This window comes from Clarias gariepinus, chromosome 5 (genome assembly GCF_024256425.1).
Source record: "Clarias gariepinus isolate MV-2021 ecotype Netherlands chromosome 5, CGAR_prim_01v2, whole genome shotgun sequence".
Lineage (NCBI taxonomy): Eukaryota > Metazoa > Chordata > Actinopteri > Siluriformes > Clariidae > Clarias > Clarias gariepinus.
In genome coordinates, this window is record NC_071104.1 from 13,001,364 (window position 1) to 13,063,085 (window position 61,722).

At 38.4% G+C, this 61,722-nt stretch overlaps 1 protein-coding gene across 2 annotated transcripts; it reads left to right on the forward strand.

Moving 5' to 3' along the window:
• The first annotated feature begins 2,802 nt into the window (after window positions 1–2,802).
• Window positions 2,803–5,589, forward strand: LOC128523744 (gamma-glutamylaminecyclotransferase B-like). 2 transcript variants are annotated; one of them, XM_053495858.1, is made up of 2 exons: window positions 2,803–2,897; window positions 4,745–5,589. In XM_053495858.1, the coding sequence occupies exon 2, from the start codon at window positions 4,753–4,755 to the stop codon at window positions 5,215–5,217; it is 465 nt and encodes a 154-aa protein (XP_053351833.1). In that variant the 5' UTR covers window positions 2,803–2,897; window positions 4,745–4,752; the 3' UTR covers window positions 5,218–5,589. The 2 variants fall into 2 exon arrangements, with proteins under 2 accessions (XP_053351833.1, XP_053351832.1); XM_053495857.1 differs by having other exon boundaries at window positions 2,809–2,897; window positions 4,720–5,589.
• The last annotated feature ends 56,133 nt before the right edge of the window (window positions 5,590–61,722 follow it).

The window sequence follows — 61,722 nt, forward strand, 5'->3', positions numbered from 1 at the left end:
AACCTAGACCCAGGGGCGCCAGCAACCGTAAAACCTGTACGAGTTTGTGTGGTGTATGTTGGTCAATGCACTTTTTTAGGCTTTTTTTCACAAATACTGTAGCTTATCTTGTGTGTTAGGAGGGCCTAATAAGTAGTAGAATAATAATGAGCAAAAGCAAACAACTGAATATTTTCAAACTTAATAAAATAAAAAAACCTGCAGTACACAATGAAGATTCTACTAACAGTAGCACAGTCTGGCCTTTAAAATGCATGCGGTAGGGTACACAGAATTTGACTTGTGTGTGCATTGCACCTAGACATTAAAAGTAATAAAAGTGGTTCTTGTGTATATCATGAAAAAAAAAAAAAACCCTGCTGGCGCCCCTGCCTAGACCTATTATGTTTAAGTACATTTTGTTTTCCAGGAGGATTTGACACAAAAGCTGCCATTTGTTTTAGTCCTGAATTTCTGTTTTATTACTGTATGCCTTAAAAACAAGACATGGCATCCTCTCTAAAGTATAACCATTGTCACATTCACTTGTGTTATGTTTGTAAGACTTTTTGAGTAGCAGGGTATGACTTCAATGTGTTAAATGTTAAGTCAATGTGTTTGTTGCCTGAATGTGCAGCATGTTTAGTGTGTATATGTGCATTATCAGCTCTGAGCAGGGAGATTTATGCATCCTCAGATACCTTTACATAGTAAACAATAAAATTTATTAAACTTACTAGCGTGGCACCCTTTGTCTGTAAATAAAATGCTGTTATACATAAAGCTGCAGTAGCCGTGCATCAAGTTGTGATTTTATTGAGGCAGAATCCTTTTTGATCAGCAAATGCAGTAAATTTCTTTTACATTGAAAAGCCTATTTGGCCTGTCTCCCTTGAGAAGACATGACATTGAAAAGACACATGTTTGGTGTGTCACTGTCCAACGATCCAGTTCTTTAAAATCAAGTAAGGTCCATACTACTGTGATATGTATTTTAAATTCAGTGATACATAAACATTTAGCTTTCTTGCAAGAGTGAAATCCTTAGTCAGGCTGTGGCAAAAACAAGTCACCCAGAAAAATTACCCTGCCTAGTGCCCTGAGTCTCCTTTGACCCTGTACATATAGGATTAGCATAAAAATAAAAAATAAAAGGCAAGTAGCAATCTTTAATCCTTTGACAGCCTTCGATAGAGGGCATGTGACATTTTATTAGATAACTGTCATACGTTCATGAACATTTCACTCATGCTCCAGCTATTGAATGGTACTGTATGTGTTTTTCTTTGTTTGGTTTTTTTTTTTTTTTTACATTTTTTTTCTTAGCAGCTTTCAAAACTCATTTTTCAAAACCCAGTTCTAACTAACGCACTTTGCAATAATGCAAAATATACAGTGAAAGCTACCAAAAAGTTTCTCAAGAAAAAAAAAAGGGATGTTCTTCACCGGATGAGTCACGTGATCTCAACCCAATAAAGCATGCTTTTCACTTACCAAACACAAGACTCAGGCAGAAAGACCCACAAGCAGTACTCGATTTGAATTTTTTCACAATTAGCCAATCAGAATTTAATATTGTAACGCTCAACAAGCTCACGCAAGTTTGCATAATTTTTTGTGCTGTTCGCATTTTTGCAACCACCAAGAGAACCGTTCAAGCGCAGCTTTTGACATACAGTGGAACTTCGGATTGTAAGTAACGCGGTTTGCAAGTGTTCCGCAGGGCAAGCAAAGATTTGTAATAAATTTTAACTTGGAAAACGAAAAACCCTTAGTTCTTGAGTACCAAGTATAAGGTATCACGCATTTTTGTTTTGACGCCAAGCGTCACATGATCACAACTGAGCCAATGGTTTTTCTCTCTCTTGCGCTGCGGAATTGTGGGCGTCTCCCCTGCTCTGCCTTAATGCGCGTCTCTTACTGGTATAATCAACATCCGTCCACAGGGGTACTGTTTGCTATAACACTGTGACCATGTGTGTGGGCGTAAAACATCATTTATTTTGTATTTGTTTACTGTGTGCACGTGTAATGCAAAAAAAAGTCTCATTAGAGAGGTTAAAGATCCATTTTCTCTCTCCCTCTCTGTATCAGCCTGCAATTTGTCATTGGACCCCATGCCCCTTCACACACACACACCTCCTCTCCTCGCCTTCACACACACGAATACAAAATACGAGAGTTTTCGGGCTGACTGACAGCTTTAATGATTATAAAAGACGTTCCAATTAGGGTAATTTCATTCTCAATTGAAAGAATAGTTTAAAGTATATATATCGTGGCTACACTTACATGCTTGTGTACAAAAGGGTCAAAACATTTTAAACGCTATAATAATGATTTGAAAATGACAAAAAAATAAATTTGCCAACAAGTGATCACATGACGCCATCTACTGGTTATAGTGGCATTGATTTGTGGGTCAAGTATTTGTGTGTGTGGTTGAGAGAGAGAGAGAGAGAGAGAGTAGTCGTACAAAACTATTACTTCTGGACTGAAAGTGCTTAAGGGGTTAATTGACATTCCCAAATTGCCCATATTGTGTGAATGAGCATGGGTTTGTGCATGTGTGTGCCCTGCAATAGATTGGATCAATGTCCAGCGTGTACCCTGCCTTGCATGAACTGCATGAAACATGAGAAGCATAAAAAGAAATGTGTATCGAAAGCTCTGGGAAGAAAGTCACATTTTAAACAGAAAGAACCACATTTGACGTGTAGAAAATACTATATTTATCTTAAGAGAAAATGGATTAATGTCAAGAATCTGGAGTAGGAAGTAATCAACATCACACTACAGTATGGTAGGGGGCGCTACATGTACCTGAACGTTAGATGTGATTCGCCGAAAAAAAAAAAACAACACAAGAAGACAAAGAAGCGGACATTATTGTTTAGCATTCTGACAAAAACTCTCAGGTATTTTACCCTAAATTTCAGTCACGTTTTAGAATTTTCACCACTATTTATAAACGCAGCGACACGTAAATATGCAGTTTTCTTGGTTTAATACTTACACAGACAAATGCATTACACGCAACATATTCAAGTACTATAGCGAATACCTTTTTAACTAAGACAGGCTTTCTTTTTTATAATTAGTCATTAATCACAGCAGCATATTATTAGTATCATTACTCTTAACAGCAAAGGGGTTTAACCGTCGTTTTGAATAATTTACGGCGTGAAATTTGTACGCGATAACCTTGAGCTGGCATGGGCTTCCAACTGCGCATGCGCAGTATCTTGTAACAGTTACGACCTGACACTTGGGACAAACCTCTGTGTGTGTGTGTGTGGGGGGGGGGGGGGGGGGGGGGGGGGGGGGGGGGGGGGGGAACACTATAAATTTTTTTATTTTAAGTGCAGTGTCAATACAAAAAAAGTAGATGTCAATTTGTAATTAAATAGAAGAGTGCCTATGATCAAATTTATTGCAATAAGAAAAGTTTAGTGTAAGTGTATATGACTTTTATTCTCAAATTTAGTTAGACTCCCACTCATCGTCTATACCACTTTATCCTGTATACAGGGTCACTGGGAGACCTGAAGCTTATGCAAGGAGACTTAGGGTATGAGGTGGGGTACACCCCGGTTGGGCTTCCATTAGCCACTGCACTACAAGCTAGCACTACAAGCATGCTAGCAACATGCTAATCATCAGACTAGCATCAGGTTAGCGACATGCTAATGATGTTGCTAGCAACATGCTAATATAGTTAGCATCATGTTAGCAACATGCTAAACATATTAACATCATGTTGGCATTTTCCCCCTACAGCATGCTAACTATATTAGAATCACGTTGGCAACATGCTAATCATGTTAGCATCATGACAGCATGCTAATGATGTTTCTAGGGGGCATGGATTTAATCGTGTTTGCAAGCATCATAATAAACATGAAAGACTGATTGGTTGCCTGAGTTAAATGAGCTCTTCCCGTGTCTCTATGACAATAAGGTCCACTGTTAGATTTAGTATCAAACTTTCTATGGAAGTTACCATTATATGTTAATGGGGCTAATTTTGGCACCTCTTGTGCCCCGGGGGAAGCCACACGATTTGACACCTCTTTCATGGGTCTACCACAAATAGTACAGGACTAGTTACAGTATGTGCCAAATTCCTATTATATGTATGTGGGACAAATTTGGGCAACTCCTGTGCCCAGGGATACATCTTAGCTTTGCCAGCACCCCTAATAAGATGAAAATGAAGTAGTTTCTAAACTTTATAAATGAGGCTTTGAGCAGGGTTAAGGAACTGTTTTATTTTTGTCCACCTGAGGGCTCTAGTTGTCACTGTTTTACATGAAAGCAGTGCGTTTAACATGGCAAGGCTGGTGTATCAAGTCCCTCCAGGCCTGCATATGGGGATCGTGGCCGCCAGGAGATGTGTAGTTCTTTGCTAGTTTGTAACTTGACTTCTTGTCGCCATTGAAATCTAAATTGAATGAAGAAAACCTAATCTCACTAGCATTCAAGTTACAAACTAGCAAAGTTCCTTACTCATTAAGATGTAACACATACAATTGTTTGTAATTACTTTTATATTACGGGCCTTATATTTTTCTTCTTTGATGAAAAGGTTTATTACTCTATCTCAGGTAAGCAAAGTCTTCTTTGTAAAAGGATATTCCAGTGCCATTAAGTTTAACTACAAGAATACAAATTTTCTCCTCTCTCAGTTTTAATGTGAAAAGAGTTTTAATAGAGTTTTTGTTTTGTTTCTTTTAAAAGGTAATTCTTACATTTCTGCTACCAGCTACTCAGATGACGCGTGTTTTCATATATGGCACTCTTAAAAAGGGCCAGCCGAACTACAACGTGATGGTGGACACCACCAAAGGCAGAACCAAGTTCCTTGGCCGTGCTCGCACTGTTGAGAAATACCCCCTGGTGATAGCAGGCAAGTACAACATACCCTTCCTCCTCAAGGTGCCTGGACAGGGACAACGTATCCAGGGGGAGATCTACAGTGTGGATGACCCAATGCTGAAATTCCTTGACTGGTTCGAAAAATGTCCTCAAATGTATCAGCGAACACCAGTCCTGCTTAAGGTTGAGGAGTGGGTTGGAGAGGGAGAGGAAGCACCTCAGGTGGGCAGCACCACTGAGGCCCTTATGTATAGCACGACCACTTACAAGCCTGAGTGGCTGCAGTATCCTACCTTTGACTGCTATGACGCATATGGGGATCATGGTCTGTTGTATGTCAAGCGAGAAGCCAGAGACTGACAGATTCATAATTTGCTGACAATCTTCAACAGGTTCACCTCTAGTGATAAACATAGCCATTCACACACATTTTACCCGGTGACAGAATTCAGTCTTTTTTGCATTGGAAATAGAGAATGTACAGAAATAAAGATTTTAATTTTGCCAGTGCAAGTCAGACCGTTCATTGTTAGCTCGCTCAATTTTTGTTTAACCATGGATCAATGGAGGCCCTCGTGTCAAGTCTTCTTTGGCCAACCTGTCAACACATTTTATATGCAAGGTTATGATGGTCAAAAATCTCTTTAAATGTATTGTACAGGGTGAATAAATAGTCTGGTCTAAGGGTGGTAAAATATTTAATTCCTCATTAATAAATTGATATATATATATATACATTAAACCAAATGCTTAAACTTAATTTATAAAGGCTATGCAGAAATGATTTCTTCATTATTGCAACAATTGTTCTGGGCTGATTTCCAGAGTGGATTGATATTTCATTGCTATTTGTAAGCTACCTTGTGTCTAAAAAAAAAGGATACAATTTCATGGAAGAATCTTTACCTGCAGATCCAGACCACCCACTATACTCTCCTACCATTAAGACCTGCTGTAATGTATAGTACATCTCAAACTTAACAAATTGTATAGAAGTTATACAAACCGAATTCCAAAAAAGTTGGGACATTATACAAATCATGAATAAAAACTGAATGCAATGATGTGGAGGTGCCAACTTCTTATATTTTATTCAGAATAGAACATAAATCACGGAACAAAAGTTTAAACTGAGAAAATGTATCATTTTAAGGGAATAATATGTTGATTTAAAATTTCATGGTGTCAACAAATCCCAAAAAAGTTGGGAAGTAGCAATAAGAGGCTGGAAAAAGTAAATTTGAGCATAACGAGGAGCTGGAAGCCCAATTAACACTTATTAGGTCAATTGGCAACATGATTGGGTATAAAAAGAGCTTCTCAGAGTGGCAGTGTCTCTCAGAAGCCAAGATGGGTAGAGGATCACCAATTCCCACAATGTTGCGCAGAAAGATAGTGGAGCAATATCAGAAAGGTGTTACCCAGCGAAAAATTGCAAAGACTTTGCAGTTATCATCATCAACTGTGCATAACATCATCCGAAGATTCAGAGAATCTGGAACAATCTCTGTGCGTAAGGGTCAAGGGCGTAAAACCATACTGGATGCCTGTGATCTCCGGGCCCTTAAACGACACTGCACCATAAACAGGAATGCTACTGTAAAGGAAATCACAGAATGGGCTCAGGAATACTTCCAGAAACCATTGTCATTGAACACAATCCACCGTGCCATCCGCCGTTGCCAGCTAAAACTCTACAGTGCAAAGAAGAATCCATTTCTAAGCAAGATCCACAAGCTCAGGCGTTTTCACTGTGCCAGGGATCATTTAAAATGGAGTGTGGAAAATAGAAGACTGTTTTGTGGTCAGACGAGTCACGATCCGAAGTTCTTTTTGGAAATCTGGGACGCCATGTCATCCGGACCAATAAGGACACGGACAACCCAAGTTGTTATCAACGCTCAGTTCAGAAGCCTGCATCTCTGATGGTATGGGGTTGCTCTGATGGTATGGGGTTGATTTTAATTTTGCCAGTGCAAGTCAGACCGTGCGTGTGGCATGGGCAGCTTGCATGTCTGGAAAGTCACCATCAATGCAGAAAAATATATTCAGATTCTAGAACAACATATGCTCCCCTCCAGACGTCATCTCTTTCAGGGAAGACCCTGCATTTTTCAACAAGATAATGCCAGACCACATTCTGCATCAATCATAACATCATGGCTGCGTAGGAGAAGGATTCGGATACTGAAATGGCCAGTCTGCAGTCCAGATCTTTCAACTATGGAGAACATTTGGCGCATCATAAAGAGGAAGGTGCGACAAAGAAGGCCCAAGACGATTCAACAGTTAGAGGCCTGTATAAGACAAGAATGGGAGAGCATTCCTATTTCTAAACTTGAGAAACTGGTCTCCTCAGTCCCCAGACGTCTGTTAAGTGTTGTAAGAAGAAGGGGAGATGCCACACAGTGGTGAAAATTTGTTGACACCATGAAATTTTGAATCAACATATTTTTCCCTTAAAATTATACATTTTCTCAGTTTAAACCTTTTTTATGTGACTTATGTTCTATTCTGAATAAAATATTAGAAGTTGGCACCTCCACATCATTGCATTCAGTTTTTATTCACGATTTGTATAGTGTCCCAACTTTTTTGGAATCCGGTTTGTAGCTTTTTTTATAAAAAAAAAAAAAAAAAAAGTTAAGCTCTAATATTCTAGTTCAGGGGTCTTCAACTAAAATAGCTTGAGGTCCGGTAAATAAACACTCCTCACCAGCTAAGGTCCGGACAACCCAAAACAGACACTGATGCTTTAGTTGATTACATGTAATTTAAGTATTTTAGTCTTTTTTTGTTGTTGTTAAAATTTTGATGATTGCAGTTTATAACTTTTTCCTAGGATCAATCAAGATTCGAAAGATTTTATTTGCCATTTATACAAAAACAGTATGCGTATATTGTATTTTTTCTGGTGCAAAAGCTCTCTGAAAAGTAAAATAGAGATACAATACACAAACTAAATAGCAGAAGGAATCTGCCGGACTATACACACTATAATGTACTTTATTTAAACATCATACCCAGATATGAAACTATGGGCAGTGGTGGCTCAGTTGTAGATGGGTTTGGCCTGGGTTTGATTCCTAGCCAGTGCCCAAACCCCAGCCACTGGATGCAGTGTTAGTCCCAAGCTCGGATAAGATGTGAGGTTTGCGCCAGGAAGCAATATATAGCATATCGCGTAAAAAAACCTGTGTCAAGCTTGTATGTACAGACCGGATAGTGTGGGAGCAGCCGAAAGACCAACAACCACCCAGGTATCAAACTGCTGCAAATTTTCAAATGCCACTGTTTCTCAAAGGTTTAATTGCACACTTAATATCAAATTGCACAGTTTTTATTTCCCTTTTACCTTTTCCTGATCTTCCTGCAAACCAGTTAATGTTTAACAATAAAATTATTTACAATACAGGAGCTGAAAATTATGTTCATTTATGGGTCTGGGTTTCGTTAGCACAAAATACTGTGTTTATGTGGCGTGTCATGGAGGCAATCAGCCTGTGGTAGTTCCAAGTCTTTATTGAGGTTGCTTTGATTTTGTCATAGAAAGACCCAGAGATGGACAGATGATGGGAAATAAATGAGCATTTTTAGATATGGGCTATAGGAATTTTTACCATTTAGGGAATCATAAAGTGCAATGAAGGAAATGTTTTATGGCATAGAGACATAGTAAAGTTCACATCATATTATAAAACCTTGTAGTGCACCCTTAAATTCCAGAATTTACTAAACAGAATTTAGTACAATAGGACATTTCAGTACTGAAATTAAAAATAAATAACAGTCAGTTATTGGTATAGAAGGGATAAACAAAAGTCAAATATAAAAAAGAAACTAATCATAACCATGTGTCAGTGTGAAAATAAGGAAATATGGCATGTTTTGCAGTGTCTTTATTTTTAACAATTAACAAAAAATGTAATATATACTCTCCACAAATGATGCTGCTTTACCTTTTTTTTAGTAGCAGCAAAAAATGCTGATTTGATTTGGGTTTGGCCCAGCCTTAAATGTTAGAACTAATAAGTAAAACAGCACCACAGATCACGCCCAGAGTTATACTGTATATGTCATGCAGCATTTGAAATTGCATGCTTGAAGTTATGGACATCATCCATGGCACAAACATTAACATAATCATAGTTATAAATAAATAGTATATATTAATATTAAATTATTTGGTTGTACAGAACAGTTTTTTTTTTAATGCTCTGTTATAAGCAGCACTTCATCACAAATATGGCATGAGATCATTTTAACAACCAAAGGATTATGCATTTAAGCAAATGAGAAAACATTAATTATTTTGTTTTTCCTTTTGTGACCATATGCTTTTTGTAACATAGACCCAACATGCAATGCCACACACACAACCATTTCAAGACCAGAGAACCTTACAAAGCCACCTGTATTTGCCTATAAAGAAGCTTCTGACTCATGGGAGAGACATTGATGTGGACTTCACACTAAGCATTTCTTCCTTGTTTGGAGGGTATAATATGTCCTTCAGTTCGTGCAGACTGTAGAGACATATAAGCTTCTCGGTGTTGAGCACATGGTTCTAGAACACCACCTGTGGATTTCCACATTTATGAGCAAGATGGCTTACTGGAAATCATTCCCTGGTTGATCCATCACTTTCTAGAGCCATCCAAAGGCTCGAACTTTAAACTGAATTCAGGGAAATTGCACTATAATGAGCAACAGACTGCATAAATGACTGCATTCAAATGAACAGGCAAAGGTCCAAATATGTGATTCTGACGGATGCAGATGAAATCATCATGCCATATCAACACTCATTGCTGCACCAACTCATGATGGAGCTTCAGCAAAATAACCCGCATAGTGGTAGCTTTCATCCTTTGGGCCCTTGTTTTCTCCAATGAATGTCAGAGATTTAACGTTGTTCAGTGGAGGCATATGCCAGGTGTCAACATTCTCAAACAGATCCACAGAGAGCCTTTAAAGAGGTTTTCTACCAACAAGAGCAAGATGATTGTTGACCCAAGAAAGGTGATGCAGGCATCTGTACATTGTCTGTAATGTAATGTCTGTAAAATCAGTGGAACGTCCATCTGGGTGCCCAGTGGTTTGGCTATTGTCATGCATATTACTAAACCACACCGTCCTGATTTGGGCGCTGAGAAACTGATAATGGACAATAAAATTTGGGAGTATGCAGAAAGACTGATACCAAATGTGAATAAAGTGATGCACAAATCTGGGATTTCAAAGTAACAAAAGCGTTAGTTATGCAAAAACCTTGGTTAAATCTACATGACTAATTAACAGTAGTAATAATAATAATAATAACTAGAATGGTACATTTTCTGAAGAAAATGTGAATGGTGCTTGCTGTGGCAAAACTAGGTTCTGACACAGCTTGCAAGCATGTGGTTATAAAATGTGGTAAATTCTACCTTTCTACAGAATTCCTGCTCTAAGCTGCAAACAGTCAAATTTACGACAAATACAAAAAATACGACAGACTTTTGTACAGAAAATAATAAGCCTGTGAGATAATAGTGATGTTTTTCAAGCACCAAAAATAATGATAAGCCTGTGAAATAATAATAGTGATGTTTTTCAAGCACCAAAAATAATGATAAGCCTGTGAAATAATAATAGTGATGCTTTTCAAGCACCAATAACAATTATAAGCCTGTGAAATGATAATAGTGATGCTTTTCAAGCACCAATAATAATGATAAGCCTGTGAGATAATAACAGTGGTGCTTGAAAAGCAACACTGTTATTATCTCACAGGCTTATCATTATTATATGATATTTGCACTATCATTATTATAGTGCAAATATAGTTGCAAGAAACGATGAGCGGGCCAAGGAACCTATTCACCCACCCCGGGTGCACCGGACAATCTGTGCGTTTTTTGACCATGTTAAGACTTACAAAAAGTCATCGCTGCCCGAGTGTACAGCACAACTTGCACACTTTACAGACTATATAGGGCTGATGTCAGTTTGGGCCCTAAATATTAGTTGAGCGCATTATTGTGCATGTTAGTGTGTATAATAAAGAAAGAGAGGTGTGTGTTTGGCATGTGAGTGTGTTCTTGTTTTTCCATCCTGCTGGGGACTCTGACCTAATTGCACACTGCCCCAGGGGGACTTATTTCACAGTGGGAACCTATTTTGAGGTCCCCATGGGCAAAGCCTCACTAGATGCTTTCAGAACATTATTGGAACATGGGTAATATTGTTTTCTAAGAAGTCCCCATGAGGACATGGGAACAAAAATATGTGTTTGTGTATAGCTAGGCATACCTAGTGGTCACACAGAGTATTACAGTCCTCATGCAGTTTGCCGTTTCGGAATTGTGCATTTTCGATTGAATACCAAAAACATTAATGAATAAATACACTAAAAATAAATGAATCAATCAATAAATAATAATTATCTCATAGAATCTTGTTAAATAAATAAATTCATACATAAGACGTTCCTGACACCAAAAAGCTTGCTTTATTTTGACTTATTTGTTTTCATTCTCATTTTTTTCTCTGCCACCCATCCACATTTTGTACATTATTACTCATACCCATATTTGCATTAGCAATTTGATATAACTTTTTTTCTTAACCTGTTACAAATGGTTTTTGTGGGTTAGGGTTAGCCCTAACCTCCTTCTACATAGGTGATGTCAAACTGTATGCCAGGAGTTTGCCAATCAACTCACTGATTCAAACCACTAGTATTTATATACATTGTTATACATGCTACGATGCCAACAGTAATATATACTAAACAACAAACCAAAAACACAGTACTCACGATACAAAGTTAATTCATGTTATCTGGAGCAACATATTATTACACATTAATCTTGCAGCATAAATCATATGAGATAAACCATATGTTTACATTCTCAATAGAAATGTACAGTCATGGGCAAAAGTTTTGAGAATGACACAAATATTAGTTTTCACAAAGTTTGCTGCTAATCTGCTTTTAGAACTTTGTTTCAATTGTTTCTGTGATGTACTGAAATATAATTACAAGCACTTCATATGTTTCAAAGGCTTTTATCGACAACTACATGACATTTATGCAAAGAGTCAGTATTTGCAGTGTTGGCCCTTCGTTTTCAGGACTTCTGCAATTTAACTGGGCATGCTCTCAATCAACTCTCTGACTGATAGCAACCCATACTTTCATAATCACTTCTTGGAGTTTGTCAGAATTAGTGTTTTCTGTTAATAATTTTTTATTGAAAATTCAATTATGAAAACAAAAAAATGCAATGCTTCCAGAGTTGGGTTTATAATTTAAAAGGGGGAAAAAGTACACCAAATGAATAAGTGAATCACAGATTAAGGAAATGTAAACACATACATACATAGCAAAAAAATAAAAACTAATAATAAAATAAAGGGGGGGTGTTAGTGTTATACACATGGCTACAATATACACAAAAACTAATCAAATTGTCGATTTTTTAACAAAGTCTATAGCAGCAGTCCAGGCATTAATTGTCCGAAGTGTAGCTTTATGAAATCTGGCTGTGGCACGTTTCAAAATTAAAATGTCTAAAAAATAGGAATGCCATACAGCAGGCAAGTAAGTATCCGCTTCAAACCAACTTTTCAAAGTTGTCTTTTTCGCTGCGGTCAAAGCTGCCATTAATATTCTTTTTTGTTGTAAAGCAAGAGTGATGTTAGAATCATGTACCAGCAATAGTAAACCTGGGCATAAAGGAACATTCACCTTAAAAAGTATGGAAAGAAAATTCACCACCTGGTGCCAAAAACTCAGGATAAATGGGCATTCCCAAAACATATGTTTGTAATCCCCTATTGAGCTTGTATTGTTTTTTTACATGTTTTATCACTGGACAATTTCAGCAAATAAGCTCTGCATAGTGTTAGATACACTCTATGAATGAACTTAAAGTGTATTAAAGGGCTAGACTTTTAGATTAAGTGGAAATATTATTCCAAATAGTCCCCCAGTCAAGATCAACACCAAAATCTCTGGACCAGACTAAAGGAGAACCGATGACAGGCTCTTTATGAGTGCTAAACAAATTATTCAGACAAGAGACCAAACCCTGAGTTGGAGATTTCTGTAGATGTTGAAGCAGAGGGTGGTTTTCTAACTGAGCATCCCAGGGAACACCATACGTTCTAAGTGCAGAACATAACCTAAGATATAAGAAATAGGAATTTCCGGGGATTAAAAAAGAGTGACAAAGATCCTAAAAAGAATGTAACCTGTCAGAGTTAAAAATGTCAGTTAGAATATAAACATTTTAGCTGACCAGGAAGAGGAAACAAATGGTTTAGAGCCTGTCAAGAGGTAATTATTGTGCCATATAGGAAAGAATCTATAAAATTTACAATTATAGCCAAGCAATTTGCATGCCTGTTTCCAGTTATGATGGGTCCAAAACAAAGCGTTGAGCTTCTGTGTGTGATGCCCACGAATGGTAGGTCTTGTAATCTATAAGTATAAACCAATTCTTGTTCAATAGCACGCCAAGATGTTTTAGTAGAAGGTTCAAGCCACGCCTTCAAAGATCTTAATTAAAAAGACCAAAAGTACCACTTAAAGATAGGAATAGCCAGACCACCAGAAAGTTTTGGGTATTGTAGTGTTGATAGGCGTATTTTAGGTCTTTTACCCTGCTATATAAAGTTTGTGCATAACTTATTGATATCTTTTTAAAAAACTGTAGTGAAGGGGATAGCGGTACAACGGAGAAAAAAAAACTTGAGGAAGAGTATTAATTTTCAATATCGATATCCTACTACAGAGAGAGATCTGTAACGAAGACGTCTTCTCCAAGTCCTTCTTAATTTTTTGTAAAATATCATTAAAGTTATGTTTACAGATTTGACTAAGAGAAGAAAAGATTTTTACACCCAAATAAGTAAAATTAGACGACTGAATCTGAATTGGAAAGGAGACAGAAAGATCAGATATATTAAAGGTAGAATCCAGAGGCATTAGGATGGATTTATTCCAGTTTAGCTTATACCCTGAAAAAGAACCAAATCTCTCAAATAAAGTTAAGGCTTGAGGAAATGAATTCTTGATATCTGAAAGGAAAAAATGTTGTCATCAGCATAAAGTAAGATGTGATGTATGGAATTACCAATATGTATTGGAGAAATGAGAGAACTCTGTCTGACTGCTTAAGCCAAAGGCTCCAGTGATAAAGCAAATAAGATTGGCGATGGGGGCAACCCTGTCGGGTGCCCCTCTGGAGAGAGAACTGTGAAGAAACTATATGGCCAGTAGAGACACCTGCTGTGGGGTTGGAGTAAAGTGTTCAAACCCAAATCTCCTGAGTACAGCCCACAGATAAGACCATTCAAGCCTTCATAGCATCCAAGCTAAAAACTGCACTAGAGTGTTTATTATTTCGGCAGGCATTAATTATATGCAAAAGACACCTGACATTGTCTGAGGCCAATTTGTCTCTAATGAAGCCGGTCTGGTCCTCATGTATCAGTTCAGCAACACAGGTGTTCAATCTGTTAGAAAGAACTTTTGCATATATCTTAATATCAGAATTTAACAATGATAAGGGTCTGTAACTCCCACAATCCAATGGGTCCTTTCCAGATTTTAACAATAGTGAAATCAGTGCTGCCCTTTGATCTCTATGAAAGTAACCAACGTCAAGCGAATGCTGAATAGACTTAAGCAGTAAAGGACCAGCCAAATCCCAGATCTCTAAAAGGAACTCTGGAGGTATTCCATCTAACCCTGGCGATTTGTGTCTTGTCAAGGAGGCAGCTGCAAACTTTAACTCCTTCAAAGTGATTAAGGCATCCAATCGCTCTGCTTGTGCTGTTGAGAGTGATGGGAGATCTAAAAGGTCCATAAATGCATTCAAATCTGAGAGATCATCTGTTGTCTCTGTTTTATAAAGTTTAACAAAAAAAACTTTAAAGATGTTATTAACACAAGAAGGATGAGTAAAAAACCTTGCCAGAAGTATCTCTAATAGTAGTCACTGAGGCAAGGCGCTCTGACTGTTTGAGTTTCAATGCAAGTAGTCGGCTTGGTCTGTGTGATTGCTCACAATATAACTGTCTTGTTCTAAGTAATATGAACGCTGCTCTTGAACTGATGGCATCCTTATATTCTGCTTTTAAAGACTCTAATGTTTTAGCTCTATTCGTATCATAACACTGTTTCTGCATGAATTCCACTTGTTGTATTGTTTTCTCAAGTGAGCTGATTTTCTGTTTTCGAATGGCCACTAATTTAGAAGAATATGAGATACAACTACCTTGAATTATGCATTTTGCTGCTTCCCACAGAGTTAGAGGATTCACATCTGATGACGTGTTTAACAAAATAAAGTCACTGAGATCATTCCTAATATGTTTTAAAAATTTTGCATTTTGAAGGAGGAAAACATTGAAGCGCCACCATTTAAAATAAGATGATGAATAAGATTTGGCAGAGAAATAAGCATAGATAGGATATTAGTATTCAGAACAGAGTTCAAAAGAGAAGCAGAAATCAATATATAGTCAATTCTGGAAAATGTTTTATGTCGAGAAGAAAAAAAAGTATAGTCCCTGACATTTGGATTCTTAACTCGCCAAATGTCCAAAATATTCAAATCCTTCATAAAGGTTTTTAGATAATTACAAGCCATAAGTTGATTAGAAGTAGGCAGAGTAGTACTGGACCTGTCATAAGAATCAACTGTTAGATTACGGTCTGCTCCCAAAATTATTGGAATATTACCCAAAGCTAAAATTCTACCTTTAACATCATCAAGGAAGGAGGAATTAAATGTGGTAGGAGCATAGACAGATACAAGACAGTATTTAAGTATATTTAAGGTGATCACAGCGTAGCAGAAACGGCCATCAGAATCACTTCCCGATCCATCAACCTGCACATCCAACTTCCTGTCAGCTAATAGTAGTACACCCTTTGTTTTATTAAGGGCACAAGAAAAAGAGAGTGTTTTGTTATATTTATTCTGAAATCTATGTACATCTTGTTGCTTTAAATGAGTTTCTGGTATAAACGCAAAATGTATCTTTTCTCTATGTAACAAATCAAGGCACTTTACCATCTTGACAGGCTCATTAAGCCCACGTGTATTCTAAGACATAAAATTATAATTATCCATCATGATGATCCAGCATTAAATATATTGTATAATGTACAACCATCATGAAAAAATTGAGGTGATACAATATACCCAGGAAACATAAACAAACCAAATGAAAACACAAGCAAACAATTGTGAAAGAAGAAAATAGCCATGTGGTGGTGCATACATGCATATCCAAAAAAAAAAAGGGGGAGAGAAAGAGGGAAAAAAAGGGGGGGGGGGGATAACTCACTAAAGCATAGCATAAACACAAATATAACAATGCTAGCCAGCCAGGAAACAGAACAAACTAACCTGCATGGACTAGCCAAAAAAAATTCTGTTGAGACATTCAAATGGTAGAGTCAGAATTTGGCGTAAACAGAATGAGAACATGAAGCCATCATGCCTTGTTACCACTGTGCAGGCTGCTGGTGGTGGAGTAATGGTGTGGGGGATGTTTTCTTGGCACACTTTAGGCCCCTTAGTGCCAGTTGGGCATCGTTTAAATGCCATGGGCTACCTGAGCATTGTTTATGACCATGTCTATCCCTTTATGACCACCATGTACCCATCCTCTGATGGCTACTTCCAGCAGGATAATGCACCATGTCACAAAGCTTGAATCATTTCAAATTGGTTTCTTGAACATGACAATGAGTTTACTGTACTAAATGGCCCCCACAGTCACCAGATCTCACGGGAGCTTCGTGCCCTGGATGTGCATCCCACAAATCTCCATCAACTGCAAGATGCTATCCTATCAATATGAGCCAAGATATGCTTTCAGCACCTTGTTGAATCAATGCCACGTAGAAATAAGGCAGTTCTGAAGGCGAAAGGAGGTCAAACACCGTATTAGTATGGTGTTCCTAATAATCCTTTAGGTGAGTGTACATATACATACATATACACATACACACATAGATAAAATAAAAAAATAAATAAAAAATAAATCCTTTAGGTGAGTGTACATATACATGTACACTCATGTACATATACATATACAGATAAAATAATAATAACAACAACAATTTTAAGTGTATTATAAAAAAATATATTCAAAAAAATAAAAATAAAATAAAATAAATAAATTACACATTAAGCAAAAACGTACCAGGAGTTAAACCTTAAAAGCATTGTGACTGTCTTATACAATGGTTTCAATGAAACGCTGAGCCTTTTCGGGAGAAGAGAAGATACGGCATTCAGAGTTAAATGTTACCTTCAGGTTAGCAGGGTAGAGGAAAAAGTGTTGAATCCCTTTCTGTCTGAGAGAAGCAGTGCAAGATGAGAACACTTTGCGACGCTGAGCAGTATCATTAAAATAATCGGCAAAGAAAAGATGAGATTGACCGTGTTGTTTCTTGGTACCTGGCTGCCGGTACGCCTTCATAATGGCCTGGCGATCGTTGTACCTCAAAAGTTTAAAGATAAGAATCCTGGGCTTATTTGAGGAGTCCACTCGACTGCTGAAAACACGGTGAGCTCTTTCTATATCAATAACTCCGCGTTCAGCCAGAGATGGAAACCAGATTGGGATTTGGTGTTGTAAAAAGGCAATGGCATCACCCACTTCTGCATTTTCTGGAAGATTAGCAATGCGAAGATTGGTTCTGCGAGACCAGTCTTCTAGCTCGCAACCCGGGTTTGTAATTTAGCAGTCAGTGAGGAGGTTTCTCTTATCTGTAGCCTGTCCTCGCGTTGAGCGGTTTGGATGATATCGGTGCGCTTATGCAGCAAAGTAAGGAAATTTCTCACTGAAGAGACTTCCATCTCAAGGTTACCAAGCTTCTTTTGAAAAGTGTCCATATCTTCCCATATTGCCTTTACATCCACAGAAAGTTCACGTAGTGTTTACCTCATATCATATATCAGCGTTGCTAAGTCCAAACTTTGCTCATGTGGTTCGCTAGCATCCGTCATTGGAGTTAGCAAAGTCATTTTTTGGGGCAAAATTGTGAGTGAGCCCACTTCCTTGGATGAGAAGCAACCTCACACATGAATGGTTTAGGATGCTTTACTGTTGGCATGACACAGGACTGATGGTAGCGCTCACCTTTTCTTCTCCGGACAAGCCTTTTTCCAGATGCCCCAAACAATCGGAAAGAGGCTTCATCTGAGAATATGACTGTTAATATTATGCTCTCATTTGTATTTATTTGTTTTTGTTTTTCCATTTTTGTTTCTGTTACTTTGTGGAACAGGTAGTCACATGGCAAATTGTATGTCATGTGACCTAATCAGTGGCTGAATGAATGCATATGCCTGTTTAAATTAAAAGTATGCCAGGCAGAGCAACTGGATAAGGAAAAGTACTACGTGTTTCGTGTGTTTTTTGTGTGCGCTCTGCTAACAGGTTATGGGCCCAGATAACGTAACAGTTTGTGTGTAGTTAAGGCGGGTAAAAGTCGCAACCGATACTGCGTGTACCCAAGTTTGAATGAAACAAAATCTACCGACAATATGAGTAGAAAAGTAAAGGAAGCTGTAACAATAAGCCGCTGGTCAAGACTAGTCTTTGACGGAGATGAGAAGAATTATGAGTTATGGGAGACAAAATTTTTGGGCCACCTTTGTCTACAGGGAATAAAAGAGACTATTTTAAATGAGCCTTCTGACGAGGATGAGGAAGATATGGCGAGAAATGCTGAAGCCTATGCAGAGTTGATCCAATTCCTGGACGACAAGAGTTTATCGCTGGTCATGAGGGAAGCAGCTGATGACGGACGAGCAGCCCTTAAGATTTTGCGTGAATACTATGCTGGCAAGGGGAAGCCCCGAGTAATTAGCCTGTATACCGAATTAACTTCACTGCAAAAGTCGCCCAGCGAGAGTGTTACTGAATATGTCATCAGAGCGGAGACTGCGATCACTGCGTTGAGAAATGCAGGTGAGATTTTGAGTGACGAACTTTTAACAGCAATGGTTTTGAAAGGACTTCCAGAGACATTTAAGCCATTTGCAATTCATGTTACTCAGAGCGATGATAAAATGACTTTTGCTGAATTTAAAACAAAGCTCCGAAGTTATGAGGACATTGAAAATATGCGAGCAACTGCATCTGAGGACAATGTAATGCAAGCAAGAGCGCAGCTCGGGACGAAAGCTAATACAGCTGAGCACGGGGATGGAAGTAGTGACATTGTTTGCTACAGGTGTGGCACAAAAGGCCACACAGCAAGAACATGTCAACGTAAACAGTGGTGCAATTACTGTAAAAATACCACTCACCGCGATGCAAACTGCAGACGGAGAAAGCAGCGAGATTCTGCACGGAAAATGTCCGAGGGGACGGGTGATAAGGAGTATGTTTTTCGGGTAAGCGACGTTGAGACGCGAGATCATCATGCCAAGAGGAGAGGCCTAATGGTGGATGCGGGTGCAACTTCACACATCATCACGGACATTGCGAAGTTCAAGAGGTTCGACAGCAGTTTCAAGGCCGGCACACACTGCGTGGAATTGGCTGATGGCACCAGGTGCAACGGGGTCGCCAAGAACCGAGGGGATGCAGTGGTATGTTTGGTTGACAGCAAGGGACGGAGCTTCAAAACAATGCTAAGAAACGCGCTATACATCCCAACATATCTACAGGACATTTTCTCTGTGAAAGCAGCCACCTCCAACGGAGCAACAGTGACATTCAGAGAGGGGAAGAACGTTCTGCTACATAGAGACGGTACCAAATTTCCCATACATGTACACAACAAACTGTACTATTTGCACACAATAGACAATAATTGTGTTGAGCAATGTAAGAAATGTTATGACTTGCAGACCTGGCATGAGATATTAGGTCATTGCAATTATGAAGATGTAATTAAATTGCAGAATGTTGTTGATGGTATGGAAATTAAGAATAGAGGAGATAAACCTATTCCATGTTGTGAAGTCTGCATGCAGGGAAAGTTTGTTCAGACTAGGAATAGAAGGCCAGATGCAAGAGCCAAAGCAGTTCTAGAAATGGTACACACAGATTTGTCAGGGCCTGTAGACCCAGTGTCCAGAGACGGTCATAGGTATACATTATCTTTCACGGATGATTATTCCAGTGCGATATTTGTATATTTTTTTGAAAAATAAGAGTGACACAGTGACCGCCACAGAAAAATTCCTTGCTGACATGGCTCCATATGGAAAGGTTAAGTGTATGCGATCTGTCAATGGTACAGAGTTCACCGGTAGAGAGTACCAAGCATTACTGAGTAGAAGAGGTATTAGACATGAGACCTCCGCCCCATACTCTCCACACCAAAACGGCACTGCTGAACGAAACTGGAGGACGTTATTTGACATGGCTAGGTGCATGTTAATAGAAAGTGGGTTACCAAAAAAGTTTGAGTTAGCGTGTTACGCTTACAAACATAACAAAGAAAAGTTGGACTCAAGGTGTGAGAGAGGCATTTTCATTGGGTATGATAAGAATAGTCCAGCATACATTATCTACTATCCTAATAGCAAGAAAATACAGAAACACAGACTAGTGGAGTTTTTATCCAAAATGAGTGCTGAGACCGATATAACACCAAGTGATGATGATGATTTTAGGGTCAGAGAATCTGGCAAAATCCCTGATGTTGATCAGCAAAGTACTCACGGACAGGCCACAGTAAGAGAATCAGTAGTGTGTAGTAACCAAAAACAAAAGGATGAAGATGAACCTGAACCTGAGCTAAGGAATGCAATGTACCCCAAACATACAAAGAAGCTGTAACATCGGTGAATGCTAATGAGTGGGTTAAGGCTATGGATGAGGAGGTGCAGTCACTAAAGGAAAATAGGACCTTCACCCTGACCAACCTACTTGTAGGTAAAGAAGTAGTGGGGGGTAAATGGGTCTATGCAATGAAGAAGGATAGTGATGGAGCAGACAGATACAAGGCACAATATGTTGCCAAAGGTTACAGTCAAGAGAGAGGTGTGAACTACGATGAAACTTTTTCTCCAACTGCCAGTATAACTAGTATCAGAGTGGTGATTCAAAAAGTGGTACAAGAGAACTTGATTGTTCATCAAATGGATGTGAAAACTGCATATTTACATGCACCAATAGAATGTGAAATTTATATTGAACAGCCAGAGGGTTATGAGGTAAAATCTCAAAACGATGAAAGACTGGTGTATAAACTGGAAAAATCACTGTATGGACTGAAGCAGTCAGGTAGAAACTGGAATAGAATGCTGCATGAGTATTTATGTGAAATCAAGTTTGTTCAAAATCCTGCTGATCATTGTGTTTACACAAAGGTTACAGAAACTGAGAAAGTTTTTATAATCATATGGGTTGATGACTTGGTTATTGCAGCCAGTGATATGAATGTGCTTAATGATGTGAAAGAGCTGCTCATGTCAAAATTTAGAATGAAGGATCTGGGGAAGTTGACACATTTTCTTGGCATTGATTTTGAGAAGGGTGTTGATTGTGTTAAAATGTCACAACACCAGTATGTCAAGAAAATACTTGAGAGATTTGACATGCACAATTGTAAGTCCAGAACTACCCCATGTGAACAAAAACTAAACTACACTGATGAAGCTGAGGTAATGAGTGATGTCAGAAAATACAGAGAGGCAGTAGGTAGCTTAATATACCTGGCAACATGTACCAGACCAGATCTGAGTTTTGTAGTAAGTAAACTGTCACAGTATTTTAACAGGCCATCTGTAGAACAATGGAATACTGTTAAACATGTCTTAAGATATTTAAAAGGCACCCAAAACAGGAAAGGTGACAATAAGAAATTGATACATGCATACAGTGATGCAAATTGGGCAGCTGATGTAACTGATAGACGGAGTATTACAGGTTACTGCATTAGCCTAAACAAAAATGGTCCATTGTTCTCATGGAAGACCAAAAGACAGTCTACTGTTGCACTGTCCACTTGTGAGGCTGAATATATGGCTTTGGCTGCGACTGTACAGGAGTGCTTATATCTAGAGCAATTGCTGCAAAACATTGATGGTCTGAAGTATGAGTCTAAGGTCTATGAAGACAATCAAGGTGCTATAGCCTTAGCAAAAAATCCTGTGAATAGACAAAGATGTAAACACGTGGACATTAAATACCATTTTGTAAGGTCTGCAATAAATGAAGGAAGAATTAGTTTGGAGTACTGTCCAACTGACAATATGGTTGCAGATATACTAACAAAACCAGCAACCAAGCTTAAGTTAATTAAATTTGATATGTTTATGTTTGGTGTATAACCCTGTATAAAAATGACGAAATAACAATGTGAGAGCAAGTGGGGATGTTAATATTATGCTCTCATTTGTATTTATTTGTTTTTGTTTTTCCATTTTTGTTTCTGTTACTTTGTGGAACAGGTAGTCACATGGCAAATTGTATGTCATGTGACCTAATCAGTGGCTGAATCAATGCATATGCCTGTTTAAATTAAAAGTATGCCAGGCAGAGCAACTGGATAAGGAAAAGTACTACGTGTTTCGTGTGTTTTTTGTGTGCGCTCTGCTAACAATGACTTTGCCCCAGTCCTCAGCAGTCCATTCACCATACTTTCTGCAGAAGATCAATCTGTCCCTGATGGTTTTTTTGGGGGGAGAGAAGTGGCTTCTTTGCTGCTCTTCTTGACACCAGGCCATCTTCCAAAAGTCTTTGGCTCACTGTGCGTGCAGATGCGCTCACACCTGCCTGCTGCCATTCCTGAGCAAGCTCTGCACTGGTGGCACTCCGATCCCGCAGCTGAATCCTCTTTAAGAGACGATCCTGGCGCTTGCTGGACTTTCTTGGACGCCAATTCTTAACAAGAATTGAACCTCTTTCCTTAAAGTTCTTGATGATCCTATAAATTGTTGATTTAGGTGCAATCTTAGTAGCCACAATATCCTTGCCTGTAAAGCCATTTTTTAAGCAGCAACTTTTCCAATTTCCAATATTTATGTAATTCTCAAAACTTTTGGCCACAACTGTATATACAAAGTTTTCATTCATGTCCACTTAGCATCTGGCTAATTAGCACACAGATAAACTTAGCAGGCTACATCAGCTAAGAGTCCAGAGAGTGGTTAGTTAGTGCTATCATGCTCACTCTGCCACAACTAAAGCCAGTTGAGCCTGAGCTTTCTCCTGCAAGTCAACTCTTAGTTCTGGCTATTTATGTTTGCCCTGGTACACGTCATTGCATACTGTATATCAGATTGCCAAAAATTTCTGTTTTCTCCTTGGGATTTATTAACTCATTGTTATCTTCCTCGTTACCAACATCATTAGATATACGTTGTCTGGATCATTTTGATTTCTTCTTCCTTTAGGTCAAACTGAATGCCTAAAAAAGATGATATTTTCTGCAGGTCTTTCATATTGATTTTGGACTGCATGTTGTCTTTGAACCTGTTAATTATCTTGATTTTTAAATTTTTCCTGTCTGCATTTTCTTTGATGGTATATACCCATTTTACCCCCACTGTCTTCTGGCCTACTGATAAATTTGTCAGCTCAAATGTGTCATTTTCTTTGATTGAGTCGATCTCCTTCATTGCATGCTCCCATTCAGGGCCCTCCAGGGACATCAGAGCCTCCCTGTAGGTTTGGGGAACTCCAATTATACCCTGTAACCGTAACTGTAATCAATGCTTACTGTATATTAGTGACATCATCTTCGGATACATAATCTGTTAGATAATCCCCAAGGTATTTCAGGACCCTCCTTTCCCTTCTTGGGTAATGATAGTTTAGATTATGATGAGGTTTTGAAGCCTTCTTGTTAACATCCTCTTCTACGACTACTTTTTCTGTAGCCTCACTTAATTTGACACTTCAGTGTCATCTATAATAGCTTGCTCTTTGTCTTCTTCTAGGATATGATTCTCAGGCCCTTCCATGCTCTGTGGTGTATCACTAATATTATTATCAGGCTTTATGTTTTTGTTTTTTCTTGAACCTCTAAGTCAACATCATCAGATTGTGCCTGAAGTTCTGCCCTGTTTTTCCCAATAAATTTCACTAGTCTGTGTTTAGACACCTTCCTTGTCTGTGGATTATACATGAAGTATGCCAGGCTGTTTTGTTCAATCAGCTAGCTCCATGTAGTGTGGCATTGGATTGAAAGCATCATTAAATGCTGTGAACTTGACTCCCTCTGTTAGGTTGCTCCACAATCCACCATGAGTCCGTTTCATTTAATGTTGTCTGGTAAACTTCTTTGACTCACTTTAAACACAAATGTTTGTTCTCCCTCTGGATTTTCTCATCTTTCTTTTGTTTGTTTCACATCATCTTTGCATTTGATTTTTTCATAGCTGAGGGCAGTTGTCGCCTTTTCTGCTCGGATAATGTACTCTGTTATGTACGGTGGCCCTGAAGTGCAAAACAAATTAACAAAACCCAAAACAAAATAACAAATCCAAAACCAAATTAACAAAATGGAAAACAAAACGGCTTTGGCCAAGAATTCAATTTCGGTGCATCCCTAACCATAACTTCAGGGCCACCGTAGTTATGGTTAGGGATGCACCGAAATGAAATTCTTGGCCGAAGCCGAATAATAATGAAATGCTTGGCTGAAGGCCGAATACCGAACGCGGTGTTTTGCATTTTTTTCCATTTATTTTGCCAATTTATATTAATTATTTATTAAATAGTAAAAATTTGCTTTTTACTATTTTGTGTTGCTTTTCAGAGAAATAAATCAAATAACAAAAATACAATTTCAAAATATTTATTTAACACTGAACCTTTTTTTTTTTACATTCCAGCAGATATTATACAAACAAAGCACAATATAACTGAAAAAAAAAATTAGTAAACTAAAAATATATTTTTATTTGGCCATTTTTAATAATGATGTTCGGGGTGTCTTGATTTTAAGTGAGCATCTACATGCGTGATCTTAATCTTGACTTTCGTCAACTTTCGGAACCACACACACACACACACACACACAAATAAATAAATAAATGCAGCAATACCGCAGTGTTTATAATACATGCCCCCCAGTGAATTCCTACCACACACCATGAAGTATATGCACATATTACCATTATGTAAAATAAAATATATATCTCAACCTATGTACAAAACAGCATCGGATGAGGACACATAACTCAACGATCCCATTGTGGGATATCCACCTAGACAATTTGCAGTCCCCCTGGCCATAGCCTTATATAATACAATGCAGAAAGCTCATTTTGTTGTTTTGTTTTACAAAATTTAGAAGCATTTTGATCAGTAATTGTAACTGTTAGTCCATTTTATCACTTGGTTTTCCAGATACACTTCTTCTGATCACTTTTCAGGCAAAATAGCATACAATCTAGGCAAGAATACATCTAATATTGTTTCCAAGTGTGTGCCTCTATCAGTCTGCTTAAGTATCACTTATCTATCTTTCTTAGCAAACCAGAAAGTCTTTTTTTTTTTCAATGACACCAAGCCCAATAATGTAGCCCTTATACCTGCAACCACTTTATCTTAGGTATGCTTTTATCGGATTTGTGCACGAAAATGGGGGGCTGAAAAATAAGGAAAATATAAGGAAAATATACAGTAAACAGTTTTACACCATACATAGATGAGTAAAAAACTGAGTCCAGTATTACTGATCAGGAAGGCTGGCTTTGTACTGGGGACTGGAACATTTGGAATGTGTTGCAGGCGTCAAATGGGGCCAGGGGTAGCACAGTGGTTAAGGCATTGGACTACGGTTCGGAAGATCCCGGGTTCAAACCCTACAACCACCAAGTTGCCACTGTTGGGCCCTTGAGCAAGGCCATTAACCGTCAACTGCTCAGATGTGTAATGAGATTTAAAAAATAATAAATAAAAAAAAATGTAAGTTGCTCTGGATAAGAGCGTCTGACAAATGCCTAAATGTAAATTCAAAATGAGTGAATATTTGGAAGCAACAGTTAAGTTTATGAGTTTAAACATTTAAAACTTTGTGGTGTTTTTAATTCAATATGGGTCAACAAGGATTTGCAAGACACTGTATTCTGTTTTTATTTATGTTTTACACAACATCCCAACTTCATTGAAACTAGGGTTTGTGAATACAGGTTTATTTTTTCTTAGTGTCAGTCGACCCGCTTAACGCACGCAGAGCTCGCTGTGGAACGTCGAAGGAAATGGTAAGTTTAAAGTTATTATACTAAGCTCTCTATCACTTCAGTGTTTCAGCTTGATGTCAGGTACATTAATATACTGCCAAATTTAACAACAAGAACTTGAAATACAGTATAGAAAAAGTGATAATGTTGGTTCTTAAAGTGTGAGTGACTGTTTCATTGGTGCTGTCAGAAGGGAGACCCAAGCATTAATTGCACTGGTCTCAGCGTAAGAAGGGAAGATGTAATGAGATGATGGTATGAGGTTGTATTGTGTGGTTTGTACTAAGTAGTTTGTACTGTACTAAGTGTACTGTCAAGCAACAATGCGCATCCAAAGTAGCAAAGGAAATGTCCAATGTAGTCCCTATCATTGATTCTTTTTTTCTGTCTTTTAACACACAGTCCAAGCTCATACCCTTTCAAGTTGCACATCATAACAGGCGAAGAACGAAACAAAAAATATAGGTAAATCTTTTAGACTCCATTTGAACATAATTAGCTTCTTCAAAGGAGATCGCTTTGTATTACCGTAATAGTCCATATTTGTTTGTTTTCCTACATATTCCTTGTTTTATACCTTAATAATGATTCCAGACTAGGATGTAGCCTAAGGCATCCGGGACATGTAATAATGATAATAATTAATTTTATGTATAATGCACTTTACATTTGAAGCAAATCTCAAAGTGCTACAAATTATTTAAACTCAAAAGCTCTGATAAAAAGATAAGTTTTAAGACCAGATTTAAAATCATCGACAGTCTGTGGCATCCTCAGATACTCTGGGAAAGCATTCCATAGTCTAGGTGCCGCTGAGCAAAAAGCCTGATCTGCCATAGTATAAAGCTTGGTCTTTGGAGGTTTCAGAAGATAAACTGAGACAAAGCGGACTTTGCGTGTATATGTATGTGAAGTATTAAGTACTTTGAGAGTTGATAGTGATGTTAGATGTCCTAACCTGGTGTGGGGTGCCTACTATGATAGCTTTAGTCTTAGAGCTGTTCAGCTGCAGGAAATTTAGCTTCATCCAATGTCATGCCATGCCAAGCCTTCAATATAGAAATGAAGCATGTCCATTGCTTTCAGTAGTATACAGAGATACAAATAACACTAATAGAAAACATTCAGACAGAATAAATGTTCAGTTAAAGGGTTTTAAAAGGGGCTGCCCCTTTTTTAGGCATACAACCTGCAGTGATCACACTTTCCTGTTGAGTTCTACTGCCACCACAAAAAGACCAGTCACTAGCTTTATCCTTTCTGTTTTTATTTACAGCATGCAACTAGATAGACAGTCACTCTAATTTTTGTCAGTCTAATTCACTGAGTGTCATTAACAAAGTGTGTATAAGTTGATAAATGGTCACAGATGTAATTGCAATGCAAATACAGATGTCTTTGTTTTATGCAGTGTCAAATTAGTGAATTGCGCAGTTTGTTTAAAGTAAAGCTTGACTGGTTAGACTCCGAGATATCTACTTAAAGAATACGCTGAAGTCATGTTTTCAAGCTTCATATGCTAAAAGGATCTTGTCTCTGTTATCACAGCAGCAAGAATTCACTTCATGTCTAGGCCCTTTGCTGTTTGTCATTCCCACCTTTCTGTTCTGTCCTTTCTGTCTCTCTACTTTCTTATTTAATGAAACATGAAGCTAAAAACAATTTAGAAATACAAAGGATTTGACTTCACAGTGGTGAACATATTTAACTATGGTTTCTCTGTTTGAGGCTCAAAATCGGCACTTGTGTCGCCTTGAGAGACTCAGAACACATCATAACTTGTGTCTGCAACATTATGAGAAGAGTTTAAATGATGAGACCCTGGATACAAAGGTTACACCTTTTAATAATGTACTTAAGAGTAAAGGGAGTGAAAGAACTATGTTCCTGTCATTACATGCTTTTGTGCGCCATTAGTAAACGTAATGTCAGTCAGTATTAAGTATGGCTTCAGATGCAGTGTCAGTCTGAGCTTTGTGTTGCAGATCTCCATCAAAGTCGCATTCCAAAGCCCAAAACATTGCAGTTAGTTTGTGATGTGGAGAGGTTTCAGTCTTACAAGTTCATAGAGGATTTGTGTAGTTAAAGATGCAATGATAGAATCTTAAATGAAATTAGTATGCCTTTGTTTAGGTTGTAATAATGTATGAAATATGTTTAGTTTGAAAGAAGATTTTGGTTAAGGGATAGCAGTATTAATGTTATAGCTATATGATCCATTAGTGTATCCTTTAAGATGGTACTGTACATATCTATTTTGGCTATTAGCTAGATTAAAGTATATTTTGCAAGAGGCGCATAAGAACAAAAAAACATTATGCCGGTTATTACATTAGGCAGTAAGCGGATTACTGTACACTACCTCTCAAAAGTTTGGGATCACTTTGTAATTCCGTGGCCTTTCCTGATTTTTATTTCTTTCTACACTGTAAAACAATACTCCAAAATATAGAATAATCTCCTTTGAACAGTTGATATTGAAATGTATCTGTGCTATGTAAAGCATTCATAACGGAATCCAGACTGATGTGGCTAGTTTAAATTAAGGGATAACAAATAACCAAGACATGACTGGTAGACTGTGTTGGCTAGACCTCCATGACATAAGATTCACACAAATGAACACTAAGAAAGAAGTGTTATATGCATCTCAGATCAATAGTACGATCCCTGTAATACTTTTTTATACTTTACTGGATATTAGGCCTTATAAAATGGAATATTGGATAACAGCCATAACTAAAATGTAGTGTATTTTTGGCACTGGAATGGAATTTTAAAATGGAAAATAATAGGAGTGCAGTAGTAAAATCCCAACTCTGGTTGCTGCTGCTACCACAACTACTCCTCTTGTTATTCTAGCTGCTACTAATACCAGTAGTGCTGCTGCCACCACCACTACTACAGCTGCTACTACTAGTACTGCTGCTAATATTTTTGCTCTTTAATTGCTTGATTGTGATGTGTGACGGTTCCAGTGAGTAACTGGTGATGTCAGAGTTGCAGGCGATTGGCTGAGGGGAGCGGGCACACACCTGAATCCAATCAGAGCACTTAAAGAAGACTGGGACAGAGATGGTGAAGGAGGAAGCATTAGCTGAGCTTCGGTCGTTGTTGGTTGTTTTTGGATTAATTGAGGCTATCGAGGAACGAACGGGATGTGAGGAATTCGGGAGTTCACCGCCGTCGTTGGGCCAGCTTTACAGACTGGGTTTGGTTGGACTGTTATAATTGTTGTACATTCACCGGTCGATAGGTTGTTTATTATTTATATTCACTGTTTATATTGATATATTTTAAATCAGAATAAATTTAAGTAATAACTGGCTGTGTGATGTGGTGACTCCCTTATTTTTGTTGCGATGTGGAAAAGAGGTCGTAACAAATCGGGCTCGTTTGAAAGTCAAATTGCATTATAACAGGATGAAAGTTGTCTGATTACAATTTGGTATAATTTTGATTTCATTGAGGTAAATTTATGTAAAGAATGGGAGTTTGGTATGCACGCTGTTTTGAGAGACGCACATGGATATGGCGTGTTTAGCTTTCCTTATGAGTTCAAAGGTAGTCCTCATTTAAGGTAAGTGCATTTTCTCCTTTTGCGGGTGACACATTGTTTATTTTCTCCCGGATAGGAATTAGCAATGCTTAGCGTTGATTTGTTATTTTGCCTTTTTTATTTTTGTGCAGGCTTTTGGGCGAAGTACACCGCCATGGTTGCGGATTGAGCTGTTTGTTCAATTCTAAACCATCGGTATTTTGGTGTTTCATGTCGCTTTACTCTTGAAAGCTACACGAAGAGTAGGCATAGGCTAGCTTAGTGGTTTGGTAGGCAGTTTAGAAGGGGGAGAGTGCATACTGTAGTTGTTACACCTGTTTTGTGTTTTGAAAAGGAGATAGATACACTTGCTTTGTATTTGGTGACATTTTATGAAAACAGAATGGCATCTATAGAAGAATTTATTAAAGAGCCATCAGAGGATGTATTAAATTCTTTTGTTAAACAACAATTATGGGAGCTTATAGATCATTTTAAAATTGGTGAAGTGGATAAGAAATTACAGAAAAAGGAACTACGTTCTGTTGTAAAAAATTGGCTATGTGAAAATGGCCTTATGAAGGCCAATCCAGAAGGAAAACGTGACATGGGTGTAAAAGGTTCATTTGATATTTTCTCTGGTTTATCTTTTGAGCAAAGAAAAGAGATTTTACAGATGCAGAAGCTTCATGATAAAGATATGATTAAAGAAACTAGATGTTATGAATTTGGAGATGGAAAAAATCAGAAATGAAAATAAGCTTAGACAATGTGAGATTGAGTTTGAGCAGAAAAAACTAGAGGCTGAACAATTCTCAAAAGATCATGAGCTGCAGGTGGAGCGGTTGCGATTGGTAAGGGAAGGGAGAAGTGTTTCAGATGTTGGGGATAGAAGTTTAGGTTTTTATCTGGAGGGTTTGATTTGGCCAGTAATTTAAGACTACTTCCCAAATTTAATGAACATGACCCTGATGTTTTTTTTTCCTTGTTTGAGACTATGTCCGAGGAAAGGAATTGGCCGATGTCTATCCGAACTGTCATGCTTTAAACCGTGATTACGGGTAAGGCACAGGAAGCATATGCAGCACTCACGATGGAGGACAGAAAAGAGTATCACCAGGTAAAAATGGCTATTCTGAAGGCCTATGAATTGGTTCCTGAAGCCTATCGACAGCGATTTCGAAGCTGGAAAAAGAGTGATCGTCAAACACACTCTGAGGTGGTAAGAGAGCTGGTTTCTTATTTTGATCGTTGGTGCGTTGCGTCGGCTGTAGATGATTTTGAAAAAATGCGTGATCTCATTATTTAAGAGCAATTTAAAAATATTGTGCCTGAACGTATTGCTACATATATAAACGAGAAAAAAACAAAAGACGCAAAAGAAGCTGCAGTTTTGGCAGATGACTATGTGTTAACGCATAAAAAGATGTACAGAGAAGATAGTTTAGGTCAAAAAAGGGGTGGTTTTAATGAAAACACGATGGGGGTAAGGAAATTTGAGCAAAATTTTTCAAAAGGCGATAATATTGGTCGGGGAAGGACCGACAAAGACTTGGTGTGTAATTACTGTTTTAATTTAGGACATTGGAAAAATAAGTGTCCAGTTCTAGCAGAAAAATGGAAGTCTGGAAAAAGGAGATTACAGATTAAGGATGTTAAATCTGTATTAGTGACTAATGTTACGGAAAGTTCCTATGCCCTTGATCAGGGTATTTCTATTGAAGTCGAAGGTGAAGTGAGTGGGCCCAAAGTGGTAACCATGGGGAACTTTGTACCGTTTATTACAGAGGGCTGGGTGTCTTTACCAAATTCTGAGAATAAAAGATCAGTTAAAATCTTGAGAGATACTGGCTCATCAGAAACTTTCATTGTTGAATCTGTTTTGCCTTTTTCTGAAGTGACAAGTGAAGGAAGGAATGTTTTGATTAGAGGAATTGGATTAAACACACTTTCTGTTCCCTTGCATAGGGTACATCTGACTTCTGAGCTGATCTGTGGAGAAGTATCCATGGGAGTTCGTTCATCCTTGCCAGTGGATGGGGTTGATGTTATCTTGGGCAATAATTTGGCTGGAGGTAGGGTATGGCGAGATGTGATTCCACCTCCTGAGGTAGTGCCTATTCCGGTTACGGAAAACTCCGACGTTCTGCATAAAAATTTCCCTGAAGTTTTTACGGCTTGTGTGGTGACGCGTGCAAGAAGTCGGGAGGGGTTATCTGAGAAAAAAGAGAGGTCAAAATATGTTGTGCCTGGTTTGTCTAACCTTTTACCCATTTCTTACAGGGAGTTGGTAAACGCGCAACAGAAAGACCCGGACTTGCAGAAGTTGTTTGATACTGCTATTTCTCCTCTGGAGGCAAGAAGTGCTTTTAGTGGATGTTTTATCCAGGATGAGATGCTTCTAAGGAAGTATGTTCCCTGTAAGAAGGATTTGTTGGATGAGTGTATAATTCAAGTAGTGGTGCCGAGGCAATTCCGAGATGTAGTACTGCATCAGGCACATGGTCAAATTGCTGGACATTTTGGAGTAAAGAAGACCTATGAGCAAATTTTACGACAATTTTATTGGCCCCGTTTGAAAAAGGATATTTCAGCTTTTATTAGAACGTGTCATATTTGCCAGGTAAATGGAAAGCCGAATCAGTCATTGAAACCAGTACCTCTGAATCCTATAGCTGTTACAAGCAAACCGTTTGAACATCTGATAATTGATTGTGTGGGACCTCTGCCTCCATCTAAATCGGGGAGTGCATACTTGTTGACAGTAATGTGCCAGGCAACTCGCTATCCAGCAGCCTATGCTGTTCGAAAAATCACTACGAAAGCGGTCGTGAAAGCTTTAACCCAGTTTATAGCTATTTTTGGTATACCTAAAATTATCCAGAGTGACAATGGTACTAACTTCACGTCACAAATGTTTGCTGAAATTTTGAAAGTGCTTAAAGTGCAACATAATCAGTCGTCCGTTTACCATCCTCAAAGTCAGGGATTGCTTGAGCGCTTTCACCAGACTTTGAAGTCACTTTTGCGTGCGTACTGTGTGGAACTAAACCGTGACTGGGAGGAGGGTTTACCCTGGCTGTTACTCGCTGCTAGGGGAGTACAGCAAGAGAGTTTGGGGTTTAGCCCAAATGACTTAGTTTTTGGTCATTGTGTACGTGGACCTCTTTCTGTTTTGCGTGAGGGGTTAGGTGAGGGGGATCCTCTGCATAATTTGGCAGATTATGTGAATGGTTTTCGTAGACCTTTATTGGTGGCTGGACTGAGTGCACAGAAAAATCTCGCGGTGGCACAAGAGAAGATGAAGAAACACTTTGATAAGCATGTTGAGAATCGTGTCTTTACACCAGGTGATCAGGTGTTGATTTTGTTACCGTCCTCTGGATCGCCGTTTTGTGCTAAGTTTTCTGGGCCCTATACTGTTCTTCGGAAGTTGTCTGATGAGAATTATCAAGTTGCGACCCCAGGTCGGCGAAAGTCTAAGCAGTGTTTCCATGTGAATTTGCTTAAAGCTTATTATTCTCAAAGTTCTGAAGGTCAATCAGTTTCCCCGGTGGCTGCTGCTTCTTTTGAGTTTCATCAATTCTCTGGGGGGGGAGGAGAGAATATGGTTGGTAATGAGGACATAGTTGTTCCTGAAGATTGTGTGTTGCTTCCTCGATTAAAGAATTCAGAGACGCTTCAGAAATTGGATGTTCTGGTGCAAAACAAAGACTTAACTCAGTTGTTAATGGAGTTTCCAGGCTTGTTTTCAGATGTACCTACACATACTCACCTGGTGCAGCATGATGTTGACGTGGGAGATGCACAACCTATTCGTCAACGGTTTTATAGGGCACCAGTTAGCAAGAGGAAAGCGTTGGAATCTGAAATTCAATATATGCTCGAGAATGGGATAGCTGTGCCGTTGTGCTCAAGTTGGGCTTCACCTTGCTTGTTAGTAAGAAAATCGGATTCAATTTATAGATTTTGCACTGACTATCGCAAGCTAAATGCCATCACTAAGCCCGATGCTTTTTCACTTCCTTGAGTGGAGGATTGTGAAGATCAGGTGGGTACGGCTAATTCTGTGACTAAGATAGATCTTCTTAAGGGATATTGGCAAGTGCCGTTAACTCCTAGAGCAAGAGAGGTAACCTCATTCATTACATCATCTGGATTATACTCATACTCCGTTATGAGTTTCGGTTTGCGAAACGCCCCTGCCACCTTCCAGAGGTTGATGAACCGAGTGGTATTTGGGTTGGAGGGGTGTGCAGTGTATTTGGATGACGTTATTGTTTTTAGTGAAACCTGGGAACAACATTTAGTCCGTTTGCGAGCTCTATTAACTCGCTTGGCAGAGGCATGCCTTACCGTTAACTTGGCTAAATGTGAGTTTGCTAAGGCTACTGTAAGCTATTTGGGAAAAGTGGTTGGTCAAGGTAAAGTGCGTCCAGTTCAGGCCAAAGTATTAGCCATTCAGCAGTTTCCTTCTCCCTCTACCAAAAAAGAACTTATGCGCTTTCTGGGGATGGTTGGTTATTATCGGAGTTTATGTTCTAATTTCTCGACTGTAGTTTCTTCATTGACTGATTTGCTTAAGAGCTCAGTGAAATTTGATTGGAGTGAAAATTGTCAGAGAGCCTTTGAAAATGTTAAATTATTGTTGATGACTGCTCCTGTTCTAGCTGCACCGAGACTGGATATGCCATTTAAATTACAAGTAGATGCCAGCCAGGTCGGTGCTGGAGCGGTTCTGTTACAGACCGGGGAAGGTGGATTGGACTACCCAGTAAGTTTTTTTTTCTCGTAAGTTCAATACTTATCAGAAAAATTATTCTGTAATTGAGAAAGAGGCTCTGTCTTTAATTTGGGCACTTCAGTTTTTTGATGTGTATGTGGGGGGAGGAATGCTTGTAGAGGTGTATTCTGATCATAATCCTCTAACTTTTTTGCATTCCTTACAGTCACCAAGTCAGCGCTTAATGCGTTGGATTCTTTTTTTACAACCTTATAATTTGATTGTTAAACACATTAAAGGATCAGACAACGTAGTGGCCGACGCATTGTCTCGTGTTCCTGATCTGACCAATTGAGTACAACGGTTGTACAGTTGTTTCCCATTTTCTGTTTTTTTTTCTTTGTCACCTTAATTTGCTTTCAGGATCCAGATTGCTGGTGACGAGGGGGGCAGAATGGAGAAAATTGTAAAAATCATGTGGTACTAAGGGCAGAGGTTGTGTAATGTGGATAGTTGTATAATTTCTAAGGTTATTGTGGTGGTGTTTTTGGTGTTTGTTTTTATTGTTGTTTTTGATCCATCTTGGAACAGATCTCTTTCAAAGGGGGGGGGTGTGACGGTTCCAGTGAGTAACTGGTGATGTCGGAGTTGCAGGCGATTGGCTGAGGGGAGCGGGCACACACCTGAATCCAGTCAGAGCACTTAAAGAAGACTGGGACAGAGATGGTGAAGGAGGAAGCATTAGCTGAGCTTCGGTCGTTGTTGGTTGTTTTTGGATTAATTGAGGCTATCGAGGAACGAACGGGATGTGAGGAATTCGGGAGTTCACCGCCGTCGTTGGGCCAGCTTTACAGACTGGGTTTGGTTGGACTGTTATAAATGTTGTACATTCTCCGGTCGATAGGTTGTTTATTATTTATATTCACTGTTTATATTGATATATTTTATATCAGAATAAATTTAAGTAATAACTGGCTGTGTGATGTGGTGACTCCCTTATTTTTGTTGCGATGTGGAAAAGAGGTCGTAACATGATGTGACAAAATACCTAACCAGAACTTAACTATTTTTTATTTTTTTTTAGCTAGACGGACAAATGATTGAATACATAACAGAACAATCTCCATCAAGTTCTGAGGCTGCAAGGATTAATATATTCCTTAATCATCTGAGGAAACAGAAAGTAAAAATTCAGATGAAAGTGACAGTTTTTAGATTAAGAAGAAAAAAAGGTACAGAAAAGATTTTTAGCTGCCCTTCAGAAAGTAGATGTCTAACCAGTCAAGAAAAGGTATACGACTATTCCAGTTCGCCGACTGCAAATGACATCACTCCTCTTCACCTGATGCAAATTGCACCAGAAACCCCTCCTCATCTGATGCAAATGACACCAGAAACTAAAGAAAAAAGAACATGCAGACAAAAATTTCTACTGTGTGTTTTGTGCTAAGCATTTCAGCAAAATGGCACGGCATTTGAAATCAAAACACAAAGATAAGCCAGAAGTGACTAAAGCAGTTGCATGTCCCGTCGGGTCTAAAGAGCGAAAAATTCAGTTGAGTTTATTAAGAAATCAAGGGAATCGTGCTCATAACAATCGATTGCTTAAAGAAGAAAAAGGAATGGTAATACGCCATAAACAAGCTAATGTACCTGTAACCAGCGATTACTTGAACTGTATTAACTGTGGAGCTTATCTCAAGAGGATATCACTATGGAGGCACATGCAAAGACATGAGCTCAGCAGAAAAGTCAAAGGTTTAAAGCCAGGAGGCTCTATGTAAATATACTAAGCCAGTCCCAGGTTTTGGAAAATGGTACAATGCATGCATGATGATTAAATAACAAATGTTGTCCGCAAAGAAAACTACATACAAAAATTAGAGGAGCATCTCTTCAATAAGCATGGACATGATATATCAGACAAACCTGAATATATCAGACAAAAGATGCCTGAGACAGGGCGACTAGTCCTCCAAGGACAGAAAAATGTCAAGTTGAAGACACTGTCAGATTTCTTGTACCGGCTAATTTCCCTCGTGTGATTAAATCTATGAAAAATGTGGCTGGCTTGAATGAAGAAACATACACATACAAAACACTATCTTTAGCTCTGAAATTAGACCACAACCTCAAGAAAATATGTGTTATAGAATGTGAAGTAATGATCTGTGGTGTTGAGAGTGCAGTTTACAATGTGTGCATGTTCAAGCAAATCTGTGACACTAAACGAAGTGAGTGTGTGTCATCCAAAGCTCTCAGGAATTTGAGTGAGGCAAAATGGAATGCTCCCCAACTACTTTCTTTTGCTGAAGATGTAAAGAAGATGCACCTGAGCATACAAAGGCTAGAGTGCCAAACAAAATTTTGAGCCAAGTGAGAAGTACTGGGCAGAACTTGCAAAAATCACACTCTGTGATGTGATACTCTTTAACTGTAAGAGGTATCCAAGATGTTTATTAATGCTTTTACATTGAGAGAACTCATTCACTCATCCAGGTGTTGAACTTGCTTTATCTGACCTTGAGAAGAAGCTTTGTAAACACTTTCAGCAAATAGAAATAAAAGGCATGGGTCTGCTCACACCTGATATGCTTGCATAAGCGGTGTTACTTGTCAAGACTCGCCGCAATTGTGATGTGCTGGATAAAAATCCTTTCATGTTTGGGAAGCCTTAAGCGCTTAGCAAATTCAGAGGATCAGATGTTATTCGACAGATTGTTCTAAACTGTGGCGCTGAGCATCCAAAAGCTTTATCCTCCACCAAGTTGAGAAAGCACATGGCCACAATACTAGTTTCCCCTGATCGAGTCCACCTGTGGTAAATTCAGTTGATTGGACATGATTTGGAAAGGTACAAACCTGTCTATATAAGGTCCCCAGTTGACAGTTTCTGTCAGAGCACAAACCAAGCATGAAGTCAAAGGAATTGTCTGTAGACCTCCGAGACAGGATTGTCTCCAGGCACAAATCTGCTGCTTTGAAGGTCCCAATGAGCACAGTGGCCCCCATCAACCGTAAGTGGAAGATGTTCGAAACCACCAGGACTCTTCCTAGAGCTGGCCGGCCATCTAAACTGAAACATCGGGGAGAAGGACCTTAGTCAGGGAGGTGACCAAGAACCCAATAGTCACTCTGTCAGAGCTCCAGAGGTCCTCTGTGGAGAGAGAAGAACCTTCCAGAAGGACAACCATCTCTGCAGTAATCCACCAATCAGGCCTATATGGTAGAGTGGCCAGACTGAAGCCACTCCTTAAAGGCACATGGCAGCCCGTCTGGAGTTTGCCAAAAGGCACCTGAAGGACTCTCAGTCCATGAGAAACAAAATTCTCAGGCCTGATTGGTAGATTGCTGCAAATCAACTGAACTCCAATTAAGCTGCAGAAACATTTCAAGGATGATCAGGGGAAACGGGATGCATCTGAGCTCAATTTTGCAAACGCTGTGAATATTTATGTACATGTGCTTTCTCAAATTTTTTTAAATACATTTGCAAAAATCTCAAGTAAACTTTTTTCATGTTGTCATTATGGGGTGTTGTGTGTAGAATTCTGAGGAAAAAATAAATTTAATCCATTTTAAAATAAGGCTGTGACATAAAATGTAAAAAAAATTGATGCGCTGTGAATACTTTCCAGATGCACTGTACATATTTCCAAATTTTAAAATAATAGTATAGCAGTAGATTAAAATCTCCAATGCAGTATTACAACTAGCAAATGGTCTATGATGGATGGGAGCTTACTTTGGTGGAAAGAAGTTAAGTTTACCCACTACCATAGTTTGTCAGTTTATGCCATTATGATAGCAGTATACTCCTTCTGGTGCAGCATTGTTCAAATAATGTATCAGTGGGTATAAGTTTGTTCTAAGGGTGCTTTTATACAAGTAGACACTAGGGCTGTGCGATATGGACAAAAGAAACCTATCATGATTTTATTGAACAATATTGCGATTTTGATTTTAATCACGATTTTGACACACGCAGACATGTTTTACTAACGGGATTTGTGGGCATCATATCTTTGCATAAATGAAATGTGACGGCATCTGCAATTTGTTTGTGCCTTTTTAAACTTTTTTCATATGGTGTGCAGCTCGCAAATGCCTGCAATATTGATTTTGATCACCTGGTTCCGAACGTGTTTGGGGTGTACTTTTCTTCATGTCCACAGATTTATTTGCCATGCATAAGTCATAGCCCTCTTGTGTTGTGCTGAAATAGGTTTGCTGTGTTAACCTGCTTCGCCGCAACGATAGACTGACAGGTCTTACCAATTACGTGGCTCTGTGATGCATCATCTTTCCTGTATCTGAAGTAACCCCACAACACTTTTTTTTTTTGGGTACCAAGTCCTCCTGTGCTGAACTTATCATCCCTGTTTCTGCAGCCTATTTGTCGTTAAGCTCAGTCTCCTGTTCTCACGCTCTGTTTGGGTGTGCTGCGTTGTCAATGGGTTAAATAGCATACTGTGAGAAAAGTCGGGAGCGCACCAAAAATCGTGCTGTAAGGCGATTTAGAAATAGCGCATATTAACATTGTGATTTCGATACGATTTCAATTAATCGCACAGCCCTGGTACACACACATTTCCCCAACTTCACACCTCTCCCTAACTTTATTGTGATGTTGCTTTTTTAACATTCCTCATTTTCCAATGCTTTTATCCATGTGGTTGCATGTGGCTTCCAGAGAATATAGCTGCAGACAGTGATGCATCAGACACTGAAGATGAGGATCAGACACTGAAGATGAGTGTGTTGGATGCTGCGTCTTCAGCCTTACTTTCATTTACTCAATCATCAGGTATGTAGGCAACTATGAGAAAGATTAACAGTAAACTTGAAAAGCTACTCTTAAAAAAAAACTAACACTGAGTTGCTAAGTGGTTGTTATTGTCTTAGGATTCACATAAGGGAATTTACATATTAGTAAGAAAAATATACAGTTGATGCAAGATAATAGTGTTGTAGGGTTGGGATAGTATTTAGGTTTAACAGTACGCCAAGTTGTTAAAGGGATCATCCAGAAACATTTTTCATTAAATGTTAATATGATCTTTTGGGTCCTAATGAAAAGTTTGTAATATATTTAATTAAAAATTCTCAATGGTTGTGTAAAAAAAATTTTTAACTGGTAAAAACTAACTCTGTTCTTAGCAACCTATTTTAGTACATGTTCCCTTAAATGCTTATGATCTCTGCTGAGCACGCCCCCCCAGTTCTGTGGGGCGGGTCTTCACAACACACGTGGGGTATAGCCACGGGAGTGTAGTCCAGTGCGGGCAATGCTTTGGACTGCATTACTCACAAAGCATTGCCCACAACGCAGTGCTTTGTGGGTAATGCAGTCCAAACTGGAAAACGCTGAAATATAGAGCCTGAGCCTGCTTTCTTAAGTAGTTTTTGGTTTGATTTAAGTACGGAACAAACGGAAGTTTGTAATATCGCCTGACAGCACAGAAATTAAAAGAATGGACATGCATTGACTCAATTTGTCTTTCTCATCACTGCATGGGCATGAATTAATGGGCTGTTACGCTGCCGCGAGCAACAACAACATAAAGCGGAGAAGCTTACTGAAAGAGATAAGAACGCGATGTGTTTACTGATGTGTTTACATGACTTCTTAATCTTCGACAGACATCGTTATAAACCATCTAACGTAACAAAGGTAAGCATAATATGGTTTTCCGACTACGTACACAGTTTGAAACTAGACAATCACCTTAATGCATTGTTTATTATAAACGGGCGATTAGGGATTATATAGAGACGGATGTACACAGAGAAGAAGCCATAACCATGTTCTATGAGAGTGTAAGTTAACTTACACTCCGCATTCATCGTGATTATTAGAAAAGACGATCTGCAAAGATTCATAGAAAAAGAAATTACTCACTAAGCCTGGTGAAGATGTAGCAGGAACACGAAGCGTTAGTACAGATCCATTTTTTAGGAGCTGCTTCCTATTAAAACCTGCATTATATTGACCCGCGTTTATAAAGCAGTCTGGTGAAAAATGATTATCGCAAACATGAACGCATTTAGGTAGATCGGCGGGGACGTTAGCTTTAAAAACTAAATTCAGCCACTGCGTCCTCAGCGGCTCAGATGTCGGTAGTGAATGACGACTGCTGTGTTCGCTATTACACCCAACAACTGTACACCACACTCGCTTAGGCGGCATTTTGCTCCAGCAGCGAAAAACAATGGCCGACAGCTTCTTCCCCCTCGGGGCGGGTCTTTGCTAAAACACCAGTGTCAATCAACTAGTGTAGGAGCGGCCTCTTGTGGTGTGGCGTCACAGTGACAGGCATTTGCGATTGGCCTGATTTCAGAAGGGGCATGTTATTGTAATAAATGAAAAGAAAACCACTGGACGGCTCTTTATCATCGTAGAGTGGTTGTGTACACACTCTCCTAACACACAGTTCAGTCCAAACAGCTTAAAAAAGTGCATGTAGGCCTGTATGACCCCTTTAAAGAAGATGATAATCATACCATATACATTTGCTTAGTATTAAAAAAAGAAGATAAATGAAACATCTAACCTGTGTGTACGTGTCAGACTTTTGGACACTAATTGCATAAATATGGCAGAGAAATTCCCACAAATTGGCTGCAAGATGTGACTGTGTGTATGTAAAATCTACACATAGGATCAGTCTGTGCTGTAGCACCTTAATTGGCAGCTATTTTAATAATCTCTGCATACAGGTCAAGTATTTCTCTAAGTTGTATATAATACAAATACTGTACAACTAAAAAAATGGATTAAATGGATAAACATGGAGTGGATGATTATGTACAAGATATTGATGACAGTGGCAGTGCATTTTGATATACACATGTTAATTATGCACTTTTAATACAAAAAATATATCTGTTAGTGGTATTACAATCATTGACATGATATGAGTCATTTTAGTCTTCATCAAATGATTAACTGTGTCTTGTAGTTTTGCCGTTTAGTGTTCTATAGTGCCAGGCAGAAGGTATTGTGTTAAGAATGTTATGGGTTTGCAGTTCTGTTATCTAACTATAACTGAAGATGTACAGGCCCTGTGTGCACAAGTGGGTTTTTTTTTCTGCAGTCCTGACTGTCCTTTGTAATCTCTTCCTGTCCACTTTGGTGTCTGGTCCAAACCAGACAGTGATGGCTGAACAAAGAACAAATTATTGCAGCATACATCTAGATTATCAGCATCTGACGCAGTAGTAGCAGTAGTAGTAATAACAAGAGAGGCAAATTTTCTGCAGAAAATGTGTGGTGCTTGGGGTTGCAAAACTCGGGCCTCAATATTACAAAATCAACATTTAAAGTGCTGGATTCTGTGAAAATCAACATTTAAAGTGCTGGTTTAGCTATCAAAACAGCAAGATTAGCATGTTGCTAGCATAATGCTAACTACTATATTAGCATGTTGTAGCAACAACGTTACCCTGACGCTAACATGATGCTATTGTGATTAGCATGTTGCTAGCATGACTCCAATGTATTTAGCATGATGCTAACATAATTAGCATGTTGATAGCGTGATGCTAATATGACTAGCATGTCACTAACATGATGCTGGCATTATTATCATGGACTGTGTCTTGTCGTTTGTCGTGATACTTTTAGTATGTGTAAAAAATTGTGATTGTGATAAGTTTTGTTTTCACTTGTATAGAGAGCACACAATGCACAGTGCAATTGCTTGGCTTTATTGTTTGGATGCTTTTTATTTTATGGTTATTTACAGTCACTGTCCCTGATACAGTTTCTACAGAAAACAGGAACTACAGGAACTATCACAAAAAAGTTTGTTGCCTAAATTCCTTTGGACACCAACAGACAGTAGACATGCTGTTATGAGGCACCGTATAGGGCTTTAAATCAAACTTCACTCATGCACACACGTATAAAACATTAGCATACACATATATGAAACACTCACACATACATATATACTACTAACTGCTCAAACAACTACATATGAAATGCGCGCACATGCACCTATGAGATGCGCGCATATACACACACATACATACTTTCCGCACACACACACGAACAAACTCTTCACGCACATACACCTATGAGATTCTCAGTGTAACCGGAAGGCATTTCAGTGTAACCGGAAGGCATTTCAGTGTAGACGGACTTTTCGCTTCATTCTCCCTAACTGGTAGTACTGGTTTGTAAACAGCCTGCTGTTGGACAGTTTAGAAGACGGAGCAGGACAGTATAATAATTATCACTTCCACCATTCAGAACACCATGCAACGTCACTTCCTCCTTGCATTACCATGGTAACACAAGCACCTCGGATACCTGTCGCTGCTGCCGTGGAAATTTCACGCTACGGACATTAAATATAGAATATTTATTGAAACAAAAACTGATACCATTAAAAAATATATAACGTATTGAAACGTTTTGTGGGGGAAATTCTGAAAATATTATAAAGACAAGCAATTCATACACTGGGAAAGAGCAAAGTAACAAAGGTTTTATTTTAAACTTCTGCAGAAGGACCAGTCTCATACAGCAAACAGTTGCAGCATGGAGAGAGGTGATCTCTTTCTCCCAGCTGACCTATTTTATACAAAAACATCTTTGTTAACATAATTAACGCCCCGTACATGAAGTTCCTACATTCAAACTCATGACTCTTTATCTGACCCAGACTAGATGTCCATACCTTATCATTTATTCAGGAACAACTACAATCAGGTTGTTTCTGTTTTGTTCTCGGCCTTGTGTTTCTAGGCTTCGACAAACAAGTTTAAAACCTCTATAGTGTACGTTGCACAATCATTAATACATAATTAAAATGTGACTTTTCCATTACAATTTACAACTTACGAATAAATTATTCGATTAAGTTACATGATGTACGGAGATGTATTTATTTATTTATTTTTACAGAACCATAGCCTATATAATACAAATAGTTTCTTAATTAAATAAAAATTAATCCGTTGTTCACTCCTTCCCCACACCGCTACAGTTCGCTTTGTGCGCGCGCATCTCATAAGTGAGATGAGTATGTATGTGTGTGTGCGCGCGCGAAAAGTATGTATGTGTGTGAGTGTGTGCGGAAAGTATGTATGTGTGTGTGTTTTTGCGGAAAGTATATATGTGTGTTTGTGTGCGTGGAAAGTATGTATGTGTATTTGTGTGCGTGGAAAGTATGTATGTGTGTGCACGCGCATCTCATAGGTGTATATGCGCGTCTTTCATAAGTAGTTGTTTGAGCAGTTAGTAGTATATATGTATGTGTGAGTGTTTCATATATGTGTATGCAAGTGTTTTTATGTGTGTGCATGGGTGAAGTTTGATGTAAGCCCTATACGGTGCCTCATATGCTGTCTCTATTTGTGGTGACTCTTTTGTTACAGTTGTTTTGATTTTTGCTTTTATAGGTCATTCAATTTGTTAAATTAAGTACTGTGTGTACCATGGCTGGACTGGCCATAGGGCATACAGGGCATTTGCCCGGTGGGCCGATGGTGATTTTCGTCTTTTGTGGGCCGGCCGCCGATGTTTTTTTTTTTGTTTTTTTGTAACGTTATAAACTATTAAAGGTGGCGGATTGGCCAATTGGTCATGATCGACTCTGGGCTGGACCAATTACAGCCGAGGAGGTCAGATGCACCCGCCCCCTTGTAACGGCTCAACAATCACATATCATTGCTGAACAAAAATGGAGAACAAAAAACGCAAAGCAGCAGGAGGAGCCGAAAAAATTAGGGCCAAAAAGAAACTAGCCCTTAAGGCAGATGCTGCCAAATGTGCTAAAATATCACAGTTGTTTGGTGGCTATAGTGGAGCTTCCACTTCAGTAAAATTAGCAAGTGATGGAGGCCAGCAGCCGCAGGTTGAAGAGTGAAAGGGGAGGCAGGAGGAGGAGAGACCCGAGGCGGCAGGAGGCGGAGAGACCCGAGGCGGCAGGAGGAGGAGAGACCCGAGGCGGCCGCCGGTCCAAGTGGCAGAACTGAACCTGAGGTAGCCTAAGTAAAACCAAGTAAAACCATAAAAAAACTTATAAACCAAGTAGGTGTAGCTTATTTTCGTTGTGCTTGCTAACTTTTTACAGTCAGTTACAATAACTCCTACTGTGTACTAGTTAGCATGATGACAGAGTTTCTATGCTGGTGCTATGATGTTACTGAGAGTGAATTATTGATAAGGTTAGTTAGTATGGGTTGCCAAACGTAAAAAACCTAATCGTCCCGTATTCAGAGAAAATATTATGCGTTACGTATTGAGGTGAAAAGGAACGCAATTTGTCCTGTATTTCAGCTAGAATGAAAAAAAACACACAAAGCCGGAGTTATCCTGTGTCTTTACGCTGCAGCTGCCTCGGCTTCTCTCATTCTCTCCCCCTCCTTCTCCTGTTGATCAGCTGATCGGTTTATCAGCTGTTTGCTGGAGCCACAGCCATAAAAGCTGCTAGTCATGATCGGTTTGGATATGTGAGAGAGAAACATAAAGGTGAAACCAGGAGATGAACAGGTGATGGAGAAACAGGTTTATCTTTTAGGTGACATGAATGAGTTAAAGGGAAGTTATGAACTGTTTCTGAGAGACAAATAACACCAGGATCCTTTTCTACATAGCTGACAGCTGGTAACTGTGCAGGGGCGGGTCTAGCAAAGTTTTGCCAGGGGGCCAGGTAGGGCATTAACAAGGAAAGGGGGGCACAAAGAAATACTTCTCTTTCTTATTCTTATTTTAAATGTCTAGCTTTTAAATAATTCTCTGAATCTTACAACCAAAGTGGTCATTTGATGTTAAATGTATAGAAATCCATTATCGTTTATAGTAAATATTAAGTCTAGAAATATTAAGTCTCTGTAAGCCCAGTAAGCTTACCATCTGTGCAGTCTGAAATTATGTCGAAGAAAGATGTTGAATCTATTTAATTATTGTAGAAAAATAATTGATTTCTGTGCATTTGTGTTACGATCTAGCTGGTTGTGGCAGCCCAGGTCTCTGGATGACACTCCAGCAATCGTGATCTCTGTGTTTTGTTGTGTTGTCAGTTCTAGTGCCATGTGCTCTATGTTTACATACCTGTCCCCATGTGTTGTAGATAGTTCAGGAGGTTACTCGACCAAGCAGTCTTATGTTTAGAATACCAGAATAGGGAGGATGGTGTAGGTTTAGGTTTATATATACCAACAGGACAGTGTACATCGCTGTCAGAACAGCGTTTGTTTTCATTCAAATTGGCTTTGCCAATAATACCCAGTGGGCCGGTCTCTAGTCAAAATGCCCGGGCCGATTTTTTGTCCCAGTCCAGGCCTGGTGTGTACTGTACACGAAATGTGATTTTCAGCCTTATTACTGCGTATCTAACTGTACACAAACCATATATTCCTCTTTTTTAAAAACTTTAAATGAATGTCTCCTTTTACTCAGGGTCATCAGTGGTAGGTGTTTCGCCTGCCATGCGAAAGGCCTGGGTTCGATTCCCAGCCAGTGCCCAAACCCCCCAGCCACTGGATGCAGTGCCGGTCCCAAGCCCGGGTAAAATGGAAGGGCATCCGGCGTAAAACCTGTGCCAAGTTGTAGTGCGGACTGGGTATTCCGCTGTGGAGACCCCTTGCCGGGAGCAGCCGAAAGACCAACAACATCACAAACCAAAAAAGGGAGTGAACCGAAGAAAACATCCAGGCTTACATGGGTCGTACATGAACGATTCGTTCTTTTTGAACGAATCTTTAACATGACTCAGATGAACAAATAGTCTCGGAGGATGATTCGTTCTTTTTCTATTGGACGCGCATGCGCAAAGCATCGCAAAACCTCCGTATGTTATATACAGGAAACAGAAATGAGTAGTTACCTTTAAGTCTTTTCGGTCCTGAGTCGTTCGTTCTTATGTCACGTACCTCCCATAGTCGCTATGCAGTGCAGTACACAGGAACCTGTATTGATGGATTCAGTGAGTCTTTGAGTCCCGAGTCGTTCGTTCTTTTGACACGTGACTCCCATAGACGCTATGCGGTGCAATAGATTCAAAAGAACGAACGACTCAGACTGGAAGATATGATGGTGAGTTACTCATTCTGTTTATTATAATATGTCATTAGCTGCATTGTAATATTTTAATTACTGGAACTATAGCCAAAATATGTGTATGTAGACGTATTGGAGGTCTTTTTATTATAAATGCAACAATTTATTTTATTTCTGATCAAAAGAACGAAATGAACTAAATGACTCAAAAAAAGATTCGTTCATGTTGATGAACGAGATTCAAAGAACCGAGTCACTAAAATAATTCAAACTTCCCATCACTAGATTACATCAGCTCTGAAGGGGTTCCTGGTAAAGCCAGGGCGTGTCTCAAATGCATTGAAAGTTCACCAGTAGCACTTAAAGGGAGGAGTAGGGAGGGAGTGGTGTGAAAAATTGCATTGATGCTTTAAAGCGAGACTCAGAGTGATTGTTGAGTGACAATAAGGTAAGATTTTTATAAGGTAATAAATAATAAGGTAAATTTCTGCACTGTTGCTGAGACAAAAAAAAAAGATTAAACAGGTACAGTTTTGGTGGACATCTAAATCTTGCCTGTACTCTTGTTATGTTTGTAATTTCTTCTGTTCTTCATTTAATCTGAATGTGTTTTTATGTATAACAATAGTTATATAAGTTTAGAGAAAGGGTATGGTGAATTTAGATTTTTGATGAGTGGCTCAGTTATTTTAAATAAAACAGGTGTTTTGAGTATGGAAGGGCCGGTATCATAAGCAGTATGAGTGTGACGTATTGAAATTGATCTGGATACCATTAAGTAAATTATTTTGGCAACATGGGTCTTGAAATTTAGGTGGTTGGAATGAAATGTTTTCAACTGGGCAGTGTGTGTCTTGAGTCTAAGGCCTTGCTCACACGGGTGTAAAATTTTTGGATAAATGAACGTGCTCTGAACGTCCTAGACGTTTATGTTGCGTTTTGTAGTGGCGCTCGATTGACTTCTACACTGGCGTTCGTTTGGCTCTGTCTTAACGTCAGCCTGCAGCCCAAATTGTAGTTTGTGTGTTAACCTGTGGGGGCAGTGTCTGGAACTGGATATGAAAGCCCGCCGCTACTGGGTTCACCCTCTGACTGCTTTTTTCCCCCCATTTCCCTATGTATAGCATGTAGGGTCATGGGATGTATCCAGTCCTCCAAAGCGTAAAATGAACGCGAAGAAAACGCACTAGAATGCACTTGTGTTCGTTGGGATTTGAACGCCAAGAAAAAGCTGCATGCAACGTTTTTTTGACGGCGTATAAACACGCAGTCGGACAAATGTGCAGCCGGACAAACGCACGTCACCAAAGCCCGCGTGAACACTCTCATTGACTCCTATGTGTAAAAAACCCTCTGCGCTTGATCCGCGCTCACCGGACGCTACGAACGCCAAAAAAAAACGCTCAATTTTAACGCCCGTGTAACCAAGGCCTAAAGTGCAAAAGTACTCTAACATTATCTGTCTCAATGAGTCCACTAAAGTTTAGGCTGGTACCTTGACTGGTTTAGTCTTGTCTTGAAAGACTTTTCATATTTTATATTTTAGTGTGGTTAGTTTGAATTTGATCAAACAAACTGTCGTCCTGTCTTTTAGAAGTCACACCAACTCCATGTGAGGTGAGGAGAATCTCCATCTTGCAGTTAGTATGTAGTAGACTATGAAGTGGTTGGTGTCTGTAGTTTCTCTCCACCGCTACAATAGCTTAACTTGTGGTGCAGTGACCATGTATGCCTACACAATAATACTATACAAGCACACTGTGTGCACTCTGAGTGTGCATATACAAAAGTCTGTCCTACTAGGCTACATGATGGAGTGAATGTCTTATTTTTTCTAAAGCGAGTGACATAATTGATAGTGTCAGCTCTTACATTGTTAAAACATGTTCAGAGGATAGATTGTCAGCATATTGTTAGAAGGATGTGTGGGAAATTTTATTGAATTTCAGTTATATTTTAGGGATTAAGTACTCTAAGTAACTCCAATACCCAGAATGAAAGAGCAGGCCCTCTGTTCTGTTACATCAGAGAAAAACTTTAGGGAAGTAAAGGGATAGATACACAGGCAAGAGGCAGAGACAAACTTTTCAAACAACTTTAATAGTAATATTATAACATAATATAAAATTTTAACTAACAATATACTAATAATACTTACTAATTTTATCGTATCTCCCATTATTAAACCCCTTTTCTAACCTTACTTAAATAGAAAACTGTAGAAAACTCTACAAGAGCATAACCAAAGGATGACCCGTATACACAGGGAGCAAGAAGTAAGAAACTTTAAAGCAAGCAGATCATAATGGAAAAGTGCAGAAAGTACTTTGCCAAAATAAGATTAACAGAGATGCTTGGGAAAAGTTAAAAGAAATAATTTTCAGTTTCATTTTTTTCTGGACACAGAGCACAGATGGCCAGGCTTCCTTCCCGTCTTTAAAGCTAAGAGACAAAGGGATCAATAGTTAATAACCAAATCCATTACTATCCCTTACTACACTCTTTATCCTCCTGACTACCAGGAAAAAATATTTTCAAATTACTTTTATTTTTCCTTTTTTTTGAAAGGCAATGAGCATACTGACAAGTTGTTGTTTTTTTTTTTTAGTTTTGTGGTGGACACAATATGTTGTATTAGTATATCCAAAAACGAACCATGAACACAACAAGGAAATTACAAAGAAAATATCAAGAATCAGTATAAACTTTGACTGGAACTAACACATCATTGTTAGTGTGGTGTTTGTATTTGTTTTGATATGACATCATTGCTATGTCTATAATGCCACGGCAAGCACCACTCACATTTTATTCAGGAAATGTGCCTCTCTAGTATGTATTTCTTGGTTATGGGGTATGATATTTCAAGAAGCGATAGCCCCTTCTCCACCAGGGTGTTCAAAAGGTCAACAGTCGTAAAGTACCGGTCAAAGAACTGGGTTCCTCTAGGAATAGATTCAGTCAAATGAAGAACAGCTTGTGCTCCAATGCCCTGTCCTGCTGTGATTGAGAAGGTGGTCTTGCCTTGGTACACAACAAAATCTAGGACCACGCCATTTGGTGTGGCCAAGACAAACACCTTCAATCCAGTAGGATATGGTTTGCCTGGAACATACTGGCGAACTCGGCAGCGGCCAGTAAATGGAATCATTTGCTCGTCAAGGGACAGTTTTTGTGCTCTTGGAAGACTTAAACATCCTTTCCTCATTTTGTTCAGAAGGGTCCTGACCTTCCACAAGAGGTCACTTTTTTTTCTCATCTGAAACATCCAGGTCATAGATGATCTTAATAGATTATCTTAGCTTGTAGAACTGATTCCTGGTCATGGATTCTGCAACTATTTGAACTCTGGTGTTTGAGGCCCAATACATCTGAATATTTGGATAACCAAGACGTAGATAGAACTTCCAAAAAATATCTTCAGGTCTACAGGGGTGGTGTTAAGTGGTGCTCCAGACACAAGGACCTCACGCTGGTTTGTGAACATTTCTCTGTTCACACAGTCATCAATGTACTGTTCAAAATATTGCATTGGGGTCCAGTTATTGCGTGTAGGGGCATCACTGCTGTGAATAATTGGAGGATCGTCCAGTTAGGGGTTGAATCTTAAAAAAGCATGAAGAACAAGAAAATTAGTCTCTAAAAACGTTAGATTTATCAGAATATATAATTTTTGTGACTAATTATAAGTAAAATGTCAAAACCTACAGGTACTGTTAATAGTGATATATATTTAGAAAACAATGACAGGGTGTACATTGTAGTCTTGGCCCAGAGGAGATGACGACCAGATGTGGATGGTTGTTCTCTCGTTGACTCTTCTGTCTCTGTTTGCCCTGTCTGAACTTCATCATCTGTGCTTTCTGACTCCTCTGACTCTGCCTCAAACTCTGCATTTACATCTTCCTCATCTGACAAAATGCCGCAAAATTCTCTCTGCCTCTGAAAGTGACTTCCTTCCTGCTTACGATAATCAAAATTTTGGTAATAATTACAACTGTCCACTAAGGAGGACATTTTATAAATGCTCACTTATCATGGAAAAACATTCATACATTACATTAGAAAATTAATTAAAGTGTTTTTTAGATATTCATGTAAAATAAAACATTTCAAGATCAAATTTTATCAATAAAAAATTAGAACTTACTTTAGGCACTTACTTTTCATCTTTCCATAAAATTAATTGGTGGTGATAGATGCCATTTTCCTAAAGGAGGAAGAGGAAGTTCCCAAAGCCCCATTCCTATAAATCTGGTATCATTTAAAAGTCCTGAATGTCCTCTTTAAAGCACAAGAGGAGTTAATTAGGTAGCATGCAGGATATGGGAAATATTCAAGTTTACAAATGTCCTCTAGAGAGGGCAATTTTTAACTGCCGGTAGTCAGAAATATAGTAGGATGTATTATATATGAGGCATATATAGTACATAACCAAAATTCATCCAGAAAGGTTATAATTCTTTGAATATTAATTAATATATTATATTAATTAATACTGTATAACTATAATTACTAATCCGTAATGTATCTATATACTATCAAACGTCAATGTTTTAAATCATATAGGTTAATAATCAAATTATGATTTATGAATAAGATTATTTCATGAAACTTTTACTGAGCAGTCTTTTAAATAAGGAAAAATAATTATAATAATTATGCAATAATAATATTTAAAATAATATATTCTAATCAAGCTTTGACAAAATTAATCATATTGACCCTAACCATACTTAAGTCCAATAATTATTCATTATAATCTTCAGATCATAAAATAATAAATAAATAAAAATAAATAATTTTCTGGCGCCAGGAGAGACTCAGTCAAGCACACACACACACGTTGTCTGTCAGAAAGGTCTCTGTTTATTAACAGCAAAAGATGGGTTTTTTTATGTTTGACCAAACACCTGTGCCATCGACATATGTTACTACAAAGAACATGAACCACTGTAAATGTCCTGGTGAGATCCTAAAGAATCAAAGGAGAGGAAGATGGAGAAGTGTCTGTCCAGAGACGAATCACAAGATGTTGGCTCGAGTTAGGGGGAGAGAGGGAATAAAACAGAGGGAGATAGAGGGAGAGAGACGTATAGAGATAATGGGAAGGTGAGCGGGGAGCGTTCACACCTTTAAGAACAGATGCAAGAGGGAAGGAAGATACTGTAGCAGCAGGAAAGATTTAACACGTTAATATCAGATCTATGAGAAAGAGAATAGAAATAACTCCTTTATATATAAAATAATTCTAACAGTTATTGAATAGGAATAGAAAAATAAGAATAAGATTATTATGCATCTTAGAAAAAGCTCAAAACTTTCTCAAATTAAAATAATAAGCCATCAGAACTAGTGGTTGATATTCTGGTTAGGAAAAAAGGAACAAACCAAACTCTCTAAAAAAAAAAGAGGAAAAAATGAATAAATAATAAGTAAAAGATGAGGTAAGAGGGTAAAGAGTATGGAATTGAAAGTTACCACACCACTAGGCTGAACATATTAACATATACAGTGAAACCTCAGATTACAAGCATAATTCGTTCTGGAAGTGGGCTTGTATTCCAAAACAATCATAAACCAAATTAAATTTTCCCATAGGAAATAATAGAAACTCAAATTATTCGTTCTACAGCCCAAAAAAATAAATACATAAAAAATAATTAACACAAAATATAAAGTAAAGCACTTTACCTTCAAAAAAACTTAAAAATAAATCCCGACAGATAAGTGTTTCCGTTTGTGCACGCAGGCGCTGTGTGTGTGTGTAATGTGCGTGCATCGACATATGTTACTACAAAGAACTGTGTGTGTGTGTGTGTGTGTGTGATGTGCGTGCACAAACACACACATTAACGGAGAGACCGTTTTTAAAACTGTTTAAAAATTAGCAAGGAACATCATTAGTCACACTCGCGTGAGCGCATACTAACAGAATCACTGCTGTAAAGTAAAACAACAACAAAAAAAAAACCAAATTAACCAGCTCCTCACCTTTGATCGCAACAGAGAAGAGTTTCTGTGTGTTTTTTGGGAAACCTGAAAGGAGTGGGGGCTGTAAAGCCGAGAGAGAGAGAGTGTGTGTGTGTGTGTGTTGGTTTATAACATAATAGAAACACTCGCCTTTACAGCCCCCCTCCTCTCAGGTTTTCAAACAAACACACAAACTCTGCTCTGGCGCGACTGTTTTCAAAGGTAAGGAGCTGGTTAATTTGTTTTTTTTTTGTTGTTGTTGTTTTACTTTACAGCAGTGATTCCGTTATTATGCGCTCACGCGAGTGTGACTAGCGATGTTCCTTGCTAATTTTTAATCATAAAATCTGTGTAGTATAAAAATACACACGCGCTTACAAACACAACTAAAATATGTTCTACTCGCACACACGTGGTCACAGTGTTATAGTAAACAGTACACACGTGCACGGAGGTTGATTACACCAGTGAGAGATGCGCACTAAGACCCAGTAGGGGAGACGATTACCCACTATTCTGCAGCAAAAGAGAGAAAAAACATTGGCTCAGTTGTGATCATGTGACGCTCGGCGTCAATACAAGAAGCGCATGTGTGATGCATGTTACCCGGTACTCGCAAACCGTGTTACTCACAATCCGAGGTTTCACTGTATTTACAGATTCCACTGTATAAGGTCAAAAGGTTAAAAGAAATAATTTTCTGTTTCATTTTTTTCTGGACACAGAGCACAGATGGCCAGGCTTCCTTCCCGTCTTTAAAGCTAAGAGACAAAGGGATCAATAGTTAATAACCAAATCCATTACTATACCTTACTACACTCTTTATCCTCCTGACTACCAGGAAAAAATATTTTCAAATTACTTTTATTTTTCCTTTTTTTTGAAAGGCAATGAGCATACTGACAAGTTGTTGTTGTTTTTTTTAGTTTTGTGGTGACCACAATATGTTGTGTTCACCACACTGGACAACGGAAGTTAGTATATCCAAAAACGAACCATGAACACAACAAGGAAATTACAAAGAAAATATCAAGAATCAGTATAAACTTTGACTGGAACTAACACATCATTGTTAGTGTGGTGTTTGTATTTGTTTTGATATGACATCATTGCTATGTCTATAATGCCACGGCAAGCACCACTCACATTTTATTCAGGAAATGTGCCTTTTTAGTATGTATTTCTTGGTTATGGGGTATGATATTTCAAGAAGCGATAGCCCCTTCTCCACCAGGGTGTTCAAAAGGTCAACAGTCGTAAAGTACCGGTCAAAGAACTGGGTTCCTCTAGGAATAGACTCAGTCAAATGAAGAACAGCTTGTGCTCCAATGCCCTGTCCTGCAGTTGTGATCATGTGACGCTCGGCGTCAATACAAGAAGCGCATGTGTGATGCATGTTACCCGGTACTCGCAAACCGTGTTACTCACAATCCGAGGTTTCACTGTATTTACAGGTTCCACTGTATAAGGTCAAAAGAAAAGAAAGCAAAAAAAAACAACCCAGCAACTTTATTAAAACAAACAGCCTAAACATTAAAAATGCTTTATTAAACTGCACACTGTATCTAAAACAAACATCTGGATTTCAGCAGTTATTCATAACAGTTTTTGTTGTTGTTAAGATAGATAGATAGATCTCTTATCACATAGTTGTTCGTATTTCATATGCAAAAGTAGTTCTTTATTTGTAGATCTTTCTGAATCAAAACATTCTCTGAGTTACAAACACTGAGTTACAAAAGATAATGTCACAGAATAAGCAAAAGAAAATTAAATATTAAAATATTTAAAAATGTACAGAATGTTATGTGGTGCGGTATGGAGAGCTGCACCACGAGATATGTTATTAAGAGCCCTAACACAGGGCTTCAGAGGGGGTGAATGAAACAGGAGTTTGTGAGAGTGCTTATAATGTGCACGGGAAGACGTGGCATTATTAATTAAAACCTTACAAGGAAATAAAAGAAAACTTAAAACACAAAATAAACAGAGCTCCGCCGTCTACGCGAGAACAGACGGAGCTCTGGAAACAAAAACAAAAACTAAAGATCCTCTCTGGGCCTATGTCTTTACCAGGGATTTATATGAGAGAATATGTATTTGTGTTTTGCACTATAAACAGGCATAGAGCGCACGTTAAACTGAGGCGTGTCGCTCTCTCTCTCTCTCTCTCTCTTTTGCTGGCGTCTTTGCCTCTGTATTTCGACTTTCTACGCACTTTGTCTTGTCTGTCTGTCTTTTCTTTTGCCCTGATACCTTAGCGGTGCTACCTAAATGATCGCACAAAGTGCAGAGGTATCAGAACCCTTAAATAAGCCCGCCGGCAGATAGGGCGCGTTCACGTTCATTGCGGCGTTGCCTGGCAACCGCGTATATAAATGCCCAGTGAGACCTGCACAAACAAATAATATGGCATGAACTCATTAGGACAACAAAAATATCAAGCATTATTTTTCAAAAAAGCAAATAAGAAAATCAACTTTCAAAAGAAAAGGCAGATGGCTTAGGGTTCTTTCCACTTATAAAGCTGTACAATATTCCAGGTATCTTATTACATGCATATTTATAGGTCAAGACATATAGTATATGTTCAAGTAGTACAACATGGCAAAGCTCAGTGGTTAATTTATGTGCATTCAGCAGCCTCCATTACAATGAAAATGTAAAGAAATGTTATAATCTATCAGAAGGCTTGTCACACACAAAAAAAATTATAGGATTTTTTTCTTAATAAAATTTGTAATTAGTTATTATATTAAACATATTACAGTTTCATGAACTGTATGAAACAGTTTCATGAACTTTTTTTTTTTTTTAACATATGATCATACTAATGCTTTATCATTTAAAAGTAATAGAAAGCATAAGAATAGAAATTGTTGATCCATATTTCCTAAACCATTAAATATCATTTCTAGTGAAAATATTTAGTAATTTTCAAATGCATTTTTTTTCTGGTAACATGGCTAACTTAATTTTAAAATCAAGAAATATTTGCCTTAGCGCAGCCTTTATGATGGTTAAATTTCTTATGGTTACAATATATAATAGCATATCACATACGGTCATTTTTTCAATTAAAAAGAGACTTTGATGTGGACTTTTATGTAGACCATGCATTTCTTCCTTGTATAGAGGGTATAATAATGTCCTAATGTACAGTATGTGCAGACTGTGGAGACATAAGCTTTTTCGTATGGAGCACATAATACTAAATAAATAAACAAAAATATAAAATGTCAGATTTAAAAAGAGAGCCTGAAGTCTTAAGATTAATTTAAATAATTATTTCTTGTATGTGTCCACCGCACTTACGATACACTTACCAGTCAGACCCTGAATTGGGGGAGCAGGCACACCAGGGGGAGGTTTAGAAACCCGGCGACAGACAGATGATAAGTTAGCATTTTCTGGTTAAACAAATGGGTTCCACCAGACACAAGCTATTTGTATGTGTGTGTGTCAGCATATGGGCTATTGGAAGTGTATAAAATCATAAAATCAGTGGAAAGTCCGCCTGGGTGCCCAGTGATTTGCCAGTTGTTATGCATACTACTTAACCACACCATATGAAAAAGGAAACTAATCAAAACCATGTGCCTGTGTGAAAATGAGGAAATACTCCATGATTTACTGTGTCTTCATTTTATTTTTAACATATTCCAAGTTAAAAAAAAAAAAAAAAAAAAGTATGCCAAGTTTATCAAATCCTAGCATGCCAAAGCATACTTAAGTGTACTTGCTCCAGACTAATGAATAGTATATACTTAAAGTTTGCAATTTTGGAACAACTCGTTTTGTACTTAGTGTATTTAATTTGTAATTAAATGGTACAAAAGCACAATTTAAGTGTATTCAGTATACCTTTGTGTGCTAAAGTGGAACAACTTGAAGTACAGTACACTTAGTACACAAAGTATATGGCTGTGTGTACTAACATACATATCTGGCAGTAATTAATGAAATTTCAATAAATATTTATTTTACTTATAATAATAATGTATTATAAGTACATTATAGCTACATCATAAGCTGAGAGAGAAAATGGATCTTTAACCTCTCTAATGAGACTTGCTTTTGCTTTACACGCACACTGTACACACATGCATACAGACACAAAATAAAATATGTTTTATGCGCACAGATCTGGTCACAGTGTTATAGTAAACAGTACACGCGTGGACGGATGTTGATTATACCAGTAAGAGATTTGCACTAAGATCCAGCAGGGGAGAAGTTTACCAACAATTCCGCAGCGCAAGAGTTGTGGCTCAGTTGTGATCATGTGATGCTCTGCGTCAATACTCGGTACTCGTAAGCCTATACTTGTTCGTTTTCCATGTCAAAATTTATTAAAAATCTTTGCTAGTCTTGCGGAGCACTCGCAAACCGTGTTAATCGCAATCCATGGTTTTACTGTATTAGAATATACAGGTACAGTATTAGGTGTGTTGATTCTAGTTGTTACAGAGACTAAAAACAGGCCGAGAGCTACGGAGCTGTCATGAACAGGGTGTTGTGGCAGGTGTTGAACGCCGTGGTCGGAAGGAGCAGGCATAGAGGCAGAGGGGTTGAGTAATCAAAAAGAGTCTTTTAATTATGGTTAAACACAAAGTATAAATAAAGACACAAAGGAACAAACAAACTCAAACAATACTTAACTCTGTGCTAACAGGGGCTCTCTGGCAAGACACAGACCGGAGGACAAACACACGCCCCGTGGCGAGACACAGGCAGAAGGAGACGCGCAACACGCTCTGTGGCGAGACACAGGCAGAAGGAGACACGTAACACGCCCTGTGGCGAGACACAGGCAGGAGAAGGACAAACATAACAGGACACACAGACTATGCGTGGAGCTGAGACTGGACACTAGAGGGAGACACGAGACGGGACGAGGGCTAAAGACATGGCAATCAGCTAGGTATGGCTTTTAGCTAAACATGGTTAAGCTAAGGTTAACCATGGCAGTTAGCTGCACACACACCTAGCTAAGCATGTCTTTAGCCCCAACATGCACTAAGCTACACTTACCTAATAGCTTCACACACACTAGGGAATAGGGGCACAGAAACATAGACAGAGGATACCCAATGGCTAGGCTAGGGGACCCACATCAAAGGCTAGGCACACTGGGCAACTAGGGAGGTAGGAAATATAGGACAGCTAGAGACAAAGAGGGGCTATGGCTAGAAGCATGCTAGTTACTGTAACTCAACATAGATTTTAGCTAAACACGCTCCTAGCCAAACACACACCTAACTACTTACCTGACTCTAGCTAAACACACAAGAACACAGGAGGAAAACAACCACAGTACTTACATACATTTAAGACTGGACTGAATCAGCTCCACTAACACAGACACACAAAACATACACAGAAACATTGCCAATAAGAGAGCCCAAGTCAACACAACTAAAAAAAAAAAAAAAACAAAGAACAGAAATAAACTAAAACTAAATGCCCACACAAGTGACAGTGGTGATACCAAAAATGCTCGACCCAGTTTCCCAGTCTAAACAGCTATTTATAGATTGATTGATGGCTACCTCGGTTCAGGTGTGCACTCGCATCACCTGACCGAGGTGCCTGCTGGGAAACTGAGTCAGCCAACAGAAACTACAAAATAAAAACAGTGACCTCTAGTGGCGGACCCTTACAGGAGCTTTATACCACAAGCAAAGTACATAAGATTTAGCAATAACACATTAGACAATACATTCTATAGCTTAAACTATGTTCCTAATTTTAAACTACCTAACAAAAACCATGAAATTTACCGATTTCCCTACATGAAATATGTCGATTAAAAATAAAATAATAACGATACGAACTAATGCACGAAATGATGCAGCTTCCAGCCATGAATTCAAACTAGAAGTATTGACTGGGGAGCCAATCAGAAAACAGACAGTCTGAATCTGCCCGTCTCCAGTTTTCGATTGGCTGGTTTTGCGCAGATTCTAGTCGCTGGTTGGCTGGAATAGTTGCAGAGTTTTAACGCTGCTGCCATTCGTGCAAAGGTTATTTTCAGTGCAATAAAACGCCTTTAAGAGTGCACACGGGAAAGAGAAAGAGAGTGATTCAGCACGCATGAGAGAGTAGTGCAATAAATCTAAGCATAAATAAGTACATATGAAAAAGTACATTTAAATTTAACTAAAAAAATATACTGCGACTAATGTATATTAAAATTTGTTGTCTAATGTATATTTTCTTTACATTTATACATTTATTATTTCGAGCATATATATATTTATTTTAATTAAATTTTTCAACAAAACAGCAGTGGTACAGGTATCTCGACAACAGGCAAAATTTTGTAACACATTCTAATGGCTTTAAATGCTTAAATTCAAAGACAAAAATGCGCGAGTGAACAGTAGGCCTTTTCGCCTCCTTTTCTTTAGCCTTCTGCGAACGCGTCGATGCAAAAATGGGAAAATCCTTTTAAGAAGGTGTGTCCAACATGTTTAGTCTGTTCAACGAAGTTAAGCGAGAATTCTGAGGAAAAAGCGGGATTTATTGACAAAGACGAGCAGAGCAAAAAACTTACGCGGCCATCGAACTCTGGGTTTTGATGTAAAACCAGCCAGTGTGGTCATGGAAGGACTTAGATTGTACCAATAGTGAGTTGAGGTACTGTATCAATCCTTTCGCTGACATCTGGGACTTTAACTGGACTTTTTTCTTGTTAGGTAGAAATGTTTCACTTTTCATCTAAGTAGTGTCTTCTGTCTGAGAGAAGTTAGTAAGTTCCACATATTTGAATCCTGATGGGTCAAAGAATCCTCCCTTCTGAAATGCAAGGGGGCACTACTGTATTAATGCACTACTGGAAAGTTTTTTTTTTTATTATTGACTTTATTATATATTGTAATGGGTTCGACCCTTGTACATGGGTGGCACCACAGACACAAGATGAGGTCTTACAAAAAAAAAGGGTAATTCTATTTAGGAAAAAAGGCAAAGGAAAGGGTTAAAAGGAGGGAGTAAGGATAACAGGGGAAGCAGAGAAGTGATGGTGTGCATTTCCCACTGGCGGGAGTCTCTCCTGAACGTCCGAGCGACTTTCCTGGCTGGGATCAGGGGCCTTAACGCAAAGTAAAAGTTGGGAGGTGCTTAATTTTTTTCATATAGTCCCCCGTTTCTGGGCCTATCTTATCAGCCACTTGGAGACAGACCATGGGTGACCATCTCCCTTTCTGTTAAACTTTTATTTTTTCAGCATTTGTAACTTGTCATGTTTCTTATCGAATCTTACTCCTTTCCTGCGTTCCTCCTAGCTAAGTGCACCTGCAAGCGTAACCATAGCGACAGCATGAATAGCATAGACAGTGTGGTCTGCTCTCTGCAAAAGAAAACAAGGGCGGGTCTGCAGTGACCCAAACCAATTCTCCTAATTCAGTTCTTTCTGTTGGGTTTCAGTTTCCCGAGACAAATACGGTTGGCACACAGACTTTAACAGGTGTATCGCTGTTTATGTGCTCAGAGGCAGCAGGCCTCTCCATCCACCAAATTAAATTTTTCTTATTTTATATCTTTATATCATTATATTAATACTCAATTTATATGGCTTTTTAATATTATTCAGTACTTTTCTCCAATGGTCTGCATCCATTTATTTATGCAGCCAATTAAACTGTACTTTCCACTAACCATGAGTGTGTTGTGGTTATTTAGTTGTTTCTTGATAAGGGGTTATGAGAACAGCCTATTTTTACTTTGGGTCCTTTTCCCTCATCCCACTACACTTCAGCGTTCACAACACTTACACCGCATGAAGTAAGTGTAAATGAGTTGGCCAAATCTAAACTTTACTTCACGCAGTGTAAGTGTTGTGATCTTATGTGCAAAACCATCTCAGTTTCCTCAGGCCCTCTGATTCTATGTATTATTATTTTTTGCAGCAAATTTCAAGGGTTATATTTAGTATTTAGTGTGAATATATTTGTTTATATACATATATATATATATATATATATATATATATATATATATATATATGAGTAATGTAAAAAAATATATGTGAGTAAATAAGTTTTGTCTAAAAACATGCTTACAAGCACCTGCAAGGTTGAAAGAGTGATGTGTGATGTTAAAAGAGACAACGAAAGAGCAAGATTTCAGAGACCTCTAAAGACCCCGAGGAGTCTCAGGGCAAAAAGTGCGACGGCGAGAGAGCATTGAACCTGTTCGGACCTTGGGCCCGCAGTGTCAATCCATCCCACTGGTGATTGTCCCAATCACCATGACCCTGCTTAGCCATGTCCCACACAGTTTACTTTTCGTGCATACATTAGCGCGAAAAAAATAAATAAAAATTTGCCCTGTTTATACTATCCACTTTTTATTTACACCAATGTTTTTAAAATAAAACAAGTTTTAATATAACAAACATCCCATATCTTGCATACTCATTAATAGCTTTATCTACAAAAAGAAAAAAAAACATTGATTACATATAATAAACACGTCAAGTATAACGCAAAGGCATAAAGCATACTATAAAAGTATATATGTTTTTTTTTCCCCCTATGCACACGCACACACACACACACATACACACAAAAAGGACCTCTCTCATGTATGGAAGCAAATCAGTCTCATTAATAATTCACACAAAAGACACGATGCACACATGCGTATCCCAATTCACATGTGTAAAACCCAATTCACGTGCATAAATAAAAAAAATATATATATTCAACAAAAAACAACTCACAAAATAAATGTGAGAAAATATATATACAGTGTGGGAAATAAGTATTTGATCCCCGACAGATTTTTTAAGTTTGCCCACTTTCAAAGAATTGAAGGGTCTATAATTTTTATCATAGGTTTATGGTAAAGGATTAAGACAGAATATCAACCAAATCCAGAAAAAGCACATGATAGAAATGTTATGAATTAAGTTGCATTTTAATAAAATATAAGTATTTGATCCCCTACCAACCAACAATAATTCTGTCTCTCACAGGCTGGTTATGTGCTCTTGTGTGTATATGTATATATATATATATATATATATATATATATATATATATAAGTATTATAAAATCAAATATATATATATATATATATATATATATATATATATATATACTTAGCAAAAGAAGAAACGTCCCCTTTTCAGGACTGTGTATTTCAACAATAATGTTGTAAAAATCCAAATAACTTTACAGATCTTCATTGTAAAGGGTTTAAACAATGTTTTCCATGCATGTTCAATTAACCATAATCAATTAATTAACATGCACCTGTGGAATGGTCGTTAAAACCTTAACAGCTTACAGAAAGTAGGCATTTAAGGTCACAGTTCTAAAAACGCAGGACACTAAAGAGACTTGTCTACCGACTGTAAAAAACACCCAAAGAAAGATTGACAGGGTCCCTGCTCATCTGCGTGAACGTGCATTAGGCATGCTGCAGGAAGGCATGAGGA

What these genes read in the sequence shown, in the direction of transcription:
- LOC128523744 (XM_053495858.1), top strand. Translation starts at nt 4,753, where the DNA reads ATGACGCGTGTTTTCATATATGGCACTCTTAAAAAGGGCCAGCCGAAC.